The following is a 72,089-nucleotide window of genomic DNA, read 5'->3' on the forward strand; positions in this document are numbered from 1 at the left end:
CGATTGGCGGGCCCGCCCACGGCACCACCTTGGACAATTGGCCAGGCGCACCTGCTGACAATCAGCGCATCAGTGGAGAAGAGAAAGTGGGTCACAAGAGAACAAAAGGGCAGGACGACGCCAGCGTGCGGCGGCGGCACAAGTGGGCAATCGGCAGAGGCAGCAAATAGCGCGGGACATCGGGAACACGGAGAGCACCGGAGCTTGGAGCAGCCCCCGGACCGGACCAGAGCGCAGAGCAGCCCCCGGACCAGAACAGAGCGCAAGAGCAGCCCCCGGACCAGAGTGTGGCGCAGCCCCGGACCAGAACAGAGCGTAGAGCAGCCCCCGGACCAGAACAGAGCGCAGAGCAGCTCCCAGACCAGAGTGTGGCGCATCCCCGGACCAGAACAGAGCGCAGAGCAGCCCCCGGACCGGACCAGAGTGCGGCGCAGCCCCCGGACTGGAACAAAGTGCGACGTAGCCCCCGGACCAGAGTGTGGCGCAGCCCCGGACCAGAACAGAGCGCAGAGCAGCCCCCGGACCGGACCAGGGCGCGGAGCAGCCCCCGGACCAGAGTGCGGCGCAGCCCCCGGACCGGACCAGAGTGCGGCGCAGCCCCCGGACTGGAACAAAGTGCGACGTAGCCCCCGGACCAGAGTGTGGCGCAGCCCCGGACCAGAACAGAGCGCAGAGCAGCCCCCGGACCAGAGTGTGGCGCAGCCCCGGACCAGAACAGAGCGCAGAGCAGCCCCCGGACCAGAGTGTGGCGCAGCCCCGGACCGGACCAGAGCGCGGAGCAGCCCCCGGACGAGAGCGCGTAGCAGTCCCCGGACGAGAGCGCCATCTCGCTCATTAAATTGTCTGGTCGCAACGCATCGGTCTCGAAGGCGGCAAGGTGCTTATTACTTTGCAGTCCGGCTGACCTTCGGCTGCAGCCCCAAGCTGTTCGATTGTCTGTCCGGGCGCTCTGCTGGGTCCTCCTGAACAAACACCGGGTCCCCTTCTTAGTTCACCTCTTGGACGATTTCCTGATCGTCTCGTCCAGCTCTCCAGCAGATGGAGAAGACACAGGGTCCTTCCACCTCATTGGAATTCCTGAGCATTACCCTCGATTCCGTAAAGTTTCAGGCTTAGCTCCCAACCGAGAAGCTGGATCGCATTGCACTCCTGCTGTGTAATTTCCTCGTCGCCCTCTCGTGCTCCAAGCGGCAGCTTTTGGCTTTCATTTCTGGTCCTGGCCACGTCGTCTCCCTCACTCCACAGCACGGTTGCTCTCTCGAAGTCAGTCAGGGCGGAATTGCGGCATTCTGGCAGTTTCTTCTCAGCCGCTGGAATGGCCTTTCCCTCATTTACGGGGACATGATTTCCGACCCTGCCGATGTTTACTGACAATGCCCCTTCAGCCGGTTTTGGGGGTTTCTGCCAGGGCAGATGGTTCGCAGCTCCATGGCCTAGCGAGTTCCTCCAATTCATCCATGAGTCCGGGCAGTCTTCTTCCACTTTGTTCGAGATTTTCCCATGAGTGGACATCCAGATGCATCTTCATTCATTTGGATAATATCGCGGCAGTGGACATCATCAAAAAGGGCAGGAGCAATGCCCTCTCCATCATGCCTTTCTTGCATTGCTCAGTTTGGCACTCCATTTCTAACCAGTTCATCCTCAGGGCCAAGCACATTTCGGGTCACCATAATGGCATAGTTGACTCCCTCTCTCTCTTTGCATTTCAGACCTTCAGGACCTTGGCCCACAACGCAGAGCCTCTTCCGACTCCTGTGCCACGCTTCTCAGCTACGATTCTCGTCTTGTGAGACCTGCCTTGGCCGACCTCCTGAGGATCTCCCAAGCCGCCATCCTCGATAGTCTGGCGCCCCGGACTCAGTCAGCTTATCGGACCGCCTGGGGTAAATTCCGCTCCTTTCACGAGTACTACGGGTTGCCGTTAGATGTCCTAGATGTTCTCACTCTGACAAGTTTCGTCTCCTATGCTTTTTATCAATCACTCTCCATCAGCACGATGAAGGGGTACCTTAGTGGCATCCGTTTCTTTGCTGGACATCAAATATCTAAGACGGCAAGGTTATGATGGAGCCAGCACAATGAGTGGACATATATATATGGGGTCCAAAAAGGAATCCGTGACATTCAACCAAGGGCTTTCTATACCCATTGCAGAAGTCATGCTCTGAACCTTGTTGTCCATGGATGCTCAGATGTTCCCATTATTCGGAACATAATGGCAACAGTTGAGAAGATTGCACACAACAGATGAAATCCTTGGCTACATTCAGCCGTTAACTAAACAGCTGCAGTCTACATGTATTGACATCATAAAGTTGCTTTGTTCAAATTACAGATAGGTTGTGACAGATGTCCACGCTGGTTCCACGCAGATCCATAGATTGTAGCACTCAGATTTGACATTTGAACCATGCCATAGTTCGTTTGAGGAAAGGTCTGGATGCCCCGATAGGCATCCAGATAGGCTCACACTTGTAAAAACAAACTGAGCCATGTCTGATTAGAGAAGCACATGAGTTGTTTGTTTACATGTCAGCGCAACAACAGCAGCATGAAATAATGCATAATGCCCTGTTGTAAAATCTGTTTACTCCACTTTTTGTTTTTTCTTTTTGTTATTGCAGTTTAATAAAAAAAGTATTGCATTGTAAGTTTGTTCCAAGTTGCAAAAAATACATACATACAGAGTTCTGTCTTTTGTGTCTTGTGGTTTTCCAGAGTTTCCCTTATCACTAAGGACAGAGGATTAGTTATGAGCTAAACCTTTCAGGGGATTATTGTAATCCCTTCCCAATGTAACAATCATGTAATGTGGGTAATAATAACCCATTGAGAAATGAGTGAAACCTTTCAAAGGATTCTTTAAAACCTTCCCCATATGTAAGAAAAAGGACCGTTTGTTACATGTTCCAACCCCCATGAGCTGCCACCTTAACGTGGTGGGGTTGTTTGAGTACCCGAATGACCCGAGGAGCTATGTTGTCTGGGGCTTTATGCCCCTGGTAGGGTCTCCCATGGCAAACAGGTCTGAGGTGACGGGTCAGACGAAGAGCAGCTCACAAGACTCCTATGGACAATGAAAGAACAAGGACCGTGGCGCTGCCCGGCATGGCGCAGCCGGGGCCCCACCCTGGAGCCAGGCCTGGGGTTGGGGCTCGAACTCGAGCGCCTGGTGGCCGGGCCTTTGCCCACGGGGCCCGGCCGGGTACAGCCCGAAGAGACGGCGTGGGCCCGCCCTCCTGTGGACTCACCACCCGCAGAGGGATCCGTAGGGGCCGGGTGCAGAGAGGACTGGGTGGCAGTCAGAGGCAGGTGCCTCGACGACCTGGTCCGCATGCACAGCTTCTGGCGTTCGGGACATGGAACGTCACCTCGCTGGGGGGGAAGGAGCCTGAGCTTGTGCGGGAGGTTGAGAGATACCGGCTAGATATAGTCGGGCTCACCTCCACGCACAGCTTGGGTTCCGGATCCCAACTCCTGGAGAGAGGCTGGACTCTCCATTTTTCTGGAGTTGCCCGCGGGGAGAGGCGGCGGGCTGGGGTGGGTTTGCTTATATCCCCCCAGCTCAGCCGTCACGTGTTGGAGTTCACCCCGGTGGACGAGAGGGTCGCGTCCCTACGCCTTCGGGTCGGGGACAGGTCTCTCACCGTTGTTTCGGCCTACGGGCCCAACATCGGTGCAGAGTACCCGGCCTTCTTGGAGTCCCTGGGAGGGGTACTTGATGGTGCTCCGACTGGGGACTCCATTGTTCTACTGGGGGACTTCAACGCCCACGTGGGTAACGACAGTGAGACCTGGGAGGGAGTGATTGGGAGGAACGGCCTCCCCGATCTGAACCCGAGTGGTGTTCTGTTATTGGACTTCTGTGCTAGTCACGGTTTGTCCATAACGAACACCATGTTCGAGCACAAGGGTGTCCATAAGTGCACGTGGCACCAGGACACCCTAGGCAGGAGGTCGATGATCGACTTTGTAGTTGTGTCATCTGACCTCCGGCCGCGTGTCTCGGACACTCGGGTAAAGAGAGGGGCTGAGCTGTCAACTGATCACCACCTGGTGGTGAGCTGGATCCGCTGGCAGGGGAGGAAGCCGGTCAGACCTGGCAGGCCCAAGCGTGTTGTGAGGGTCTGCTGGGAACGTCTGGCGGATCCCTCTGTCAGTGGGGTCTTCAACTCCCACCTCCGGAAGAGCTTCACCCAGATTCCGAGGGAGGTTGGAGACATGGAGTCCGAGTGGACCATGTTCTCCTCCTCCATTGTCGATGCGGCTGCTCGTAGTTGTGGCCGTAAGGTCTCTGGTGCCTGTCGCGGCGGCAATCCCCGAACCCGGTGGTGGCGCCTGGAAGTAAGGGATGCCGTCAAGCTGAAGAAGGAGTCCTACCTGGCCTTGTTGGCTTGTGGGACTCCTGAGGCAGCTGAGAGGTACCGGCAGGCCAAGCGTGCTGCGGCTCGGGCGGTCGCAGAGGCAAAAACTCGGGTCTGGGAGGAGTTCGGAGAAGCCATGGAGGAAGACTATCGGTCGGCCTCGAAGAGATTCTGGCAAACCATCCGGCGCCTCAGGAGGGGGAAGCAGTGCTTCACCAACACTGTGTACAGTGCGGGTGGGGGGCTGCTGACCTCGACTGGGGATGTCGTCGGACGGTGGAAGGAGTACTTCGAGGACCTCCTCAATCCCGTCGTCACGTCTTCCAATGAGGAAGCAGAGGCTGGGGACTCGGAGTGGGCTCGCCCATCACCGGGGCTGAAGTCACCGAGGTGGTGAGAAAGCTCCTCGGTGGCAAGGCTCCGGGGGTGGATGAGATTCGCCCTGAGTACCTTAAGTCTCTGGATGTTGTAGGACTGTCTTGGCTGACACGTCTCTGCAACATCGCGTGGCGGTCGGGGACAGTGCCTCTGGATTGGCAGACCGGGGTGGTGGTCCCTCTCTTTAAGAAGGGGGATCGGAGGGTGTGTTCCAATCACAGAGGAATCACCCTCCTTAGCCTCCCCGGTAAGGTCTACTCCAGGGTGCTGGAGAGGAGGATCCGGCCGATAGTTGAACCTCGGATCCAGGAGGAACAATGCGGTTTTCGTCCTGGTCGTGGCACACTGGACCAGCTCTATACCCTCCGTCGGGTGCTTGAGGGTTCATGGGAGTTCGCCCAACCAGTCCACATGTGTTTTGTGGACCTGGAGAAAGCGTTCGACCGTGTCCCTCGTGGTGCCCTGTGGGGGGTGCTCCGGGAGTATGGGGTCCGGGGCCCTCTGCTAAGGGCTGTCCGTTCCCTGTATGACCGCAGCAGGAGCTTGGTTCGCATTGCCGGCAGTAAGTCAGACCTGTTCCCGGTGCGTGTTGGTCTCCGCCAGGGCTGCCCTTTGTCACCGGTTCTGTTCATTACTTTTATGGACAGAATTTCTAGGCGCAGCCAGGGGCCGGAGGGTGTCCGGTTTGGGAGCCTCAGAGTCTCATCTCTGCTGTTTGCGGATGATGTTGTTCTGATGGCTTCAACAAACCGGGACCTCCAGCACGCTCTGGGACGGTTTGCAGCCGAGTGTGTAGCGGCCGGGATGAGGATCAGCACCTCCAAATCTGAGGCCATGGTTCTCCACCGGAAAAAGGTGGCTTCCCCTCTTCAGGTCGGTGGGGAGTCCTTACCTCAAGTGGAGGAGTTCAAGTATCTCTGTGTCTTGTTCACGAGTGAGGGACGGATGGAGCGTGAGATCGACATACAGATCGGTGCAGCGTCAGCAGTGATGCGGTCGCTGTATCGGTCTGTCGTGGTGAAGAGGGAGCTGAGTCGGAGGGCAAAGCTCTCGATTTACCGATCGATCTACGTTCCCACCCTCACCTATGGTCATGAGATTTGGGTAATGACCGAAAGGACAAGATCGCGAATACAAGCGGCCGAAATGAGTTTCCTTCGCAGGGTGGCTGGGCGCACCCTCCGAGATCGGGTGAGGAGCTCAGTTACCCGGGAGGAGCTCGGAGTAGAGTCGCTGCTCCTTCACGTCGAAAGGAGCCAGCTGAGGTGGCTAGGGCATCTGTTCCGGATGCCTCCTGGTCGCCTCCCGCGGGAGGTGTTCCAGGCATGTCCTAGTGGGAAGAGGCCTCGTGGAAGGCCCAGGACACGGTGGTGGGACTATGTCTCCGAGCTGGCCTGGTGTCGCCTCGGGGTCCCCCCAGAACAGCTGGAGGAGGTGTGTGTGGATCGGGAAGTTTGGGCGTCTCTGCTGAGACTGCTGCCCCCGCGACCCGGCCCCGGATAAAGCGGAAGAAAATGGATGGATGGATGGATGTTACATGTTCAAAATGACCAAATAGGCATATTGGTAGTGTATTTATTCATAAATTGTACAGTGAAATTGGGTCAAATTAGGCACATAGTGAGTGGGAGAGGTGAGTAATAATAACCCATTGAGAAATGAGTGAAACCTTTCAAAAGATTCTTTAATACCATCCAAAATGTCGGAAAGATTCCATTTTAGAGGAGAAAATACATTGTTGACTGTCCCTACTTCTCCGTACATTGGTCTTGCATATTAGCAGTGGTCTACGCTTAAGAGCATGTACATTATGTTGTTGACGGTCCCTATTACTGCATTGGCCTAGTGCAGTCGTGGAAATAATCTATGCTTAAAAGGACGTAGCCTGACCATTGGCCTACCGTGTTAGCGGCAATAATCGCCCACTACAAAACAACATTACGGCTGGCTTGACTGGCATTTTGCGGATGACGGCTCACTTGACCGCAGTGCTGCTCATTGGCCCCCCCTGCATGCCCCCCCTCCGTGCGTGCGCACGCGGCCCTGTCGTGGGACATCGTGAGCGCGCCATTCAGACTGTACTTTTAGCGATCACTGCGAAATACGACACGTTCTCTTGTTATTAATGAAAAGCCTTCATTGGGCTTAATACCAGCGGAGTGTGAGCGCCAGGCGTGAGTGAAGGAAAAAGGAGGAGTTAAGAGGAGTTTGAGCTGCTGCATAAGTTGTCACCTAGATAGTGATCAAATCGTAACAATGACGAGGCTACCACGTTTATTTAGGGAATATTTTGTCAAACAAAGACTAAAAGCTGGCAGTGGATATAGCAGGCTGCAGATGCAGGAGCCTCATGTTAACAGTCTGTAAACCTGCGTCTTAAAGGTAAGACTGGAAATATTATTATATGAGCACAGTGGATGGTGTAACAAGTTCAGTTTTTACTGTATGATACAGGGCACTTCAGTAACATGCTGAGGCTAATACTGCAGACATGTTTGTGACAGAGTACAGCTGTGAACTCATTTATACTGATGCTACTTTTACAAAACTGAACTAAGAAATGTGGTGGTGTGGGAGGAACAGTTGAATGAATGACACAGGGTTTGCCTTTGGCCACAGCTTTAGACAGTGACCTCTTCGCTTCGGAGGCGGCCGTAAGACTGCAGCAGTTCAACCAGGCTACATACTGGGGAGGGTTGGACCAGGAGCTTTAGTGTCACGTTTTTGCGTCACGTCCGGCCGTCCCTTGCAGTTCATGTAGAGCGCCCCTCCATCCGGCGTCCCCATGCGTCACGAGTGACATCAGGCCTTCTCCGTCTTCAGAGCCTCCTCTCCTCCCCCGTCGCTCGCCCAGCCCAGTTATGTCTGCCTCGGTCCCTCTCCCTCAGTGGGCTGACAAGAAGGGCCAAACCCATATGCAATCATTTCCACGGGGCGGAGCGCCAGATGTCCAAGTGCAGGTTTCGTTCTGCGGGGTGGCCACGCCCAGGCAGCTTGTCCCCATAACCCCACCCCCTCGTGACTAGGCTCCGTATCCACCCCGATAATCATTCTCGCCCTCTCCAACCATCCGGACCCCCTTTTTGTCCAGTTTTTCGTCACCGGCTTCTCAGAAGGATTTCGTCCCGGGTTCGTCGCGTCCCCTTCTGCATCTTTTGCTTGTGATAACCTTCAATCTGCGCTCCAGGACCCCCTCGCCGTGGATTCCCTGATCACCAAGGAGGTAAAGGACGGTTTCATGATCGGCCCTTTCGCTCGCCCACCTTTCCCCTCTTACAGGGTCAACCCAATAGGGGTGGCAACACGAAAATACACTGGCAAGAAGAGACTCATTGTGGATCATTCGGCCCCCCCCCCATAGCAGCAGGGTACCTAGTATCAATAGCCTGATCCCCACTGAGGACTTGTCCCTGAAGTACGCTTCCGTCAATCACGCCATCTTGCCCATAAAATTGTCTGGTCACAACGCATCGTTCTCGAAGGCGGACATCACTAGCGCTTTTAAAGTGTTGCCTATTCACCCCAATTATTGGCGTTTTTTCGGCATCTGCTGGCGAGGTGCTTATTACTTTGTAGTCCGGCTGACTTTTGGCTGCAGCCGAGGCGCTCTGCTGGAGGCAATCCTGGCTCAGCTTGAGAAGTGAGGCCTGGACGTCAAACATCTAAGAGGACAAGGTTGTGATGGAGCCAGCACAATGAGTGAACATATAAATGGGGTCCAAAAAGGAATCCGTGACATTCAACCAAGGGCTTTCTATACCCATTGCAGAAGCCATGCTCTGAACCTTGTTGTCCATGGATGCTCAGATGTTCCCATTGTTCGGAACACAATGGCAACAGTTGAGAAGATTGCTCACAACGGATGAAATCCTTGGCTACATTCAGCCGTTAACTAAACAGCTGCAGTCTCCATGTATTGACCTTGTCACTGCATACAGACACACAGGCCATTCAGACTCTCAGGAATGAGGAAAGCTTCAAGGAAATGTACCAAAAAGCAACAGAATTGGCCAGGATGATTGACGTAGTTCCGACCAAAAATGAGTAAATAACAGACATAAACATTGAGAAAATCAAGCGGAGGACCATTACAGAATCAACCTTTTTTTTTGTCATTGATTTTTCCTTTTTCCAATGCACAAAAACTCTGAAAATCAGAAGAAAAAAAAAAAAAAATGAAAAACAAAAACAGTTGTAGATAACTAGGTTTATCCAACCAATCCTGCAGTGTGTTGTTCTTCTGTATCTGATTTAGGCTAAACACTGAACCCACACTACTCCTAATCTGCAAGTAATTCCAGAAATCCCCTTTGTCTGTCAAATTAAATGCTTCTTTTAACATATTGAATGACATAAAGAGCATAAGTCGCTTGTATGGTTGACAGAGGAGAGAACGTCAGCCACCATCACTCTCATGTAGCCGTAGTCCTTCCCAACAGCCACTGGTCTCACTCTGAAGGTCAGGTGAACTTTACTCCATGCTATTTTGTACTTGGGTTCACCAACACTCTCCCCACCCTGGTACACAGCCTGTTCAAGAACATACAAAAGTTTGTGCCACACTGTGCTTGCTAACATTTATGTCTAAAGAGAAGACAGTATAGTATGGATTTAGCAGAGAAATTACAATAATGATGATAATTGTATTTTTTTACTGACAAAATCAAGCTTCATTTCACTTCACTGGTGACTTCACATCATTTTTTGTGCTGCTTTTCACCTCATCATCCGAATGGGGGTGATTCGGATGGGTCATACATTCTGCCATCAGGACTTGCTACAAGATGTCTAGGGTGAATGCTAAATCCAACAGGCAACACGTTGACCCTCATCACCTCTTATGTCGTTATAAAGTGGCTTGATCTTCCCCCCATATTCAGTGGTGCCTCTCTTTGCTTCATTTGCACGGTCATCTTCTTCACTGTTGAGATGAAGAGCACGTGAAATGGCAAGGAATCGAGAGACCAGAAATATTATTTTTTGTAAATGGAAAATTGTGTAATGGTCCCCTCTTCCTTCCCTACTGATATGAAGAGTTTTATACGGTTACCCTGCGAGGGAGCGTGCAGGGGGAGAGGACTTTGTGTGGTCTGGGCTGTGATTGACATTTTGTCAGCAGCAGTGACAGCGGGAAAGATGGAGCGTGACAGTGAAGTGAGTTCCTTTGCTACCAGGCGGTCTTTTGAGGTGGAGGATTCCTCTCCACCTCCTTCACCAGAGGAAGAAGAGGAAAGTTCCATATCCGCCCCCCCAGGCCAAGTTTTTTACACTTGTTTTATTTTACAGTGGAAAGGCTAGTGTTCCCTCAGTTGAGCTTGACTGAAGATAGTCAATAAGTTCTTCTCTCAGCTATCAGATAACAGATAGCAAACATCTCCAAGAAGAGAAAATGAACAGATTCATATAGGGAAGGATGTGAGGTTCAGTGCGCTGCAATGTACAGTAGTCAGAGTCTAACCTCATGTTTTGCAGGAACAGAATTTAAGGACACAAGTAAGTAGGTTGAAGAATAAAAAAATAAAACAATGGTTTATACTTGAAGTAAAAAAGTTCTTTCCAATTTGCTTTGACCATGTGTTTAATTACAGAAAAGCAAAAGTCTGTTTGGTTACACACATTGCATGAACAAAACCAAGCATGTGTCAGATGAACGAGGTGATGCAAGGCAGCTGGGGTGGGCCCAGTGGGAACAGCCTCAAAGTGCACCACCGCTCCTTCGTCTGTTTACAGGGTAAATGCTCAGGACAACACTGGACCATACTGGACTATTGGGGCCCACACACACACACAACAGATCCACAGCTGCTGTCAGCATGTGCTTGACTCGCTCCTCCGGAACCGAAGCAATACTGCTTATCTAGAACACCACTCCCAGTGGGACCAAAGGAAGCGCAAGGGCTGAGGAAGATCTGGGTTTTTTATAGTAAAGTCAAGAGCCCCCAGTGGACGGGCAGAGAACTACTCCACTGAAAAGCCCTCAAACAGAGATTAATAACTTATCACATATGCATCCCCACTGCATTGTCCGTTCTGAAAGGGTGTTTAGTATTGTCAGAAAGCTGTTACGGAGAGTAGAATGTCATTAGACAACAACTGTCTTAAAGCAGTACTAAGTAACTCTTCCCCCTAGAGGCCATAAGCGCAACTGCAGGTGTAGTAGCAAGTTACGATTTTTTAACTTATTAATGGTCTTGGATCTCTCTTACGTCTTGGAGAGTAAATACTACGCTGACAGGAAAGGTAAAGGGAGAGAGGGTTACTGTGCATCCAATTATACAATAGAAATATTTTTTTTTCACTCAAACTTGGCTGTAAATACTGTTTAAAGTGACGTTAGCCCGCAGTTAGCTTTGCCCGTTAGCATGTTAGCTTCTTCTTCGTGATTACATTAGTGTGTATTGCTTTCTCCGGACCGGTGGCAGTCAAGTTGCAAACATGGTTTTCTGGCCAGAGACACCAGGGGGAGATGAAAGACCCTCCAATCATCCCATAAACACTTGTATCACCCCCACAGGGACTACGAAGAGGATTTATTAAGGTAAATAAGTTACTTAGTACTGCTTTAAAAACACTCTGGCCCTGCCCACAAATACACTCAAAAATGTTTTGAAGAATGCAAAGTCCATCTATAATAAGTCATTAGTGAATGCTAGAAAGCCACTTGAGTGAAGATGTAAAATTAAACTAAAGTCTGTAATAAAAATGAAATGTAAATGTTTACTTAAAACAAGCATGTGAAACATATTGTAAATATGTCATGTGGTGTTTTCAGTCAGGCTGCAGGAATGTTCACAGCATGTCAGTGTCAACACAGGTAAGCCACATTCAAATTAGACGAGTTTTTTTTCTTGTTGCATTCCTGTCCTGAAACATTGCACCAATAGCTTGGTTGGGGTGGGAGGATGCTCTGAGCGGGAGAATTTCCCTTATTTTCAGATCCAAAAGTTGACGATGCCAAACGTATGACGACTCAACAACATGATATACTTCATACGTCTTGTTTGAATCAAAAGTGATCCCAATCCCCAAGAAGGCACACGTCAAGGATCCTAGGGACTACAGACCGGACTTTTCCTCTGCTTTTAACACTGTACAAATGGACACACTGCTGCACTGCCTCACCAACCTTGAGGTTCACCTCACATTGATTTTATGGATTAGACAGTTTTTATTGAACAGACCGCAACATGTGTTTTTTAATGGTTTTAAATCAAGCACACTAGTTTTAAAAACAGGACTTCCGCAGGGCTGTGTCCAGTCTCCCATCCTGTTCTCCATCTACACCAACGGCATCAGCTGTAGCAGGAGTGGGATGACACTGCTGAAGTACGCGGATGACATGGCCCTGGTCGCGCATGTGGTAGATTCTGAAGCTCTGTCCCAGTATCAGCAGGAGGTGAGCACCTTAGTCCAGGTGTTCGCTGAAAGCTCACTGGAGCTGAACATCTCAAAAACTAAAGAGCTGTGCTGTGGGCCCAAAGGAAAGCTTCCACCTGCCCTCAACCAACCACTCTGCGTACAAGGTCAGCCGGTGGATCAGGTGCAGTCCTTCAAATACCTGGGAACTGAAATAGATGTTGGCCTGTCCTTTAAACACCACACAGATTCTGTGTTCAAAAAAGCACAGCAGCGCCTCCATCTGCTCAGAAAACTCAGGTCATTTTATGTAAAAAAAGACATTCTAACACTGGTCTATAAATCACTCATAGAATCCATAATGACCTTCAGCATCACATCATGGTTCAACTTTCTGACAGTTAAATCCAAATCCAAACTCTCCCGCATCATCACTCAGGCCTCAAAAATCACCGGTACAGCTCAAACCCCTCTGCCTGAACTTTACAGTCGCTCAGTGCTGAGGAAGGCCCCCCAGATGACTGAAGACCCCTCCCATCCACTCTACAGCTCCTTCACGTTACTTCCATCAGGCAGGCGTTTTAAAGTCCCACTGGTCCACAAAGACGTCTATAAAAAGTCATTTGTTCCAAAGGCAATCTCCACTTTGAATGATCACAAATCATAGTCCTGCTGTTCATTATTGTTATGTTGATTTTAAATGTGCCTGTGTTTTTATGGAAGTGTGTGTGCATGTTTTGAGCCTGTCAAAGACGAATTTCTGTCGCCTTTGGGGACAGACAATAAAGTTCTTCTTATCTTATCTTATCTTGTTTACGTCTTCATACGATGTAAACAAAGCAGCGTATGACAAAACAAGTTTAGCAAACGTTCAGCAGCTGAAAACTGAATGTTTGTGTGAACACTCAAGTAGAAGTAAAAAGTACTGTATCATAAAACTGCTCGAGGAAGTACAATTTCTTCAGAAGTTACGGTGCGTTCACACCAAACGTGCGGCCAGAGCGTCGGTGTGACAAGCGTCTGACTTCAGGTGTCCTCACGCGTCTAACTACGGGCTTTAGGCGCGTTTTTGACGCCTGACAAGCGTCTGTACGCAGCTTAACTCAAGTACATGAACTTGAGTAAATGTAACTGAGAACGACCCGCCTCAAATATCAAACATTCACCAAATTCTGTCCTTTAGTTCAGACAGCTGCTAAGCATCTGTTCTTCCACAGTGGACTTTATGTAAATGATCCATGTGGCTTAAGTTTTGTTCTGATAAAAAGTAAACAAAAGTTTGAAATGTTGCCGTAAGTTCATAGATTTTCCTTTCCTACACTAGCTTAGTGTCCACATTTGATATTCTGAGATTATGAGTTATTACAAAGAAATGTCCAGTACAGTCCCTATAACCCAGGGGTGTCAAACATACGGCCTGATCCGGCCCGCGAGATGATTTAATCCGGCCCCTGCCCTGTAGAGCATAAATTCCAGAGTATGTAAAAAAAAAGTAAGTCTCTAGCCCATTTCTGTGCGGAGTTATGAATTTTTAAAGAATAACCAGAATGCTCATTCTAGCCTCTAGGGGGCATGAAATAAAAAAAAAAGGATAGAGTTCCACACGTGTCCAGCAGAGGGCACTGACATAATAAGAGCTCAGGATATGAACAACACATTATAAAGCCATGTGGTAAATGGACAGTCTGCGCCAGGGCGGCTGTGGCTTCAGTAACAGTTTACCACCACCAAGTGAATGAAAAATTACTACTGCACTTTCAGGAACTTGGGACACAGGCTTGTAAAGTGCAATACAAGTGTAAGCCGTTGTCATTAATGAAGCTACAGTCAAGTTGGGGCTTTGATCAAATCACAGCTTATTATTATTCATTTATTGGAAACATTTTCTCTATTATATGTGGCCCGCGACCCGCCGTGGGAGCTGAATTTCGGCCCGCGACCCAAAATGAGTTTGACACCCCTGCTATAACCCGTCACTCAGCTGTAGACCCGCAAGTAGACCACATGACACACATCGCCCTGTTTGGATGCGCGCACGCACAGCAATCAGACCTCGTTCACTCGCGTTGCTGTGACACCAGGTCGTCCTCGGACAGCAGTACAGCAATGCACTGCAGCCCATATGGACCCGTGGCCAACGCCCGCGGCCGGTGGGACCGTCACGTGGGGGCCTTCTGCGGAATTCTGGGAAATAAACATGGCGGCGCCCTTATGGAGTTTGAGCCCCACCGTTTTTTATTATAGATACATTCAGGACAGAGCTCATATTTCCATGGAATGAAACATGAGACATCACGCAGAAAACGTCCCATCATTTCACACTGGTGCAGAGATCAAAGAGTTCAGAAACCTTCGGGAGGCAATAGTGACTTGTGGGATCGTTCTTAGCTCCTGGGCTGATGTAACCTGGCAAAAGCCAGATTGATATTGTGTAGAGTTCTCCACAATATCAATCTGGGACTTCTGCAGGAGAATTCTTTCGGGGAAAGGAGGGGCAGGCAGCAGAATACTTCAAGCTGATTGGGCGAAGTGACGCTGTGTGCCCGCCTACCACGATTCGACTAAAGCCAATCAGACAAATGAATATGTCGTCATCGGCGTGCGCCCTAAGAAACCACAACAAGTTGCGCTGGACTAAACTAGTTTTATTTGGATTATGACTGCCTTGTCATCATGTCGTTGAATGACTTTTGCCGTTTTTGTAACTCGAATTTGCGGATTAAAGGAAACCTCGCCAACACCACGCTCATTTTTGAGAGCCGATCGTCTGACAAGTGCGTGTTCAACAGGTTAGCGGACCTTGGGTGCGACTTATCTAGAGATGATGAATCTAAATCATCGCGGATGTGTAGATCGTGTCTTCGCCTGCTACAGCGAATGGAGGGGGATTTTGACACCTTGAAAAAATGGCAAGAGACGGGACTGCCAGAAGACGCGTCCTCACTTAAACGCCAGAGAGATTTTACACCATCTAAAACTCCAACAAGGTCAACAAAAAAACTGCGTCCAAAACCAACAACACCGACAACTCAGGCCGAAGTGAAGAAATACCCGCGACCATCCGCTGATATGCCACAACGACAGAGTACGGTAGAAGTAAGTACAAAACAGAACTATATTTTTCTTCAGTAATTGTCTAACAATGCATCTTGTAAGTTTACTTGCATTTTACGTTTGTGCATGGGTTGGGGAGGGGGTTTAGTCTGAATTGGCCTTCTTAAATATGATATAATAAGATGTCTGTCCAGTCTCTGACCAAATTATTGTCAAACATTTTACACGTGTTATACAAAACTGTGTGGATAATGTTTTCTGATTATGGTATTACTATTGACATGGCAGTAGTTTCGACATTTTGGGTGAAAGGGTCAATGGGAGGAGTTGTATTGAAACAGCATGATATAGAGACAAACAGTGTGTAGTTGTAAACGTGAATAATGTTGACTTCTAACTAATATTCTAACACATTTTTATCTCTCCCATTTTACAGGTTGTCATTCGCTACCCATCTAAAAGAGAGGACAGGGTAAAGTGTCCCACAGATGTTGCTGGAATAATTGAAAACATGGCAAAAGGAAAACTGAGAATGGCTGCCAATATTCTGGTTAGACACCATGAACTGTTTTCAGAAGTAAAACACCACATTATTCGTATTGTAGAAGACGAGGCGAAATTGCTTTGTAACCCATATAAGGGTTTTGTGTTGTGGAAGTCATCAGCAGATGACTTAAAAGCATTTTCCTTTGAAAATATTTCGGCAGATCTACAGAAGATGTCACCATTTCTTTTTACCCTATTTAACACAATAACAAACCAGTCCCAACTTTCGACCTGTGTAGCTGCTGCTGTTGCATTAAGGGGAAGAGAACGACGCCTATCAGCTTTTGCTTATTATATAAATAATGTTTTACTGTATGGTGGTGCAAAAAAAGCAGTTTTCAAAAGATTGTCAAAGCTAGGAATCACAACAACACACTCAAATGCTGTAGGCAAACAGAAAGAGATTGCCAAAACCTGTGGTGAAGGCCTGCATCTCCTTAAAGTTGCAAATGAAAGTCATTTGAACTCTGCAGAGGACAATGGAGTTGGTGCCACCTCAACATGTGACAGTGATTCAGAGACAGTGATTGAAAGGATAAACAACAGTGCTCAGGCTCTCTCACTTTCAGGTGAGAATATAGCCAAAATTGTTCATTAACAGTGTAAAATTTAGTTTTTCATTTGCTATTTGTTTTTTCAAACAGACAACCAGGGTTCGTCAGGTGACACAACAGTGACACAAGACACATCTGATACCACCACAAGGGCCACTGAACAGCAGCAGACTGATCAGAGACTGGATGAGAGTTTTGACTTGTCATTTTTCTCCATAACAGAAGAAGATATGGCAGATCTGGGCGTCTCATCATTGCAAACTACTTCTAACACACAATCATCTCCACCACCTACATACTCCATAATAATTGACAATCTGGACTTCTTCGTTCGCACCCATCACCAGTCACTTACAAGAGCAAACACATCACTCCACTGGATTCACCATGTGGCTGTTGAGGACAGAGTCCCCATCTACCAGCTCAGCAGGGACAAGCCAGTCCCGTCAGTCATGGAGTATGATATTGGGAAATCACTTCCAGGTCCAGACATACAAGCACACATGAGACTTGACTTCATCATTCTTGGCAGCCGGATTTTCACCCAGTATCTCAATGCATTCAAGACATTTTCATCCGCTGTGATAAAACATATCCCTCACCATTATTCAGCGGAAATGTCAGAGGCCTCTGTTCATGCAAGTCTTGACAAAAATACACTTTATTTTAAAAACACATTACAAAAACATCTAACATTAATATGTTTTGTCTTCCTTTAGTACCCTCTTGGACTGTTGTTCAAAGATGAAAACAAGACCGGTGACTTGACGGACGTTTTACGTTACTTGCAGAAGGAGTAAGTGTGATCTATTCATTCTTTTTGGTGTGATACACAAAACCATTGCCTTGTATTTTGGTGGGTTGTTTTAAAGGTATGTTCCAAAAGGCCCTAAAGGACTGTCAAGTGTTTTGGTTGGTGGTGATAGGCTAACTGAAGCAAACAGCCGGAACATCCAGTGGACCTTTGGTCAAGGAGACACAACTGAAGACAATCTAGAGGGACTAGTTTTCAAGTTTGAAGATTGGCACGCAATAAGAAACCTGTTTGAAGTTAGAATCAATATTGTGGGACACAATAGTATATTTCTCTGTAATATTCAGTACATGTTTCATTTTTATTTTTTCTGTATCAGATTTATCATCAAATATTTTTCAAAGAGGAAGCTGCAAAAGATCGTGGGACACTGGCATCAAACATGAATAAGTTGAGGTAAAAAAAAAACGAGGTTAAGGCCTTGTTGATGAATGATAACGTTTTAATTGTGTTTTATTGAACATTATTGTTGACTTTTATTACTGTTTTTTAGAGAAAAAAGTGAAGTCCAGGCAACATGAATTCTGACTTGGAACTTCATCATCACAGCATGCTTTATGGTGTAAAGTGTGGCTCTGCCCTTATGAATTTCACTCAAGTACTGCATGAAAAGTACTTATCACGATATGTCTATTAGCATGAATATGACATATCCATTACACAATATATGCAGCAGAAATATATTAACTACATTTTGTGTTTTCACTAAATGCAGATGTAGCAATGCCAAACAAGGTCCACATGCAGCATTCAATTCTTATAAGGACTTTGTTAAAAAAGACACCACTGCTCTGTTCTTGGCTGCTGCGCTGGAACATTTTGGACTGAAAGATGTTGACGGTATGAATAATGATTGAATGAATTGATTTGAGTTATGTTATAGGTCCAGTTATGATTATTTATCATTGCATTAAAACCAGAGGCAGGTGGCAGTCTACATTTGCTTAAGTGCAGTATGCGTTGGAGTGCATGCTCATTTTGTCTTGGCACAAAATGACCCAAACCTGCTTTTGAGCTATATTAAACTGAAGTATCCATAAGCCTACTCTTAGTTGGAGTGAAACAAAATAGCTAATCTTTACACTGAGTAAATTTTGGTGTGAAAAAAGATTCACGTGACATGAAATGATAGTAGTTTTGTTTTGAATGCATCTTATTTTTCAGAATATAATTTCTTTTATGTCTTTTTATTTATTTTAAAATGCCAAAATTTTATATTTTGTTTCAATTAAATTTGTCTCTACTAAAACATACATGTTGCATATGCATGCATGTTTGTAAACTCAGGTAGCATAGTTTGTGGTCTGCTAGAGTACAATTGTTACTTAGTAGTAATGCTACTCTTATTTGAATAAATATTTAGTGTACTCTGTACCTCTGATCAATGCTTTTCATATATTTCAACAGACTTCCCAGAGGACTTCATACCGGACAATGTCCTAAATGGCACTTTGGAGATAAAACGAAGCTGGCTACATGATTCAGTCGCACAAGTTGTGGACAGATTTGTCAAGTTTGAGGACATTAAGGACGTTGCAGCTGGTGTGACAGAAGCTTCGAGAAATCACCCCCTGAAGGGGACTGAGTTCCCCTGCCGTCAGCCAGGTTGTCAAAACATTTACAAGTACCCAAAAGCCAGGCAGAACCATGAGAGCACTGTGCATGGTCTTGATTCCACACCCGTGACGGCTTCAGATAGAACCAGGACCCTGTTGATGGACCATGTAAAACAACACACAGAAGCAAGGCTCAGTTTTGGGTTGTTCCTTACAGACATGCAAGATGCAGTGAGGGAAGGTGATGGCGAGAGGATCCTGCGATTATACACAATTGCCCTGTTATTCTATAAAGCTTATGGACATCATCAATATGCCTACAGCACATTTCTACTAACAGTGCAGGTTAATGCCACGCTTTCACCCTCTCTTGCACATAGTGTTACATGGAACCGATTTTGGAACGGGAAGGGTGGCAAGGGTAAAAACATTTCCCTGGACTTGCACCTTGAGCACCTGAATAACTTCCTAAAATCCTTCCTAAAGCGCAGTGGGCCAAACATGACAGAGCAAGCCGCAGACAGGGTCAGCAAGTCACTACATGTCCTTAAGGAAATGATGGACACCACAGACAGAGAACTTGAAGTCTCAAAAAGCAGTGGGGTCCACCATGCGAGTAACTTGACAGAGGACATTGTATGTTTAGTGGATATTTTTAAAGAGGCAAGGGTATTTCAAGCAATCACTGGTAGAGAGTACAATGCATTCCCTAAATTCAACAGGGACCTATTTTATAAGTTGAAACATAGTGAGCTGTGGGGATGGATGAGGACCAAGCTACTAGAATGGAGGAGTACTCCCATTTAGTGGACTGTGACACTACCCCTTTTTTTTGCATGTACCTGTCATTTGAGATTTAACTTTTTGTATATATATATATTTTTAATAGTTCTATTCTTGATAACTCAATAATAAATAAAAGCAATTCATTTCAACTTTTGTCTTTATTAACATGTTTTTTTTTTGCTTTACAAAAAGTGTATACACTATTACATCACGTTAATTAGTGGTACCATGTATCCGAGTCTTGGCTGCTATGTGGCGTTGCGATATCAAAGTCGTCCTCCACATCATCATCTTCAAAATAACCAACAAAATAAATATCTAAATCAGGCAAAACCTCATGTGATGTTGTATACTCATAGACGATGTCTCCGAAGACCTCACCAACTATAAGTAGTATTTCTTTGGCATGCTCTAATCTAAATACTGGAAGATTCTTAACTATGTAGTTGAGATCAAAAATGTGTGCACAATGCTCCACTACAGCTTCAATAAGTTCTGTGCTAAAACCTGTACACACAGACTTGCTTGTGAAAACTTGATTTGTTTGACAGTCTAATGATGACATGTACTCCTCTAAACAGTCCTGAACCAACTGTCTTTCTGTTGGGTTCACCTGTCTGCACCTTAATGACTGGGTAAGAACATGTTTAGATGGTTCATATAATGGTATGGGTTCAGTACAACTGTCACCTACACATGCACATTGTGAATGGCAAAATGTGCAGCACAAATGACCAGGCACAACACTAGTTGTAGTCTGTTCAAAATGGGAGTAGAGAGCTTTTCGAAAGCAACCCTTTAAGCCATTTGCAATCACCTCTTTAACAGTAACGTCATCCCTAGTGGCCTGTTTGATGATATACAAAATGGCATGTGACTGCAACCCATGCCTACCAGCTCTGCCAACCTGCTGAACAATATCTTCAACATCATTTGGTGATCCATACATAACAACATGAGACACATTTGGAAAATTTAAGCCCATACCCAATGCTGTTGTGGCAACTACTACCCTGCAGTGTCCCTCTCCATTGAGAGATTTTAGCAGCCTGTCCTTGTGATGTTGCAATGTCTTGCTGTGGAAAACTCCAATGAGAAGATTTTTACACTGATGGTCATCGTCAACCCATGCTCCTTCACCAAGTTCTGCTTTTAGGTAGCAAAACACTCTCCCTATCGTTTTTAGTGACTTGCAATAGATAATGATTGGAGACATTGATTGTTTTTTTTCTTGAATCGTTGTCACAATCCAGTCCATACAGCTGAGGTTGTAAGATGGAACCTGACACAGTCCAAGTCTGATGTTCTTCCTGTTGGGGCTCACGGTCACTAAGGTAGCAGCTTCCATGTGCAGGAGCTTGGTTACGCGGTCTCGGTGCTTGGTCTCAGCAGATGCAGTCAGCGCCAAGACTGGTGTTCCTGAAAGGAATGAGCAAATATGTAAGCCATACATTCACACTCATTGTCTTCTTATGATTACCTAATGGTATTGATCTGTAAATTCACATTAAAAAAAGCGAGTAGCAGATTCTTTTTGTCAAATTTGTGCAAATTTGTTAAACACAAAGTACAAAGTAGTACAATGGGCATTGTCAAATGAATACAATAACTATAATCCATTAAAACATTTCTATTCTTTTATGAGCATATGCCATATAATTGCTATAAACTTATCTGACAGTGTATGCTGGATCAAGCTCCATATCAATCGAATCAGTTTCATTTTCTTTCTCCTGTAGAAAAGTAATAACGTACCTTCACGAACAATAGATCGTAGTTCTCCAAGCCTGGAAAAACTCTCTCTGAAGGCTGGCTTTCCTGTCGCACCTTCCCCCCTAATAAACATAAATTATACGTGAGAAGGAGAAGAACGATAAAGAATATTCTTCTAGTTGTTTTGCAACGTTGTACATATATTTCATTATTACTTACCATTTGTATGTGGCGTGTACTTCATCCACGACGATCCCAACCAAGTTTTCTTGATAAACTCTGGATGCAAGCATGTTCCTCCATTTCGTGTTTAGTAACCAAGATTCTGGGCTACCGAAAACAAGCTGGCATTTACCATTTAAAACATCGCCTTCATCATCACCAAGCTTTGCAGCAGTAATGCCCAGATGTTTAGCTTCTTTAACTTGGTCGTCCATTAGAGCCACCAACGGAGACACGACAATCACAATAGGATTTTGCAGCCTTTCAAGTTTTTTCACGACGAGCGGAGCAAGTTGGTATATTAGACTCTTGCCGAAACCCGTAGGTAAAAAGGCACAAACATCTTTGCCGTCCAGAAATGCACAAAGCGCCTCTCGCTGTTCATCTTTCAAAAAAGAAATAGGAGATTCTGCTAAAACTGACTTGATAGCCTCAGCTACGCGTCCGTCCTCCTGCGTAGCCATGTTTGTTTTGCCTCGGCTCGGCACTTCTTGCTTTCGTCACACCCGGATATCCCGCCCTAAACCCCCAGACTGGCCCGTGATTGGGTTGAACACCTAGATGTTCTACTCGAAAAGTGTAGGCGGGAGCGGGGCAAGATGTATTCTCGAGTGTTTGTGAACTCACAAATACCGCGAGAATTCAGCTTGCAGGCAAGGTTAGGGCTGATGAGGAACATCCCGAAGTTCCTCTGCTAAAGGAGGTATTAAAGGAATTATACAGAACTTTGGATGCTCCTTGTCACGGCTGACGATGATGCACCTCCGGGTCAACGATAAGGAGAAGGACTTATTTACACTTTTAGATGCAGCCAAACCAATCTGGCAGTGAGTGCTGGTAAACCGGTGTCTGAGTCCAGAGCTGGATTGTAAATGGAGTTCAGCTTTGCCTGCTCAGCCAAAAGCCAAGACTGGAAAACAAACCAGTCATGTCACGACGGTCTTTAAAGGAATAGGCCACCGTTTTTCCATACTGAGATATGTTCTTACCTTAGCTTTGACGAGTTCTTTAGGACCTGTCTGATCTTCCCCCGTGCCTTCAGTCACGTAAACACAGCGCAGACGGCGTTAGCATTTAGCCTCTCCCTCTCTCCACTATAGCTCCAAAACAGAGGAGAGAGGGAGAGGCTAAATGCTAATGCATTTATGAACCCGTGCTTTACGCTCAGATCTTTCCGTACGCAAAAGCAGCTGATGGTAAATGCCACGGAGAAATCCCAGCGTCATTTGAATGAAACGCCCAAAAATATTCATAATCAGGAGGCCTCACCCACTGGTTTTACGGCACGCACGAAACACAGCAAAAAGGGAACATTTCTCCAACCAGGAAATGATTAAGAATTGTTTTTAACACAACAAATATGACATTTTGCGCATGAGAAAAATTTAAGAATCTATTAGAAACCCACAATAACCTTATAGCCAATCCAAGATCACGTTCACTGAAAAGAAATGTTAATAATAAAAAACTTTATTAAATACGCTGTAGGCCTAAGTAACATAAAAAAGGGTATAAAATTAAACCACAAAAAAAAAAGTGTAGTAAAAAGAAGAAAGCGTGGATGTAACGCTGCAGTCCGAGCAGACTCTGGACCATGAACTGAACCAGCGAAAAGCAGCGTCAGCTCCGCGGACTCAGCGCTGGAGCCGGGGCAGAACTGCACGTCTTTTGGCCTGAGCAGAGCTTTTCTCCGGAGGGAACAGGTGCGCGGAGAGCTGACAGCCAACCGGAACCTAACGAACCTGTCCGGACCGAAGACAGGCCGACGACGGGACGAGCTTCGATCATCCTCCTGAGGAGAGGAGAGCGCGTGGTCAGCAGACCCTGCGCGCGCCACTCCCGGACCTTACGAACCTGTCCGGACCGAAGAAAGCTGTGGAGCTGTCGAAGGATTTATTTGACACCCGGGTTGCTCGTGCCACGGAATACAGTCCACAGACTTGACGCTCAAAGCAACCAGAACACGGAGCAGGGCCTCGCGGAGACCCATGTGAGTCCCGGTGTCCCGACGGCAGCAGCATGTGAGGCGGGGCAGACATCCACACAAAGTTTGCGCAGCAGCAGCAGCAGCAGCAGCCGTCTTTTTTGTTAAAAAATAAAATATCCCCGCAGTCCAGGTTCTAGTGTCTCTGGTCCGGGCTGAGCCTGAGCTCGTCCCGTGACGTGGAGGAGCAGGTCGATGCAGCGCAACACTGAATCAAGACACACATGTATCAATCTGAGCGCACGGTGCGCTCAGATTGATACATGCCAAAACAGGCGGTAATTTTTCGTACACCCCACATACGCTCTGATTTCACCGTACGCAAGTTTGATAAATGAGGGCCAATATGAGGTGCACAGAACCTCCAGCTGCACCACTCCAGCAACAAACAGCTGCCACACGCTTCACTCTTGCAGGGTTGCCAAGATGGTGATGGCAATTCCTCCTGTTTGATGACCTTTGAGAGCTCTTCTTGTTTGTAGCTGGATGGCCACTGGCATGTATCATTGGTGACCCAAAGAGCTGGGACCACCTCTACCTCTTCTGGATCAACAAACTCCACCATGTCAAACATGACCTACTGAAAAAAGAGAACATAAAACGTATTATATTTTCACTGGAAAAACAAAGACATGTAGACATGATAAAAATACACACCTTGAAAAGATTTTGGAAAGGGAGGCACGCTGCTCAACTTAAACATGTAATCTACACAATACACACAAAATTACTATTTTTAGATTTAACCTGAAACATTGAACACATTAAACACACACAATGGTTTAAAAGTTGTTAGGATGGATCTACATGAGGGAGTGGAATAACAACAAAACCACCTCCAAAGGCAAGTGGACACACTTCCTTATTGGAGATTCAGCATTTAACAAAACCAACTCAGGCAACAGATCCAATACAAAAAAATACCCAGATCTCTTAAGTCATGAGGATAATCAAAAAACTTATCCAACTTCTTATATTGTATTTTTTTTTTTTTTTAGATGAGTGTTTCTGGTGTGCAGGATGTGACGGACACAGTTTGGCGCATCACAATGATGTTGCCAAACAAATGAATTGGAGAGGACTAAATGGAAAGGTCGGCCTTTCCAAAATGGTCCTCAGGGACGTCATAACAGGTGGGGGTTAACAGTCAGCTGTTCGAGCTGTAGGGGTGTTCACAATGACACAATCACATTGTGACAGAAAGTATAAATTATTAATTTCATTCCTTTCACATCACTCGAACTGTCTGGGTCCAAATAAGTACTTGAGCTAAATTTGTGCTTTTAATAATTGTGTGACGGGAGGCTACACTAAAATCATATTCACTTCTGTTCATTTTCAGCACAAAAAAAAGAATCTCTAAATAACTTCCAAAAACCTTACTCACACAGCATTTGGGTGATATTTTAAATAAATTGCACTTTTTAGAATGAAAACACACACATATTTAGGATATTAGGATCTGAACTTTTTATTTTAGTGACTGTCCTGGGATAAAGGCTTGATTTTCATTGATAAGTGATATTGAGGCCATGATTAGACTGTTGTGACAGTGAGGGGCCATTCACTGTGATAATCAATGACATGGTGATTTTATGACACTCATAACCTTTCATGCCAGTGAACAGAGCAGGCTGAATGGTTTTAAATCATACAGTGCCTCGGGAAAGTACTGGCATCTTAAAATGAACCAAACTTTTTTCCTAAAACTAACTCTAAAAACCTGAAACTGGTGCTTGTTTAAAGTAACTAGAAAAGTTTTATTTGCCTTAAACTGTCACAATTATGACTCCTTATGTGTCAAAATGTACAACCTGCTCTCCAGTGTTCTTCTACCTCCCCCCCTTTGTGTTTGTATGTCTCCACCTGCATGGGCGTGGCAGCTCCTGGGTGCAGGATGGCACAGCTGGCTTCTATCTGCCAAATTAGAAGAACTACAAGAAGCTGGGGTTTCCTGCAACACACTGCCAGTTTGTTTGTTGACTTCACTCGGGCCTAGTCCACACGTAGCAGGGCATTTATAAATCCGCCTCCGCCTAGAAAAAAAACTGAGTCCACACAGCCTCGTTTTTAAAAAAAAAGGCATCCACATCCACCGCGTATATGTGTTTTTTCATCATAAATTGTTCAAAGCGCTCCACAAGTTTCTGCACAGCACACACATTATTTTTTTCAAATCGAGTTCTCCTGCAGAGGCGCGTCCCGGTGTTACGCCACAAACTGCATGACTGCCGAGAAATGCACCCGCGCTGTTATGTGTTCGAGGAACATGTCGGACGTGGGACGGTTATTTGGCGTAAAATAACTGCCTAAAGCGCTCCTTCACCTGCGCTTTGACAGGAAGCAGAACTTGAGCTTTGGAGGCGTCAGATGCTGTTTCTGATGTAAACACAGGCCATGCGCAGCACGCTGGCAGTGACGTGGTCCAATACTCCGGTTATTATGTCCACACTCAAACGCGTAACCAGAGAATTCCCAAATCTTAACTTTGGCCGGAGTTTTTAGAAACCTTTCTTTTTTATAGACAGAAAACTGTGGATGATAGGCCAGATCGTAGGAAAATATCCTCGGTTTGTGAGATACCCTGCTACGTGTAGACGGGGCCTCAGTCAGTATCGACCTGTTTTCAATTTGTAATAATCAGGGAGAATGTCTGTGATGTTAATCCTGTGCGAATGCGCCGTGTCAGTGATTTGCGAAGTAAAAATTCCCCCTCAAATGACCTACTATATTTTACTGAACTCCGAGGTCCTGTGATAAAATAATCCAATGCGAATAGGCCTGTCTGTGATTTGGACAGAAACGGGGAGGATCCGACACATGATTAGGCTTTTTTTTGTTTCCTGTGCGCATTTTTATTTACTTTTGATGAAGAATGGAGGCGGCCTTAGAGAGTTTAAACCAGTGGTTTGGTTAGGCATAATTCAGCGTCGTAAAAAAATGCCGCACTGAGCTGTTTTTATCTTCAAGTCTCATTACATTAGTTTTGGTTGAGATTTAGTTATTTCAATTAGGAATAACCAGAGATTGCAGAATAAATTGAGCTAAACTAAGTGTGGTAGTACGCAACTTCCGCTGGCAAACCAGTCACCGCTAGATCCCATGCTATATTAGGGGCGCCCCTCACCTTCAGCCCTCCCTTCCTTTACCTCCCCTTTTTCATAATATGGTGGTCATAATCTTGGTCGCTTCGAAGTTCACCAAGAGAGAGAGGAGGTCCTGGTAAATTGAGGTCCTACTGGGAGAACACCATCTATGTTATAAAAGAGAGAATTGCAGAGGGCCCCGTTTACAAAGTGACACCTGAAAATGGAAATAACAAAGTAAGAACACTTCATCGCAACCTCCTCCTTTTAGTCAATGAGTTGCCAATAGACTTACCTCCAAAAGTCTCACCTGTGAAAAACAGACAGAAAAAAAGACCAGAGACTCAGTGACACAAAGTGCAACTCATCAGACTCAAGAGGATGAACCAGCACAGTACTGGTTGAGGATTCCCCAGCGTGTCACAAGAGCTCGACCTAGTGGGTATCGGAGAGACTACACAACAGTGCAAGCAGAGCCCACTATCCCCGCTCCTGTAAGAGACACAAGGCAACATGCAACCAAAGAGCAAAACGGGACAAATCAAGAAAATAGGCTCCTTATTGACACTGATCAACCAGAGCCATACGTGGAACAGCATGAGGATGAGGACGGTACACCTGAGATACCTGCACCAGCAGAGGATGCACAGGGTGAGATCGACCAGGAGGACGACACGGCACCAGCCCAGCAACACCAACCTGCACGAGCCAGTGAGGGAGAAGAGGATGAGTCACAGGTCCGGAGGTCCGCCCGTGCCCGGAAGCCACCGCAGATGTTCACCTATGACTCCCTGGACCATGTCAAACATGACCTACTGAAAAAAGAGAACATAAAACGTATTATATTTTCACTGGAAAAACAAAGACATGTAGACATGATAAAAATACACACCTTGAAAAGATTTTGGAAAGGGAGGCACGCTGCTCAACTTAAACATGTAATCTACACAATACACACAAAATTACTATTTTTAGATTTAACCTGAAACATTGAACACATTAAACACACACAATGGTTTAAAAGTTGTTAGGATGGATCTACATGAGGGAGTGGAATAACAACAAAACCACCTCCAAAGGCAAGTGGACACACTTCCTTATTGGAGATTCAGCATTTAACAAAACCAACTCAGGCAACAGATCCAATACAAAAAAATACCCAGATCTCTTAAGTCATGAGGATAATCAAAAAACTTATCCAACTTCTTATATTGTATTTTTTTTTTTTTTTAGATGAGTGTTTCTGGTGTGCAGGATGTGACGGACACAGTTTGGCGCATCACAATGATGTTGCCAAACAAATGAATTGGAGAGGACTAAATGGAAAGGTCGGCCTTTCCAAAATGGTCCTCAGGGACGTCATAACAGGTGGGGGTTAACAGTCAGCTGTTCGAGCTGTAGGGGTGTTCACAATGACACAATCACATTGTGACAGAAAGTATAAATTATTAATTTCATTCCTTTCACATCACTCGAACTGTCTGGGTCCAAATAAGTACTTGAGCTAAATTTGTGCTTTTAATAATTGTGTGACGGGAGGCTACACTAAAATCATATTCACTTCTGTTCATTTTCAGCACAAACCAGAGCCATACGTGGAACAGCATGAGGATGAGGACGGTACACCTGAGATACCTGCACCAGCAGAGGATGCACAGGGTGAGATCGACCAGGAGGACGACACGGCACCAGCCCAGCAACACCAACCTGCACGAGCCAGTGAGGGAGAAGAGGATGAGTCACAGGTCCGGAGGTCCGCCCGTGCCCGGAAGCCACCGCAGATGTTCACCTATGACTCCCTGGGCCAGCCTTCGTTGCAGTCCTACCAGCCACCACTAGCTGTCGGCGCGGTCGAAGCCTTCCTGCCCCCAGCTGTGCCAGTCTGGGGAATGGACTCCAACATGATGGTATATCGTGCACCATACACACTCATGCCTCAGCACTATGCATATGCAGTATACCCGTTTACTGCTCCTGTTCATCACATAGCGTTACCAGCTTACTAGATGATAAAGACTTTGTTGCTTTATGCAAAAGAGACACTACGAAGGTTATTGGTTCATAACGGTAAGAGTAAAGTAATATTTGTAAATGTGCGGAGCCATTTTCTGTCGTCAGGGAGCGTGTGACGCACACAAAATGTGCAGTCACATTTTTTTGTTGTTTTATAATCAGAGTATTTTTAGTTTGTAGAACTTCAGTTAACAAGGGACTTTATAATTTAATGTATTAATGTCTTTCTTTGATTCTGAGGTTAATGCAATATTGGGGTGCGCCACAAGGGGGCAATGTAGTGAGGAAGCGGCGGAACCACCAGGCGGGGTCCTTCTTGTAAACACGTTTGCGGCCTTCCCTCATACATGAAGCGAGGCTGCATCGAACAAAGCTCACTGCCTCTTGTCTCATCATTTCTTCCATTTATTCAGGTAATAATGTATAAAGCACATACAATATCACATACAACAAGATTGTTTACTATTGTGGTTGTTTATAGCCATTTTTAAGTAGTTTGGTAAAGCTAGATTACGTTAGTATGCTGTTTGGAATCGCGCTCGTGGTAGTAAGGCTGCCATGAGGTTATGTAATGGCGGCGCCCCACCGTAACTTGAACTTTCAGTAACAAGAACATAAGCTCCGAGACATTATTGAAAAGTGTAATTAATGTTTAAATGCTAGACTGGCTTCTTTTATGAAAATAGGAATGGTTATCTGTTTTGATATATATTTTTGGTTCGGTAATTTTGTAAAGAAAATGAACATTGATTAGCAGACCAAGCGATTGTACTTATAAACATTATTTTAGTTGTACTCAAGTAACGAAATACACTTGTTTTAAAAAAAAAAAAAGATATAAGTGAAAGCACTATTTTCTGGTGAAAATTGCTAAGGTTAAAAGTAACATAGTGATAAACCAAATAAGAGAGTAAACAAGGTACTTGTACTGTATAAAGGTTACACGTGATTATTGGAAAAAAAGGTGAAACATGATTAGACAAAGTAAAAGTATACATGATTTTTGGTAAATACAGAAATGTAATGTATTTGAATATAATTTCTGTAATTAAATATACACTGCTCATAAAAACTTGGGGCCCACTCTAAAAACACAATGTAACTCCAAGTCAGTCAAATTTCTGGGATATCAGACTGTCCAGTTAGGAAGCCACGCTTATTGTGAATCAATTTCACTTGGTGTTGTGGAAATTAAACAGACACAGGTGGAAATGAGAGGCAATTAGCAAGATCACTCCAAAAGAGGAATGGTCTTGCAGGTGTGACCACAGACCATTTCCCTGTCTTCATCCTTTGTAGCGTATTTTTGGAACACTTTTGCATTTGTCCAGTGTTCTCACCACTAGAGGAGCATCTACAACCCACAGAAGCTGCTCAGGGAGTGATGCTCATCCAGAATGGCACGTCCATTCGTGCTGTGGCAAGAAGGTTTGCTGTGTCTCGCAGCGCAGTGTCCAGAGCATGGAGGAGATACCAGGAGACAGGCCAGTACACCAGGAGACCTGGGGGGGGGCGACCGAGGTCAACAACCCAGCAGCAGGACCGCTATCTGCTCATTTGTGCACGGAGAAACAGGAGAAGCACTGCCCGAGCCCTACAAAATGACCTCCAGAGAGCCACAAATGTGCATGTTGGTCCTCAAACGGTCAGAAACCGACTCCATGAGGGGAGTATGGGGGTATGAGGGGGGTATGAGGGCGGTATGAGGGGGGTATGAGGGCCCGACGTCCACAAGTTGGGCCGGTGCTTACTGCCCAACACCGTGCAGCCCGATTGGCATTTGCCCGAGAACACAGCGATTGGCAGATTGGCCAATGGTGCCCTGTGCTCTTCACGGATGAGAGCAGGTTCACCCTGAGCACATGTGACAGACGTGACAGAGTCTGGAGACGCCCTGGAGAACGTTCTGCTCCTGCAACATCATCCAGCATGACCGGTTTGGTGGTGGGTCAGTGATGGTCTGGGGAGGCATTTCATTGGAGGGCCGCACAGCCCTCCATGTGCGAGCCAGAGGTTCCCTGACTGGCATTGGGGACCGGGATGAGATCCTCAGACCTATTGTAAGACCATATGCTGGTGCTGTGGGCCCTGGGTTCCTTCTGATGCATGATAATGCCAGGCCACATGTGGCACGAGTGTGTCAGCAGGTCCTGCATGATGAAGGTATTGATGTTCTGGACTGGCCTGCCCGTTCCCCAGACTTAAATCCAATAGAGCACATCTGGGACATCATGTCTCGGTCCATCCATCAACGCCACGTCGCACCACAGACTGTCCAGGAGCTGACTGAGGCTCTAATCCAGGTCTGGGAGGAGATCCCTCAGGAGGACATCCGTGGTCTCATCAGGAGCATGCCCAGGCGTTGTAGGGAGTGCATTCAGGCACGTGGAGGCCACACACACGACTGAGGATGATACAGACTCGTTTGGAGGAATTTCTACAGAATTTGGATCAACCAGTGACCTGATTTGTCACTTTGATTTTGACTATAATTTTGCATCCAGACCTCCAGGGGCTGAGAATTTGATTTCCATTTATCATTCTTATGTTATTTTGTTCTCAACACATTGCCCTACACTATGAATAAAGATTTTCATCCGAAAAATCGAATTGATTGACATCTAGGATGTGTTTTTTGAGTGTGCCCTAAGTTTTTGTGAGCAGTGTACATGAAGCGAGGCTGCATCGAACAAAGCGCACTGCCTCTTGTCTCATAATTTCTTCCATTTATTCAGATGGTTCTTCTGGTGCGGGTCTGCCCCCTAGACCGGACCCGTAACATATGGTTAAAGTAAGCGCCCACCCAGTGCACAAGTTAAAGCTACGTACGAACTGAACGAGGGCTCCCAAACCTGAGTGCGCTCCCCGCTGGTCTCACGAACTATTCCTCCACAAACAAGGTAACAAGGCAATCGCCGTCTGTGTGGCCCTAATACGCAACGGCTGCTGTAATACTCGGTTCCTATCCTGGTCTCCAAGTTGTGGAGCTTGGCCCTGAGCGCCACATTGTGCAATAGGATTATTACATTTTGTTTTAGTTTATTCATTGTTTGAGTGAATGCGGTTGTGTCTGTTAACAAATGATTTTAAAGTAGAGTTATAAATTGAACAAAAATGCTTTTCCTATAAAACTAAAATAAATCCTATTTTATATAATTTTTGCTTTGTCTGTCCATTTTCATGCTCCCCTCGAACCTGTGACCTTGTAAACAAATAATTGTGGTTCCTTGGGCCCAGAATCCAAGGTGGCGTTGTTGGTAATAATTTAAAGTAGCTACATTTTGATTTAAGTTAAGCCTCGGCTGCGACATAAGCAAAATTTCAGAACGCAATCATAAAACAGCAATTTTGCAACTCGTGCGTAAAAGTCTCATAGGACGAGTTACTCAGAGCCTCCTCTGCTCGTCAATATAAAGCCTCAGATTTCAATATTGGAAATAATAGAGCTTATTATTTGCACTTCCTCATTTTCAACTCATGTTGGCGCTTCAGAGAGAGCCAGGCTGCGCTCAGTTTGTGTCACTCCAACATTTACAACCAACTACGGTTAAACACCTTTTACGGAGAATTGTCCGTGGTAAGAGACTAAAGCTTCTCAAATTCATTCAGGTGAAAGTTAATTTTACAAATGAACTCAGAAAGGAGCGCTTTGACGTCATGTCCTGGAGATGTCAATTTCAACCAGAATCTCAGGCTTCGGTTTTCCCGTGCGAATGCGCCACATCAAAAGCAGACGTCGGGGGGTGACTCTCAGTCCGTCTGCTTTTGGGTCCTATTTTTCAGTCGTGACACTAAGCAGAAATGTCCTGTTTTCGTAGGTCGCTCACAGGTATGTTTTCCACAGCAACAATGCAGGACAGGTGTACCATCAAACTGCAGCACCGGAGAGGTCAGAGGCGTCTCCAGGTACGGGGTCCTCGTGTGGCTGGAGTAAAGCACGTTATAAATAAATATCTCACATTTAGGAGAGTAGATCCCCGTAATAGACACCCCACATCTACAGTACAGGACAGAAGTTGCAGTTTACTAATCGCAAAGATGTTGTGTAGCACCACAAGCGACCCTGAGCTGGAATCTTTTAGTTTGTGTGTTTTTCATGATCAGCAGAATTTTTTGTTGTTTAAATGTGTCCAATATTGCTCCAACACTTCATAAGCCAGGCAGTAAAAAGATCGAAGCAAACAGATGAACAATGCACACAAAACTTAGAGTCGAGAGCTTTGTGTGCATTGTTACACAAATGCACATACAAATAAAAGGATAAACCTATCACAGAGAGCTACAATGGTTTAAAAGCACTAAGACAGGAGGGTGCTGTCAGGTGTGGGTCCTCATGTGTAGAGGGTCACGGGACCATCCTGGGGCACGTTTGCCCCGGGCAGCCCTGCCGTGCCTGTGCGGGTGGCCGTCGTCCCGCCCTTGACACCCGTGTTGTTTCTGGTCCTCCATCCTGCCCTCCTGCATGGCACCGACGCTGCCCGTCCACAGTCAATGTGCAGGTGCTTCCAATCAGCATGGGGCTCCCAGGGCAACGAGTAAGAGGTGAAATACTATAAAAACATGTAGAATAAAACACTAAAATCATAAAACAGTCAACTTGTGACAGAGTGGAAGGCTTTAGCTTAACACATGTGTCAGAGGAGGCCCCTGTAGAGTAGTCCTTTTGGGTGATGGGCGCCTACTGCTCCTGTGGTGGAGCTATTTTGTAGTGCTGTGATTTTGTGTATGCAAAAGGGAGGTTCACAGCTGGGCCATTTGTTGTGGGAGTAGAGTGATATCTATACGCGGGTACTGGTGACTGAGCGCGCTCTCCTCGCCCCACAGCCCCGCAGTTTACTTCGCACATGTGCAAAGCACATACCGCTTTTGGAGTCATACTCGTGGGGACGTCATGCTTCGCGTACTGGCCCGTGGGGAACCACACTTCCCACCTACAGCACCGCCATCTCGCACTGCGCCTGAAGCGCACCCCAGACCCATAGCTGCACCAAACATAGGGCTCAAGTTATACTATGGGAATTTGCTTTCACCTGCTCACGAGAGCCTTAGGCTGCACCACCTCCACACCAGGCAGACACGGAAGAACAAGAGGTCAGAGGCCGTACGCAGGTAGACTGTGCCCTTTTATACAGCGCCCCCAGCTGACGGGCGGAGTAATGCCGCAGATGGCTCCTACTATTACAAACTCTTGCCCATGACATCCACACTTTTCTGTGTAATATCTTTGGAATTGTTTATCACCATCCGGTCCCAATGGTACAGACAATGGCTGTTTCTCAATTGCGAGGATCCGTCCTCCGTTTGGCCACTTCGTTGACGTCCTCGGTGGCGGCTCCTCCAAAACGGAGCGGAGTGTCCTCTCACCGCCGCCTTTGAGCTCAAATGGAACGGCCTCCGGAGCGAGCGGCGGCGTCAGGTCACGTGCCAAATCATATAATCAAATGTCAATCTATGCTTATTTAAAGAACTGTTTTATGAATAACAGAGGCCAGGAAACTGTTTATGTGGAACAAAACTTTTTAAAAGTGAGTTCAAACTAATAAAGTTTTGCGAGAAAAGAAAAAAAAAAACTGTGCTGCAGTGCATCATGGGTAATTTCAGCTCTCCGAGGCAGCGGAGGATATACAGCTGTATCCTTCGTAAATGAGCCAAACGGAGGAGTGGAGCTGCGAGGGGGCGAGTGGTCCAGGTGAAATGGAACCACTTGGCGGCGCGTGATGAATGACGTCCGAAGTGGTCGAGACGCCGAGGATCCTGGACATTGGGAAACAGCCAGTGTGCATGTTGCAGAGGACCCCACCATGACCTCTGCCTCTGGTTCTGCAACAAAGACAAGGGAAAACACAGGGTTCTAAATACACAAGGAACAGGGAACAGGCTGTGACATGACGAGTGGTAGTGGTATGTTGAATTACATTGCCAGACAACGCCATCCAGTAAAACTGGAAAAAATGTGCTTTAAGGCACACAGGTTCGACCCATAAGGACAGAGGCAGCATGTTCCTTTAACAGTTTACTTTATTTCTATGTTGTACTTTTTTTATCTTTCTGTTCGTATCATACTTTTTGTTTACGCTAGACATTTCACCATTTGCTACATTCAGGTGAACAGTTTGTACACTTTAAGTCTCTGTTGGTTCACAGTATTTTCATTTGGGTCACACTAGCTTTTCAGTACAAAGTTTCTAGTACAAACAAAACAAAACAAGACAAGAAACAAGACGAAGCAAGATGAGCAAAACAAGACAGCAGCAGATGGGTCCACCTAAACGTAAATAAAAAGGTTAGCTACGGAGCAGTCTTAACAGTCTGTTCGAGTTTTGTTAGACGCACAGTGATGTTTTCACCCAGATCTTGCAGTCGCCTCTCAATGGCATCCATCACACTGTCCAAGTCTGCAGCTAGTTTTTGGGAACACTCCCCGTAGAATCCAGCCTTGTTGTTTTCTCTTCCACTCATCGAGGCCATTGTGCAGGGTGCTTTGGAGCAGGGTCATGTTTTTTTTATTTCACAAAACTCCTCAAACATGTGGACCTCATCCACAGGACTCCACCTCACACGCTCCTCTTGAGTGCTCTCCATGTGTTGTATTATAGAAACTTGAGGTTGATTTAAAGATAGTGATGGAGGATCATTTCCACACTCTTCCCTTATGCGCATGCATTCATTCTTTTACAGTGGTTGTGGTTGATTCCTGTGTTAATGTAAATGCACACGTGTGAGTGATGAGTGTGCAGGTGTGTTAGAGTGGTGGGAATTAGCAGCAATGCACGTCAGCAGTTCATGTGAACTGCAGGAGGAGTTCACACACACACACACACGCGAAGAATGTATCGATCATCTGGATTTGGAACAACATAACTACCTCTACTACACAGAGACATATGAAATACCCCCCTCTGATCTTTGCTGGGGCGGCTGTGGGCAAAGAGGAACTTTGATTCATATGCTATGGCAAAGTACTCTTCACAGTTCACAGTAAACTTCACAGTTCACAGGACACAAAGACCAGACAGGAACACATCAACTCGTCTAAGCTCAGGCAAGAACAAATCTCAGTGTGGAAAAACTGTGGCTCTTCCTTTAAGCATATTTGGCTGGATTAGTAAAGTCAAAGATAAAAGTTTCAGTTCGTGGGGCCCAGGTGTGAGCGACTCCACCGCAGCTGTTTCCATAAACAGTTGAGCTTGTTGAGCTAGCTAGCTTCAGGTTAAACAGGTCATGGTCAAGGTCAAGGTTTATTTATATAGCACATTTAAAAACAGAGTACTGCCCCAAAGTGCTTTCCATATTCAGTGCAAAAATACAGACACACAAAAAACATATTGCTTCAACAATGTACAAAAAAACAAAAAAACAGCGTAAAAGTTTCCAGGAGCTGCATATCAGTTTTTACTTCCCTGAAAAATGCTGGGTTAGTCCTATTGTGTGATTCTGTGCTGATGTTGTTTCGTTGAGCCTGATGGAGATCCTAACACTCTGGCTCACTCTGCGCCTTCAGACAGTGTAAGACCGGCTAAAAAAACCCAGAAAATAGTCCCGGTAGTCTGGCATATTTAGTGAGTTTAGTAAATAAAAAAAACATTTGTTATAAATGTTACGACTGTGGTATAAGAACACCACTCCGCTGTGGTGCCCAAATTATGTCAGTTAATTTGCTCATCAAAAATGAGCAAATTCCAACAATGAAGACTGTGAGGCCATTACGATGTTACTCATGTGTCTGAACTTCGTCTGGGTGTGATTTCAGGGTTCCTCATTTATTCGTACTCTGCCCCTACTGGCTTGAATTAAGACAACCTAATGTGTTTGTTTCCTACAGGAAATGAGAATCCCATTGTACATCTTTTTTGTCCCTTCTCATAATCTCAATATTTGATTTGGATGTTCTTCCTTGTGCTAAATGAGATCATTTACAAAACAATATATTGATGGCCACCACCATTGTTATTATTCCTAAGAATGCTGTAAAAGGGGATAGTTATAGTTGCATCTTAAAATGGCAATATGCTATAACCTGTGTTATGTGCAAGTCTGACCCGTTTACCTGCAGTATCTGATTCTACACATTAATGATCACCATACAGCCATTATAATAAGATTGTGTAGAGCCTGCAGCTTACAAGAAGAAGGACTGGCGCATTGTTGTGACCAAATGTTTTATTGTTGTGCATTTTTTATGTCTTCCAGTAGTTTTATTATTCATTCATTTTGAATGAATAATGTTGGTTTATTTCATCGTGCGGCCGGTGCTAGGCGGCATGGTAGCGCAGCGATTAGTGCTCTCGCTTCACAGCTAGAAGGTCCGGGTTCGATTCCCACCTTTCCCACCTTTCTGTGTGGAGTTTGCATGTTCTCCCCGTGTCTGCATAGGTTTCCTCCGGGTACTCCGGTTTCCCCTACCACTAAAAACATGCACAATAGGCCAGGGTGAGTGATATGAGTGAGTGAATGTATGGTGGTGGTCAGAGGGTCCGTTGGCGCGAAAGCGCTTCTGACAGTCTCCCTCAGGGGAAACTGAAGCTACAAACGTAGCTTTACACCACCGAGTATGGAGTGAAGTACAATTACAAAACAATGTACAATTGTCTCATGTAAAGCGCTTTGTGACCATGTCTGTGAAAGGCGCTATATAAATAAAGATCTTCTTCTTCTTCTTCTAGCTGGTGTGACGACATGGCTCTGGTTTGATGCCACACATGAGGCAATGAGGAGTGGCGGGACAATCGAGGGCCGGGACACAATTGCCTCATGCATGGCATCAAACCAAGGCCATGTCTCAGCTGTGCCCTCATCCGGTGCTGTCCCCGTTGGTGGTTTTATCAGCTCCTAAAAATGACATCATTAATATTTTGGCACAGTGACAGCCATGTGACACCTTTTATTCCACTGAAGTGCAACACCCTTCCTGAAAGGTGACGTTATCTGTGTAAGAATGTATTCCATTCACCATCAATGAAATGTCTCACCCAGGTGAGAAATGAGCAAGCACGGTTTACTAAAATGTGACCCTGTGTTCACATGTGAGCTACCTTGTATTTGGATTTTAAGTTATCCCACTTTTTCGACGCTTGAGGGCCAGTAATTTGGCCCTCAAGGCCGATCTCCTGGACAACCTGCCTTCTGGTAAGAAAAGGCTGTAATTAGTCAGTGTACATTCATTCTTTACGTGAACGGAGGTTGAGAGTGATGTCACTCTGCTTAATGATATTTGACATGATGATAATGTACTTACTGCCGTGCAGCCGCCACCTTGTGTCGCCTGCCTGTGAACAGGTGCGCCAGCCTGGTGCGAGCCATGATCAGGCTGCTCGTCTCTTCAACGGTGACTGAAAGAACAAAATGACCACGGTTTGAGGCGACTCGCTGTTGTACTGTTGTACAATTGCTCATTGTTCTTCTTACAAACAGGGTTGCTGTTTTAGGCTGATGATGGCCAAATTAGAGGTGAGATTAGATGGGAGTTAATTTGTATTAGTATGGAGGACATCTCTCGTTTAAGCAGATTTTAGGTAGACTTAGTGTCAAGTGTCAGGAACAATGTGCCCCTGAGCACGTGTTGTTCCATTTGGCGATGTGTAACTCCCATAAGTATGGGAAATACGAGTAGAACACAACTGTTGTTGGATGCGTGTGATGACATACCATAATTGGCTGTCTCAGATATTGCTTTCTTTGAATTGTCCCTCAATTTGATATACCTACTTATGTTAACATTTGATCCGTCCATGCATTTGAGAGTTCGATTTCTATAACGATGTGAATGGAAATGGTGCATAACTTCTATGGTTTTCTTTCTAAATGTAGCTGTTGCACTATCACACAATGACTGGGATAATATTTACGTGCACAACATGCGCACATATGACCAAAAGTCTAATGGTGCAAACGGATTGGTAACATGTGCTCAAACTTCAGACGGGCTGTTTTACTCACGTGCGCTTCTTCTCGGCCATTGTCGTTATTTTTCGTAGGGTGGGCTGGGCAAGCAGTATTTATAGCGTCATGTGGCGCAAGGGATTGTGGGATGGCACATAGCTCCTAATCACCGGTTAGCTAGCACCAGAAGTCCCTATGCTAAAGTGGCTATGATAGTTAGCATCGAGGCTCCTTTTCCTAACTTCTTCCTAACTGACAGACCAATTTGGAAGTTATGGCGGACGCTGACGCACATCCGGTTTGGCGTAAGAGCTCTTACCAATCTGCTCGTTTCGGACGCAGCCCCAGTGTTCAATGAACTGGTAGATCACGGGACTGAAGCCTCGGTCTATGGAAATAATGAATCAGTGGGTTTATACCAGCCTAAAACGTTTCTCTTATAACTCCAAACGTGTGCACATATTACATTTCGAGGTAGGCACCGGAAAAAAAACTTTATTAATTGTAATGCATTCAAATCAGCAGCAGGTGGCAGTGAAATGGGGATTTTTCCAGCAGCCCTAAAACCTGCGATCACCCCTGTGTCACCCCTATATATAAGTCTGGTGACAAACATGAAATTAACAACTATCGTCCAATAAGCATCCTTCCAGCTGCATGAAAAGTGCTCGAACTGTCCTGGAAACTGTCAGGGCACATGTGGATCAGGGAAGGGTGGAGGGAGCAGTCTTCCAAAATGATTTCATGCACAAACTATAGTGCATTTATACGCCTGACCAAACAGTGGTTATAATCAAAGCAAACCTGTACGCACCGAATGACTGAGATATGAACACTGTAAACTGTGATCCTGAAGTAGAAAGTGCTTTTATGATGTGAGCTTCTATGTATTATTCTGTATATATTTTATGAACTTTTGTAACTATAGCATCAATCTGTCCAGGGACTGTGGGTGGAAATGAGCATTTCTGCTGCAACCTGGCACATGACATCTCTAATATCTTGTGGAGAAGTGGAGAGGCTTGATAGAAACCGTAAACTACCCCTCCTGATGTTGAGATACCAAGGCAAAGACAGACAATGTTAACTTTAGCAGACTTTGGAAGACTGGTCTATTCCACAGTCTTTGCTGATGCTAATGAATGAAAATATCTGTTGTTTATTTGCCGATGTTCCAGTTCTCGGCGTGATCATGTGACGACATTGACATTTTGTGTGGGCTCAGCACATGGCTCGGCACGATCGTAGCTGTGCGCCATCATGGCCAATTGTCTGTTGTGGACCTGCCTGTCCCCCTGAAGTTTCAAACAGGAACATGTCATGATGATAGCTGCACTGACTTGAGATAAAAGGTAATAAAGGTCTTACCATATCAGTGCTGTGGCGTCTTTTACACTACACGCAAAGAATAATAATTCAAAGAAAAATCACTCTCCCAACCAGTCTCGAACTCACTTCACTTGGTCGTAAAAACTGTAGTTCAAGACAACTGTGCAAACCCCTACACTACAACACCACACCTAATATGATCTTAATGCTTGTATTTGTCAGATATTCTGCGCTCATTACAGTAAGCCATTGTTAATATTTTTGTATCTTTATTTACAGCAGCTACTCGTAGGACTGCAGATGAAGACCGGCCTTCAAGTTCAGCAGCCACTGAATCAAGTCCAGTTGATCCAGCACTATGGCAGTCCAAGCTTGTGTGTGTGCTTGCAAATGGAGAAAAGGTAAAACACACATGGCTAGTTTACTCAAAGCAAAATGATGCTGTGAACTGTTTTTAAATCTCACAAGACAAGCCACGACCACATACAAAACCTCATGACATGGAAAGATTTGGAAGTAAGAATTAATACAGGAAAAACAATTGCTTCCAACAGAGCATTCCGGTTTTATCAGAGAAAAACAAATGGAAAGAGGTGCTTGCTTGTTTCATTGCCATTATACAGTCACTAGCAGAAAGAACCCTAGGATTGAGTCGCTCTGTAGATGAAGTCAATAACCCAATCAATGGAAACTTATTGAAAGAAGTTGAGCAACTTGTTAAGTTCGACGCAGTTCTCAAGGTATACAACCTCTTTCCTGCTGCCACCCAAAGATGGGCCATTCTTAAAGAGCACGCCAAAAACACTCTTAAATCATTAAATCAAGGTGGGAAACTAGACGGAACAGCATCAAACCGCTGTATAACAACACTGACAAAGTGCAGATTGTTTTGTAATGAGTCAGAGTCAGAACTGAAACCCAGTCTCTCGCTGAAGAATCAGGCTATTACAGATTCCAGATTTGAACTGTGGGGTTGTGTGACCTTTTAACTATCATTAACAACACCAGGAAGACGTAACCATGCAGCGTAGTGTTGCTGTGAACCTCATTAAAAAACAAAACCTGCTCTATCAGACTGCAGAGACCGGCTGTGCTGAATGAACCATGAATGTTGAGGCAGTCTCAAAACAGAAGCGGCTGAGGAACACCAAGAGGCACTTCAATCACGAAGCCCCAGATGACGCAGTGACAGATGTTGTTGATTTCACCATCCCGTCCATTGAAGACGGCTTTTTTGTGACAGCTCCGTTTGTAATGAACCCCTTGGCAGATATGCACAGTGGCAGATAGAGAGCTGGATGCATTTCAAGCAATTCTTCAAAATCTCCACAGGAAACTCAGTTGAGATATAGGGCTGTCCTTGTTGTTGTGGCCGTACCCGCCAGTAACTGGACTGCCACGAGGTCCTAACATGGTCCTAACACATACAAAAGGTCCGAACAAGTCCGAACCGAGGTCCGAACGAGGTCCGAACACAATCCTAACGAGATCAAAGGGTTTCGAACGAGGTCCGAACGAAGTCCTAACCAACAGTATGTCACGTGACGTTTCGTGACGTACGGAGGGGGGCCGGCGTAGAAAGTTTGGAGTGGCGGCCATATTTCTTTCCACCGCACTAACAATTGGTAAAAACGTAAGTATTGAAACTTGATTAGTACACATAAAGGTAATACCATATATAAGCCGAATGTTAAACCGTGTGACGACACAATAAATGATTTAACTCTCCGCCCTGTCAGCGTAATATTCCACTTGTATTTCAACTTTCGTGATACGTAGCCGCTTTTCAAACCTAGCTTCTGACAGTACGTACTACCACTGTGTGGCTATGGATATTGGTGATATTACTGAATCAGAAGACCAAGTATTATTGTTGTTGTTATTATTATTATTTTATTTGTTTATTTGCCGTATATACTCTGACGATTTCTCGGGAAAAGCCTTAAGATGTGAAATAATAGTGCCAAGTTTCATTGCTCATCAGAGGAATAGTAATTTCTCCTGTATCTGTGTTTTCTTCAAGTCCTTAATGGAGCCTGGTGATCAAATCAAATTTATTTATATAGCACATTTAAAACAACTGTTGTTGAGCAAAGTGCTTCACAAAAAGGTCTACAGTACAAAAAGAAAAAATATAACAATACACAATACACAGCAGCACTAACAGCTCAGATTTTGGCCATGATATGTGCTAGACAGTGTTAAAAGCTGTGTCATGTGTTTGAGCTTCAGTTGATCTGCCAGTGCCCCCAGTATCAATATATATATATATATATTTATATATATATATATATACACACACACACACAGGCATCTACAGAATGCCCACATAGCTACTTACTATGGTCTATTCACCCCACTAGATACACAATGGGCACATGGCTAATTTAACCTTTTTTATATTTAATGTTTGCAGATGACAAAGACAGGAAAGCCGGACAGCTACTGGAGGGACATCTGTGTGAAGTACGCCCAGGGCCAGTACCGTTTTTCAACGGGCAAAAGGCCAGGGGCCAAGAAATGGAAGAATGCCATTGAGAAAATAGATGCGTGCCCCCTGCAGAGCCATACAAAAGATTTGTTTGGCAGAAGCCTTCAATGCACCTGTGGGTTCCACAAGGTAGGTGAAATGATTTACTAAATGGTTGTTCATTTGCTCTGGTGGTGATTTTGCAGTACTCCCCCCTAGCCAGCAGATCTGTCATCAGGCGCTGGGTCCAGTGAGGCAGGCGCTGGGTCCAGTGAGGCAGGCGCTGGGTCCAGTGAGGCAGGCGGAGTTGAGATGGAGGCAGGGCGAGTCCGAGTCAGCACGGAGTTAGGGGGAGGCGGCATGGAGGCCGCTAGAGGACACACTGAGACAAGGAGAGAAGACACAGAGGCAGGGGGAGTCCGAGACCACACAGAGAGACTGAGAGGAGTCACAGAGGCACCTGGAGTCGAAGACAACACAGAGGCAGGGAGAAGAGACACTGAGGCAGGGAGAAGAGACACTGAGGCAGGGAGAAAAGACACTGAGGCAGGGAGAAGAGCCACTGAGGCAGGAAGAAGAGACACTGAGGCAGGAGCATCAGCGGCAGTGCAGGGAGTGCAGTGCTACAAGTGCAACCAGCTTGTGGAGGGAGAACATTTTTCAGAGCACCTGCTTGACCACCATACAGAGGAGAAATGTGACACCTGTGGGGCCACAGTACAGGGTGCTGTTGGTCTTCTGAACCACATCCAACAGGTTCACTATGCAGCATTCATTATGCCATCACCGCAAAAGGCAACAGTACTGCCACCAAAGCCAACGCCATCTCTGCTTCCTCCTTCAGGTAGTTCTGCCACGCCACACACTGCAACTCCTCTTAAACCAATTTCCATCAATTGGAAAGGTTTTCTTCCTGAGCAGTTTCGGAGAGCAATCCAGGAAGCAGATCAGGTGTGGATTGCCAAGTGCCTATATGGGCCTACAGGCCAGCTAAAACAAAAAATCCATGCCTGCTGGTATCACCCCCCACTGGAGCCCAAACCATCTCCTCCTGAGCCTGGATGGTACTACCGGCGAAGGCTGTTCATCTGGGCACCGATGAGGATGTGGGGAATTCCTTTAAAATGCCCACAGTGTTCCAGAAAAATGAACAGCTCCGGCATCTACAGGAAGGTCAGGGAGGTGATTGACGTGGATTGTCGCTACTACCTAGTGGGAGGGGACTATCCACGTTGCAGCACGTGTTCTGTGCCGATCTGCCCATGGAGCCTGGACATACTCTCCCAGCTGGATGTTTCACACAGGAGCATGTTTCCCGCTGTCCTCACAACACACCTGGCTCTGGATAGGAAATGCATGACTTTCCTGAAGCCGAGGACCAGTGGTAACAGCTCCTCCTACTTCCAGTCGGCAATAGAGGAAGCGCACAGCGAGGAGTGGGCACGTCAGACCATCCGCTACCTCTCGGACTGTGAGCGCCATAAGAAGATGGCTACCTTTGTCCCCTCTGCAGCTACCTATCTTCCTCCACCACCCTTCAAGCCCCTTCCACTGGCTCAGTGGTTTGAGACAGTCCACTCCAACGACATCCTCAGCCACCTTGATGAAATGAAGGGAGTCATCACTTCTACTTTTGGTAGAATTCTTAAGATGGATTCGACAAAGAAGGTTAGGGTTTCAATAGTAAAAAAAACTTGTAAAATTTAACATGTATAATTACAACAAATGTATTTTGTTTACAGATCACCAAGAAGCTGGCTGGTGGAATAGGGGGTAGTGCTGCATGGATGACCAACATCGGCAACGAGTTTGGCCAGGTTCTGAACTCTGTTCTGACGACGGGTGAAGGTGCAGGGCTCGAAGAGTTGTGCCAAGGCATCGTTACCCGTTATAAGAATGCAGGCCAAGTTGAACCTGAGGTCATCTATGTTGACCGGGACTGCTGCAACCAGTCAGGTGGGTGAAAATTGCTTCTTTATTAAATATATGTCTCTCTCTCTCTCTCTCTCTCTCTCTCTCTCTCTCTCTCTCTCTCTCTCTCTCTCTCTCTCTCTCTCTCTCTCTCTCTCTCTCTCCCTTATTCACTCATTCACACACGCATGCACGCGCACACACACACACACACACACACACACACACACACACACACACACACACACACACACACATACTGTTAGAATAATTTGTATTAAATGTGTTTTTGTATGTAATTAACAATGCTTGTTTTTCACAGGTGTGTCTTCAGTGACCAAGCTCTTCCACCCATGGAGGTCCGCAGTGCGCTTGGACAGTTTCCATTTTATGAGGCGCTTCAACTGTGGCCTCACTACAGAACACCACCCTCTATATGGCACCTTTTGTGCCAAGCTGTCTTCCTGTATTTTTGAATGGGACCAGGAGGATGTGCAACACCTGAAGGAGGCCAAGAGAGAGGAGTGGAAGAGCAGCCACAGTGGACTTGCTCCCACTGAGGAACAGCTTATGGCCACCATCAGCCCAGGGGAACTGAAGAGACACTGCAGGAGGAGGACGCGTGGAGTGGAGGAGATACGGCGTATGATTTCAGGGCTGCTGGAATCGGTGTGGGAGCTCACAGACACCACAGGGCTGCGTCTGGTGAGCCATGACAGCATGCGCCATGTCTGGGAGGTGCAGCAGAAGCATCTACAGTGCCTCCAGGACCCTCCAGGTGTTAAACTGTACACTAAGGTGGGGACACTCCAAAAGGGCGGCAAAGAGCTGGACATCCTTCGGTGTGGTAGGGGGTCCTCCTCCCTGGAGAGTTTTCACCGACACCAGTGCGCATTCATTCCAGGTACGTTTGCATTGAGACATACTGTATTTTAGGTTTTTTTAATGCTCTTTTCTGTTATGACAGACAATGTGCTGTAATTATTAAAAACAACACAATTACTTACCACAGTTAGGTATTCATATGTATTCACTTTACAGTAATGGTTGACTGAATATTTTGTTTCTTAGGGTGGCGGTGCAATGCATCCCATATGCAGATGTACATGCTGGAGGGGCTATCAAGGTGGAACATGGGTCGGGCCAAGGAGGCAGTAGCTGTGGAGGGGGCCTCAACCCTTAGAAGCTTTGATGTTCGCTTGATGTCCCACCTTAACAGCTTGAGCCAGCGTGTCCATGGTTGTGCTCTTGTGGCAGAATTCACCCCACCTGGAAAACCTACTGGTAAGAGAGATCTCAGAGCAACACTGGTAGAGTATTACATCCCCTCTTGCACTTTTACTTGAGCATCCCCCAAACGCACCCGCCCCCCTCTTAGGTGCTAAGATTGTGCTTTACATGTAGGAGATAAATGGATGGATGTGTTTATACATGTCCTTTCGTCATTTTGTGTTTATACTGGTTACAGATGAGCGCATAGCAGTGGAATATTTATTGGGCCAGACCAACAGAGGGGACCTGCTTCTTCCATCCCCTGCCCCTGAAATCCCCTCACAGGTGCTAGAGGAGGAGGAGGAGGAGGAGGAGGCAGATGCCACCATACACCTGTCTGAGCTGGTGGCTAGTGAACCTAGTGGCCAGTTGTTGGAGGGTGACACTGAACCCACAGAAGTCGTCACAGAGGTCAATAACACTTACTGTAGGATTAGCATATTCAAAAACACAATACTAACCTGAAATAAATGTGGTTACATTTTAATAAGATAAATAAATCGTAAAATCAGCATTGCTCACATAATTAGAAACGAGTGAACATCAATTTGCTTGTTTTTTCTTTTTTTCACTCATCACTTTTCAGACCAGCCAATGTGACTCCAGAGGTGTTGTGGGATGGGAAGGTGTTGATTCCCTGGCTGCCTATCTACTTGGCTTGAACCGCACAATCACCGCTTTGTCAGCCAAGGAGGAAGCAGACATAGTCCACCTGTACACAGCTCTCCATGACATGGACAAGGCACCTTCAAGGTACAAAATAATGATTATTATGTACACCATAATTATACATACATTCCATGGAAGGAATGAAGCATATGGAAGTCTCTTTCACTGTTTAGGTACAGCCAGAAGGCTAGAAAGAAGGCACAAGTGTCAGCAGGACCTTGGAGAGCTCCCAGGAAGCCGAGCGGCTCTGCACCTGGACAGCAGGCGGCAGAAAGGTGCTTGACCACAATTTGCAATTTGCACCTGTCATCTTGGTTTAATACAAATCATTGAGTAAGCGACAGCGCATGTCACTGTGAAAAGTGTTAAGTTAAATTATTTTATCACAATCCCTGTTGACATCGTCACTTGGTTCTTCATGGCTTTACATCCTTGTTCATCTTTTTCTCCCACAGACTATACATGACTCACGGCCAAGCAGCCCAGGACCCTGAAGTAAACAGAGTCAGTGAGTGTGTTTGCCTCAGACTTGCCAAAGAGTTTGAGCAAGCACGCAACAGGCCAAAGGACACAAAGGGGAAAACCATGCCCATCCCTCAGTCCATTGTCAGCGTCTACAGCCACATCAGACAGCTGCTGGAGGACAGCAGGGTTGTCCTGGACCAGACAAACTTGGTTCTGGTGCCAGTAAACAACACCACTGTCTCTTCATGGTATGTGTTATTTCATTTACCTTTCCCATACAGTCAAGACAGTATATGAAGATTTAACTTTTAACAAGAAAAATCTCCACCTGCATGCTTGTAAGAAAATGGGTAATAACCTTAAGGAGGATAGGATCACATGTATAAAATTGTCTTGCAGGCTGCTTAGGAGGGATAAGAGGAAGGACAGGGACATGCTACTGCAAGGCACTGCTCTTCCCAAACAGCTGCACCAGGCCAAGGAGCCTCTCCCTTCAGTAAACACACTTCCGGCTGCCCCTGTTCAACATGCACAGGAAGTGATGACATTTGAAGAGCCTGAAAACCATGAGGGGGAAGCTTTCCCCCGCCAGCGCACTCTGGCAGCAAACAAGCAACCTGTGGTTTATCCGCAATTTCCACCTGCCCTTATCCCTCATCAATTTTGGCCAGCTCCTCCACTCCAGCAAGCTCCTCACTTGCAGCACCCTCCTCCATTTTTTCAGGCTCCTCCATTGCAGCACCCTCCTCCATTTGCCCATGCTCCTCACTTGCAGCACCCTACTCCATTTGCCCATGCTCCTCACTTGCAGCACCCTCCTCCATTTGTCCAGGCTCCTTACTTGCAGCACCCTCCTCCATTTGTCCAGGCTCCTTACTTGCAGCACCCTCCTCCATTTGTCCAGGCTCCTTACTTGCAGCACCCTCCTCCATTTGTCCAGGCTCCTCCATTGCAGCAACCTCCTCCAGCATGCCTTCCATCACAGCCAAGGCAGCGTGCCTGGAGGCAGAATAAAGCTGCCAAGGAGGATGAGGAGCTGATGTCAAGGGGGGAGCCACCAAAGAAAAGGTTGTCGAAAGAACAGTATCACTACTCTTGCAAACAGTGTGGTCAGGACAAAAATAAAAGGACTGGCCACACCCAATTGAAGGGGCGGTGGTACTGCCCAGCCTCAGGACTGACCCTGGATGACTGGAGGAAGAGTTTGCCATAGCTGTCGCTTGTCCCCCTCGCTGTTGTTGGTCTGTCTGTCTCTCTGTCGTTGGTCTGTCTGTCTCTCTGTCGTTGGTCTGTCTGTCTCTCTGTTGTTGGTCTGTCTGTCTCTCTGTTGTTTGTCTGTCTGTCTCTCTGTTGTTGGTCTGTCTGTCTCTCTGTCGTTGGTCTGTCTGTCTCTGTTGTTGGTCTGTCTGTCTCTCTGTTGTTTGTCTGTCTGTCTCTCTGTTGTTGGTCTGTCTGTCTCTCTGTTGTTTGTCTGTCTGTCTCTCTGTTGTTGGTCTGTCTGTCTCTCTGTCGTTGGTCTGTCTGTCTCTCTGTCGTTGGTCTGTCTGTCTCTCGTTTGTTGTAAACGTCGTTGTTATTTTTTACACTACTTAATGATATGTAAATAGTTATTTAATCAGTATTGTTGTTGTTATTGTACAGTTTTACAAGTGTTATTAATTGTGAAATAGTTATTTAATAATTTATTTTTATTTACTCTCCTCATTCTGTCTCTCTGTCGTTGGTCTGTCTGTCTCTCGTTTGTTGTAAACGTCGTTGTTATTTTTTACACTACTTAATGATATGTAAATAGTTATTTAATCAGTATTGTTGTTGTTATTGTACAGTTTTACAAGTGTTATTAATTGTGAAATAGTTATTTAATAATTTATTTTTATTTACTCTCCTCATTCTGTCTCTCTGTCGTTGGTCTGTCTGTCTCTCGTTCGTTGTAAACGTCGTTGTTATTTTTTACACTACTTAATGATATGTAAATAGTTATTTAATCAGTATTGTTGTTGTTATTGTACAGTTTTACAAGTGTTATTAATTGTGAAATAGTTATTTAATAATTTATTTTTATTTACTCTCCTCATTCTGTCTCTCTGGTTTCTAGTTTTAATTTGTTTTCTTACTTGTTTTCTACTAATGTTACAATAAAGTTGGAATTTTTTTTAAACCAATAATAGCCTCCACATTTTTATTTAATTTCCTGTTTAAAAAGCAGGACAGTGAGCGTAATACATTGAAAAACTAAAGCCAGAATTAATTGCAGAATCACTTTACATTTATTCTCAAAACCCAACACTCTTTGCTCAATTTGGAATTTGTTTTATTCACTTTTATATAGTGTACATTTTCCTCCTTCTTTCCTTCTCTTCTTTTTCTCTCTTCCCCCCCTCCTTCCTCTCTTTTTTTTCTTCCCCCCCCCAGGCAGTCCCTTTTGCCCCATTTTTGGCCGTACCCGCCAGTAACTGGACTGCCACGAGGTCCTAACATGGTCCTAACACATACAAAAGGTCCGAACAAGTCCGAACCGAGGTCCGAACGAGGTCCGAACACAATCCTAACGAGATCAAAGGGTTTCGAACGAGGTCCGAACGAAGTCCTAACCAACAGTATGTCACGTGACGTTTCGTGACGTACGGAGGGGGGCCGGCGTAGAAAGTTTGGAGTGGCGGCCATATTTCTTTCCACCGCACTAACAATTGGTAAAAACGTAAGTATTGAAACTTGATTAGTACACATAAAGGTAATACCATATATAAGCCGAATGTTAAACCGTGTGACGACACAATAAATGATTTAACTCTCCGCCCTGTCAGCGTAATATTCCACTTGTATTTCAACTTTCGTGATACGTAGCCGCTTTTCAAACCTAGCTTCTGACAGTACGTACTACCACTGTGTGGCTATGGATATTGGTGATATTACTGAATCAGAAGACCAAGTATTATTGTTGTTGTTATTATTATTATTTTATTTGTTTATTTGCCGTATATACTCTGACGATTTCTCGGGAAAAGCCTTAAGATGTGAAATAATAGTGCCAAGTTTCATTGCTCATCAGAGGAATAGTAATTTCTCCTGTATCTGTGTTTTCTTCAAGTCCTTAATGGAGCCTGGTGATCAAATCAAATTTATTTATATAGCACATTTAAAACAACTGTTGTTGAGCAAAGTGCTTCACAAAAAGGTCTACAGTACAAAAAGAAAAAATATAACAATACACAATACACAGCAGCACTAACAGCTCAGATTTTGGCCATGATATGTGCTAGACAGTGTTAAAAGCTGTGTCATGTGTTTGAGCTTCAGTTGATCTGCCAGTGCCCCCAGTATCAATATATATATATATATATTTATATATATATATATATACACACACACACACAGGCATCTACAGAATGCCCACATAGCTACTTACTATGGTCTATTCACCCCACTAGATACACAATGGGCACATGGCTAATTTAACCTTTTTTATATTTAATGTTTGCAGATGACAAAGACAGGAAAGCCGGACAGCTACTGGAGGGACATCTGTGTGAAGTACGCCCAGGGCCAGTACCGTTTTTCAACGGGCAAAAGGCCAGGGGCCAAGAAATGGAAGAATGCCATTGAGAAAATAGATGCGTGCCCCCTGCAGAGCCATACAAAAGATTTGTTTGGCAGAAGCCTTCAATGCACCTGTGGGTTCCACAAGGTAGGTGAAATGATTTACTAAATGGTTGTTCATTTGCTCTGGTGGTGATTTTGCAGTACTCCCCCCTAGCCAGCAGATCTGTCATCAGGCGCTGGGTCCAGTGAGGCAGGCGCTGGGTCCAGTGAGGCAGGCGCTGGGTCCAGTGAGGCAGGCGGAGTTGAGATGGAGGCAGGGCGAGTCCGAGTCAGCACGGAGTTAGGGGGAGGCGGCATGGAGGCCGCTAGAGGACACACTGAGACAAGGAGAGAAGACACAGAGGCAGGGGGAGTCCGAGACCACACAGAGAGACTGAGAGGAGTCACAGAGGCACCTGGAGTCGAAGACAACACAGAGGCAGGGAGAAGAGACACTGAGGCAGGGAGAAGAGACACTGAGGCAGGGAGAAAAGACACTGAGGCAGGGAGAAGAGCCACTGAGGCAGGAAGAAGAGACACTGAGGCAGGAGCATCAGCGGCAGTGCAGGGAGTGCAGTGCTACAAGTGCAACCAGCTTGTGGAGGGAGAACATTTTTCAGAGCACCTGCTTGACCACCATACAGAGGAGAAATGTGACACCTGTGGGGCCACAGTACAGGGTGCTGTTGGTCTTCTGAACCACATCCAACAGGTTCACTATGCAGCATTCATTATGCCATCACCGCAAAAGGCAACAGTACTGCCACCAAAGCCAACGCCATCTCTGCTTCCTCCTTCAGGTAGTTCTGCCACGCCACACACTGCAACTCCTCTTAAACCAATTTCCATCAATTGGAAAGGTTTTCTTCCTGAGCAGTTTCGGAGAGCAATCCAGGAAGCAGATCAGGTGTGGATTGCCAAGTGCCTATATGGGCCTACAGGCCAGCTAAAACAAAAAATCCATGCCTGCTGGTATCACCCCCCACTGGAGCCCAAACCATCTCCTCCTGAGCCTGGATGGTACTACCGGCGAAGGCTGTTCATCTGGGCACCGATGAGGATGTGGGGAATTCCTTTAAAATGCCCACAGTGTTCCAGAAAAATGAACAGCTCCGGCATCTACAGGAAGGTCAGGGAGGTGATTGACGTGGATTGTCGCTACTACCTAGTGGGAGGGGACTATCCACGTTGCAGCACGTGTTCTGTGCCGATCTGCCCATGGAGCCTGGACATACTCTCCCAGCTGGATGTTTCACACAGGAGCATGTTTCCCGCTGTCCTCACAACACACCTGGCTCTGGATAGGAAATGCATGACTTTCCTGAAGCCGAGGACCAGTGGTAACAGCTCCTCCTACTTCCAGTCGGCAATAGAGGAAGCGCACAGCGAGGAGTGGGCACGTCAGACCATCCGCTACCTCTCGGACTGTGAGCGCCATAAGAAGATGGCTACCTTTGTCCCCTCTGCAGCTACCTATCTTCCTCCACCACCCTTCAAGCCCCTTCCACTGGCTCAGTGGTTTGAGACAGTCCACTCCAACGACATCCTCAGCCACCTTGATGAAATGAAGGGAGTCATCACTTCTACTTTTGGTAGAATTCTTAAGATGGATTCGACAAAGAAGGTTAGGGTTTCAATAGTAAAAAAAACTTGTAAAATTTAACATGTATAATTACAACAAATGTATTTTGTTTACAGATCACCAAGAAGCTGGCTGGTGGAATAGGGGGTAGTGCTGCATGGATGACCAACATCGGCAACGAGTTTGGCCAGGTTCTGAACTCTGTTCTGACGACGGGTGAAGGTGCAGGGCTCGAAGAGTTGTGCCAAGGCATCGTTACCCGTTATAAGAATGCAGGCCAAGTTGAACCTGAGGTCATCTATGTTGACCGGGACTGCTGCAACCAGTCAGGTGGGTGAAAATTGCTTCTTTATTAAATATATGTCTCTCTCTCTCTCTCTCTCTCTCTCTCTCTCTCTCTCTCTCTCTCTCTCTCTCTCTCTCTCTCTCTCTCTCTCTCTCTCCCTTATTCACTCATTCACACACGCATGCACGCGCACACACACACACACACACACACACACACACACACACACACACACACACACACACACACATACTGTTAGAATAATTTGTATTAAATGTGTTTTTGTATGTAATTAACAATGCTTGTTTTTCACAGGTGTGTCTTCAGTGACCAAGCTCTTCCACCCATGGAGGTCCGCAGTGCGCTTGGACAGTTTCCATTTTATGAGGCGCTTCAACTGTGGCCTCACTACAGAACACCACCCTCTATATGGCACCTTTTGTGCCAAGCTGTCTTCCTGTATTTTTGAATGGGACCAGGAGGATGTGCAACACCTGAAGGAGGCCAAGAGAGAGGAGTGGAAGAGCAGCCACAGTGGACTTGCTCCCACTGAGGAACAGCTTATGGCCACCATCAGCCCAGGGGAACTGAAGAGACACTGCAGGAGGAGGACGCGTGGAGTGGAGGAGATACGGCGTATGATTTCAGGGCTGCTGGAATCGGTGTGGGAGCTCACAGACACCACAGGGCTGCGTCTGGTGAGCCATGACAGCATGCGCCATGTCTGGGAGGTGCAGCAGAAGCATCTACAGTGCCTCCAGGACCCTCCAGGTGTTAAACTGTACACTAAGGTGGGGACACTCCAAAAGGGCGGCAAAGAGCTGGACATCCTTCGGTGTGGTAGGGGGTCCTCCTCCCTGGAGAGTTTTCACCGACACCAGTGCGCATTCATTCCAGGTACGTTTGCATTGAGACATACTGTATTTTAGGTTTTTTTAATGCTCTTTTCTGTTATGACAGACAATGTGCTGTAATTATTAAAAACAACACAATTACTTACCACAGTTAGGTATTCATATGTATTCACTTTACAGTAATGGTTGACTGAATATTTTGTTTCTTAGGGTGGCGGTGCAATGCATCCCATATGCAGATGTACATGCTGGAGGGGCTATCAAGGTGGAACATGGGTCGGGCCAAGGAGGCAGTAGCTGTGGAGGGGGCCTCAACCCTTAGAAGCTTTGATGTTCGCTTGATGTCCCACCTTAACAGCTTGAGCCAGCGTGTCCATGGTTGTGCTCTTGTGGCAGAATTCACCCCACCTGGAAAACCTACTGGTAAGAGAGATCTCAGAGCAACACTGGTAGAGTATTACATCCCCTCTTGCACTTTTACTTGAGCATCCCCCAAACGCACCCGCCCCCCTCTTAGGTGCTAAGATTGTGCTTTACATGTAGGAGATAAATGGATGGATGTGTTTATACATGTCCTTTCGTCATTTTGTGTTTATACTGGTTACAGATGAGCGCATAGCAGTGGAATATTTATTGGGCCAGACCAACAGAGGGGACCTGCTTCTTCCATCCCCTGCCCCTGAAATCCCCTCACAGGTGCTAGAGGAGGAGGAGGAGGAGGAGGAGGCAGATGCCACCATACACCTGTCTGAGCTGGTGGCTAGTGAACCTAGTGGCCAGTTGTTGGAGGGTGACACTGAACCCACAGAAGTCGTCACAGAGGTCAATAACACTTACTGTAGGATTAGCATATTCAAAAACACAATACTAACCTGAAATAAATGTGGTTACATTTTAATAAGATAAATAAATCGTAAAATCAGCATTGCTCACATAATTAGAAACGAGTGAACATCAATTTGCTTGTTTTTTCTTTTTTTCACTCATCACTTTTCAGACCAGCCAATGTGACTCCAGAGGTGTTGTGGGATGGGAAGGTGTTGATTCCCTGGCTGCCTATCTACTTGGCTTGAACCGCACAATCACCGCTTTGTCAGCCAAGGAGGAAGCAGACATAGTCCACCTGTACACAGCTCTCCATGACATGGACAAGGCACCTTCAAGGTACAAAATAATGATTATTATGTACACCATAATTATACATACATTCCATGGAAGGAATGAAGCATATGGAAGTCTCTTTCACTGTTTAGGTACAGCCAGAAGGCTAGAAAGAAGGCACAAGTGTCAGCAGGACCTTGGAGAGCTCCCAGGAAGCCGAGCGGCTCTGCACCTGGACAGCAGGCGGCAGAAAGGTGCTTGACCACAATTTGCAATTTGCACCTGTCATCTTGGTTTAATACAAATCATTGAGTAAGCGACAGCGCATGTCACTGTGAAAAGTGTTAAGTTAAATTATTTTATCACAATCCCTGTTGACATCGTCACTTGGTTCTTCATGGCTTTACATCCTTGTTCATCTTTTTCTCCCACAGACTATACATGACTCACGGCCAAGCAGCCCAGGACCCTGAAGTAAACAGAGTCAGTGAGTGTGTTTGCCTCAGACTTGCCAAAGAGTTTGAGCAAGCACGCAACAGGCCAAAGGACACAAAGGGGAAAACCATGCCCATCCCTCAGTCCATTGTCAGCGTCTACAGCCACATCAGACAGCTGCTGGAGGACAGCAGGGTTGTCCTGGACCAGACAAACTTGGTTCTGGTGCCAGTAAACAACACCACTGTCTCTTCATGGTATGTGTTATTTCATTTACCTTTCCCATACAGTCAAGACAGTATATGAAGATTTAACTTTTAACAAGAAAAATCTCCACCTGCATGCTTGTAAGAAAATGGGTAATAACCTTAAGGAGGATAGGATCACATGTATAAAATTGTCTTGCAGGCTGCTTAGGAGGGATAAGAGGAAGGACAGGGACATGCTACTGCAAGGCACTGCTCTTCCCAAACAGCTGCACCAGGCCAAGGAGCCTCTCCCTTCAGTAAACACACTTCCGGCTGCCCCTGTTCAACATGCACAGGAAGTGATGACATTTGAAGAGCCTGAAAACCATGAGGGGGAAGCTTTCCCCCGCCAGCGCACTCTGGCAGCAAACAAGCAACCTGTGGTTTATCCGCAATTTCCACCTGCCCTTATCCCTCATCAATTTTGGCCAGCTCCTCCACTCCAGCAAGCTCCTCACTTGCAGCACCCTCCTCCATTTTTTCAGGCTCCTCCATTGCAGCACCCTCCTCCATTTGCCCATGCTCCTCACTTGCAGCACCCTACTCCATTTGCCCATGCTCCTCACTTGCAGCACCCTCCTCCATTTGTCCAGGCTCCTTACTTGCAGCACCCTCCTCCATTTGTCCAGGCTCCTTACTTGCAGCACCCTCCTCCATTTGTCCAGGCTCCTCCATTGCAGCAACCTCCTCCAGCATGCCTTCCATCACAGCCAAGGCAGCGTGCCTGGAGGCAGAATAAAGCTGCCAAGGAGGATGAGGAGCTGATGTCAAGGGGGGAGCCACCAAAGAAAAGGTTGTCGAAAGAACAGTATCACTACTCTTGCAAACAGTGTGGTCAGGACAAAAATAAAAGGACTGGCCACACCCAATTGAAGGGGCGGTGGTACTGCCCAGCCTCAGGACTGACCCTGGATGACTGGAGGAAGAGTTTGCCATAGCTGTCGCTTGTCCCCCTCGCTGTTGTTGGTCTGTCTGTCTCTCTGTCGTTGGTCTGTCTGTCTCTCTGTCGTTGGTCTGTCTGTCTCTCTGTTGTTGGTCTGTCTGTCTCTCTGTTGTTTGTCTGTCTGTCTCTCTGTTGTTGGTCTGTCTGTCTCTCTGTCGTTGGTCTGTCTGTCTCTGTTGTTGGTCTGTCTGTCTCTCTGTTGTTTGTCTGTCTGTCTCTCTGTTGTTGGTCTGTCTGTCTCTCTGTTGTTTGTCTGTCTGTCTCTCTGTTGTTGGTCTGTCTGTCTCTCTGTCGTTGGTCTGTCTGTCTCTCTGTCGTTGGTCTGTCTGTCTCTCGTTTGTTGTAAACGTCGTTGTTATTTTTTACACTACTTAATGATATGTAAATAGTTATTTAATCAGTATTGTTGTTGTTATTGTACAGTTTTACAAGTGTTATTAATTGTGAAATAGTTATTTAATAATTTATTTTTATTTACTCTCCTCATTCTGTCTCTCTGTCGTTGGTCTGTCTGTCTCTCGTTTGTTGTAAACGTCGTTGTTATTTTTTACACTACTTAATGATATGTAAATAGTTATTTAATCAGTATTGTTGTTGTTATTGTACAGTTTTACAAGTGTTATTAATTGTGAAATAGTTATTTAATAATTTATTTTTATTTACTCTCCTCATTCTGTCTCTCTGTCGTTGGTCTGTCTGTCTCTCGTTCGTTGTAAACGTCGTTGTTATTTTTTACACTACTTAATGATATGTAAATAGTTATTTAATCAGTATTGTTGTTGTTATTGTACAGTTTTACAAGTGTTATTAATTGTGAAATAGTTATTTAATAATTTATTTTTATTTACTCTCCTCATTCTGTCTCTCTGGTTTCTAGTTTTAATTTGTTTTCTTACTTGTTTTCTACTAATGTTACAATAAAGTTGGAATTTTTTTTAAACCAATAATAGCCTCCACATTTTTATTTAATTTCCTGTTTAAAAAGCAGGACAGTGAGCGTAATACATTGAAAAACTAAAGCCAGAATTAATTGCAGAATCACTTTACATTTATTCTCAAAACCCAACACTCTTTGCTCAATTTGGAATTTGTTTTATTCACTTTTATATAGTGTACATTTTCCTCCTTCTTTCCTTCTCTTCTTTTTCTCTCTTCCCCCCCTCCTTCCTCTCTTTTTTTTCTTCCCCCCCCCAGGCAGTCCCTTTTGCCCCATTTTTGGCCGTACCCGCCAGTAACTGGACTGCCACGAGGTCCTAACATGGTCCTAACACATACAAAAGGTCCGAACAAGTCCGAACCGAGGTCCGAACGAGGTCCGAACACAATCCTAACGAGATCAAAGGGTTTCGAACGAGGTCCGAACGAAGTCCTAACCAACAGTATGTCACGTGACGTTTCGTGACGTACGGAGGGGGGCCGGCGTAGAAAGTTTGGAGTGGCGGCCATATTTCTTTCCACCGCACTAACAATTGGTAAAAACGTAAGTATTGAAACTTGATTAGTACACATAAAGGTAATACCATATATAAGCCGAATGTTAAACCGTGTGACGACACAATAAATGATTTAACTCTCCGCCCTGTCAGCGTAATATTCCACTTGTATTTCAACTTTCGTGATACGTAGCCGCTTTTCAAACCTAGCTTCTGACAGTACGTACTACCACTGTGTGGCTATGGATATTGGTGATATTACTGAATCAGAAGACCAAGTATTATTGTTGTTGTTATTATTATTATTTTATTTGTTTATTTGCCGTATATACTCTGACGATTTCTCGGGAAAAGCCTTAAGATGTGAAATAATAGTGCCAAGTTTCATTGCTCATCAGAGGAATAGTAATTTCTCCTGTATCTGTGTTTTCTTCAAGTCCTTAATGGAGCCTGGTGATCAAATCAAATTTATTTATATAGCACATTTAAAACAACTGTTGTTGAGCAAAGTGCTTCACAAAAAGGTCTACAGTACAAAAAGAAAAAATATAACAATACACAATACACAGCAGCACTAACAGCTCAGATTTTGGCCATGATATGTGCTAGACAGTGTTAAAAGCTGTGTCATGTGTTTGAGCTTCAGTTGATCTGCCAGTGCCCCCAGTATCAATATATATATATATATATTTATATATATATATATATATACACACACACACACAGGCATCTACAGAATGCCCACATAGCTACTTACTATGGTCTATTCACCCCACTAGATACACAATGGGCACATGGCTAATTTAACCTTTTTTATATTTAATGTTTGCAGATGACAAAGACAGGAAAGCCGGACAGCTACTGGAGGGACATCTGTGTGAAGTACGCCCAGGGCCAGTACCGTTTTTCAACGGGCAAAAGGCCAGGGGCCAAGAAATGGAAGAATGCCATTGAGAAAATAGATGCGTGCCCCCTGCAGAGCCATACAAAAGATTTGTTTGGCAGAAGCCTTCAATGCACCTGTGGGTTCCACAAGGTAGGTGAAATGATTTACTAAATGGTTGTTCATTTGCTCTGGTGGTGATTTTGCAGTACTCCCCCCTAGCCAGCAGATCTGTCATCAGGCGCTGGGTCCAGTGAGGCAGGCGCTGGGTCCAGTGAGGCAGGCGCTGGGTCCAGTGAGGCAGGCGGAGTTGAGATGGAGGCAGGGCGAGTCCGAGTCAGCACGGAGTTAGGGGGAGGCGGCATGGAGGCCGCTAGAGGACACACTGAGACAAGGAGAGAAGACACAGAGGCAGGGGGAGTCCGAGACCACACAGAGAGACTGAGAGGAGTCACAGAGGCACCTGGAGTCGAAGACAACACAGAGGCAGGGAGAAGAGACACTGAGGCAGGGAGAAGAGACACTGAGGCAGGGAGAAAAGACACTGAGGCAGGGAGAAGAGCCACTGAGGCAGGAAGAAGAGACACTGAGGCAGGAGCATCAGCGGCAGTGCAGGGAGTGCAGTGCTACAAGTGCAACCAGCTTGTGGAGGGAGAACATTTTTCAGAGCACCTGCTTGACCACCATACAGAGGAGAAATGTGACACCTGTGGGGCCACAGTACAGGGTGCTGTTGGTCTTCTGAACCACATCCAACAGGTTCACTATGCAGCATTCATTATGCCATCACCGCAAAAGGCAACAGTACTGCCACCAAAGCCAACGCCATCTCTGCTTCCTCCTTCAGGTAGTTCTGCCACGCCACACACTGCAACTCCTCTTAAACCAATTTCCATCAATTGGAAAGGTTTTCTTCCTGAGCAGTTTCGGAGAGCAATCCAGGAAGCAGATCAGGTGTGGATTGCCAAGTGCCTATATGGGCCTACAGGCCAGCTAAAACAAAAAATCCATGCCTGCTGGTATCACCCCCCACTGGAGCCCAAACCATCTCCTCCTGAGCCTGGATGGTACTACCGGCGAAGGCTGTTCATCTGGGCACCGATGAGGATGTGGGGAATTCCTTTAAAATGCCCACAGTGTTCCAGAAAAATGAACAGCTCCGGCATCTACAGGAAGGTCAGGGAGGTGATTGACGTGGATTGTCGCTACTACCTAGTGGGAGGGGACTATCCACGTTGCAGCACGTGTTCTGTGCCGATCTGCCCATGGAGCCTGGACATACTCTCCCAGCTGGATGTTTCACACAGGAGCATGTTTCCCGCTGTCCTCACAACACACCTGGCTCTGGATAGGAAATGCATGACTTTCCTGAAGCCGAGGACCAGTGGTAACAGCTCCTCCTACTTCCAGTCGGCAATAGAGGAAGCGCACAGCGAGGAGTGGGCACGTCAGACCATCCGCTACCTCTCGGACTGTGAGCGCCATAAGAAGATGGCTACCTTTGTCCCCTCTGCAGCTACCTATCTTCCTCCACCACCCTTCAAGCCCCTTCCACTGGCTCAGTGGTTTGAGACAGTCCACTCCAACGACATCCTCAGCCACCTTGATGAAATGAAGGGAGTCATCACTTCTACTTTTGGTAGAATTCTTAAGATGGATTCGACAAAGAAGGTTAGGGTTTCAATAGTAAAAAAAACTTGTAAAATTTAACATGTATAATTACAACAAATGTATTTTGTTTACAGATCACCAAGAAGCTGGCTGGTGGAATAGGGGGTAGTGCTGCATGGATGACCAACATCGGCAACGAGTTTGGCCAGGTTCTGAACTCTGTTCTGACGACGGGTGAAGGTGCAGGGCTCGAAGAGTTGTGCCAAGGCATCGTTACCCGTTATAAGAATGCAGGCCAAGTTGAACCTGAGGTCATCTATGTTGACCGGGACTGCTGCAACCAGTCAGGTGGGTGAAAATTGCTTCTTTATTAAATATATGTCTCTCTCTCTCTCTCTCTCTCTCTCTCTCTCTCTCTCTCTCTCTCTCTCTCTCTCTCTCTCTCTCTCTCTCTCTCTCTCCCTTATTCACTCATTCACACACGCATGCACGCGCACACACACACACACACACACACACACACACACACACACACACACACACACACACACACACATACTGTTAGAATAATTTGTATTAAATGTGTTTTTGTATGTAATTAACAATGCTTGTTTTTCACAGGTGTGTCTTCAGTGACCAAGCTCTTCCACCCATGGAGGTCCGCAGTGCGCTTGGACAGTTTCCATTTTATGAGGCGCTTCAACTGTGGCCTCACTACAGAACACCACCCTCTATATGGCACCTTTTGTGCCAAGCTGTCTTCCTGTATTTTTGAATGGGACCAGGAGGATGTGCAACACCTGAAGGAGGCCAAGAGAGAGGAGTGGAAGAGCAGCCACAGTGGACTTGCTCCCACTGAGGAACAGCTTATGGCCACCATCAGCCCAGGGGAACTGAAGAGACACTGCAGGAGGAGGACGCGTGGAGTGGAGGAGATACGGCGTATGATTTCAGGGCTGCTGGAATCGGTGTGGGAGCTCACAGACACCACAGGGCTGCGTCTGGTGAGCCATGACAGCATGCGCCATGTCTGGGAGGTGCAGCAGAAGCATCTACAGTGCCTCCAGGACCCTCCAGGTGTTAAACTGTACACTAAGGTGGGGACACTCCAAAAGGGCGGCAAAGAGCTGGACATCCTTCGGTGTGGTAGGGGGTCCTCCTCCCTGGAGAGTTTTCACCGACACCAGTGCGCATTCATTCCAGGTACGTTTGCATTGAGACATACTGTATTTTAGGTTTTTTTAATGCTCTTTTCTGTTATGACAGACAATGTGCTGTAATTATTAAAAACAACACAATTACTTACCACAGTTAGGTATTCATATGTATTCACTTTACAGTAATGGTTGACTGAATATTTTGTTTCTTAGGGTGGCGGTGCAATGCATCCCATATGCAGATGTACATGCTGGAGGGGCTATCAAGGTGGAACATGGGTCGGGCCAAGGAGGCAGTAGCTGTGGAGGGGGCCTCAACCCTTAGAAGCTTTGATGTTCGCTTGATGTCCCACCTTAACAGCTTGAGCCAGCGTGTCCATGGTTGTGCTCTTGTGGCAGAATTCACCCCACCTGGAAAACCTACTGGTAAGAGAGATCTCAGAGCAACACTGGTAGAGTATTACATCCCCTCTTGCACTTTTACTTGAGCATCCCCCAAACGCACCCGCCCCCCTCTTAGGTGCTAAGATTGTGCTTTACATGTAGGAGATAAATGGATGGATGTGTTTATACATGTCCTTTCGTCATTTTGTGTTTATACTGGTTACAGATGAGCGCATAGCAGTGGAATATTTATTGGGCCAGACCAACAGAGGGGACCTGCTTCTTCCATCCCCTGCCCCTGAAATCCCCTCACAGGTGCTAGAGGAGGAGGAGGAGGAGGAGGAGGCAGATGCCACCATACACCTGTCTGAGCTGGTGGCTAGTGAACCTAGTGGCCAGTTGTTGGAGGGTGACACTGAACCCACAGAAGTCGTCACAGAGGTCAATAACACTTACTGTAGGATTAGCATATTCAAAAACACAATACTAACCTGAAATAAATGTGGTTACATTTTAATAAGATAAATAAATCGTAAAATCAGCATTGCTCACATAATTAGAAACGAGTGAACATCAATTTGCTTGTTTTTTCTTTTTTTCACTCATCACTTTTCAGACCAGCCAATGTGACTCCAGAGGTGTTGTGGGATGGGAAGGTGTTGATTCCCTGGCTGCCTATCTACTTGGCTTGAACCGCACAATCACCGCTTTGTCAGCCAAGGAGGAAGCAGACATAGTCCACCTGTACACAGCTCTCCATGACATGGACAAGGCACCTTCAAGGTACAAAATAATGATTATTATGTACACCATAATTATACATACATTCCATGGAAGGAATGAAGCATATGGAAGTCTCTTTCACTGTTTAGGTACAGCCAGAAGGCTAGAAAGAAGGCACAAGTGTCAGCAGGACCTTGGAGAGCTCCCAGGAAGCCGAGCGGCTCTGCACCTGGACAGCAGGCGGCAGAAAGGTGCTTGACCACAATTTGCAATTTGCACCTGTCATCTTGGTTTAATACAAATCATTGAGTAAGCGACAGCGCATGTCACTGTGAAAAGTGTTAAGTTAAATTATTTTATCACAATCCCTGTTGACATCGTCACTTGGTTCTTCATGGCTTTACATCCTTGTTCATCTTTTTCTCCCACAGACTATACATGACTCACGGCCAAGCAGCCCAGGACCCTGAAGTAAACAGAGTCAGTGAGTGTGTTTGCCTCAGACTTGCCAAAGAGTTTGAGCAAGCACGCAACAGGCCAAAGGACACAAAGGGGAAAACCATGCCCATCCCTCAGTCCATTGTCAGCGTCTACAGCCACATCAGACAGCTGCTGGAGGACAGCAGGGTTGTCCTGGACCAGACAAACTTGGTTCTGGTGCCAGTAAACAACACCACTGTCTCTTCATGGTATGTGTTATTTCATTTACCTTTCCCATACAGTCAAGACAGTATATGAAGATTTAACTTTTAACAAGAAAAATCTCCACCTGCATGCTTGTAAGAAAATGGGTAATAACCTTAAGGAGGATAGGATCACATGTATAAAATTGTCTTGCAGGCTGCTTAGGAGGGATAAGAGGAAGGACAGGGACATGCTACTGCAAGGCACTGCTCTTCCCAAACAGCTGCACCAGGCCAAGGAGCCTCTCCCTTCAGTAAACACACTTCCGGCTGCCCCTGTTCAACATGCACAGGAAGTGATGACATTTGAAGAGCCTGAAAACCATGAGGGGGAAGCTTTCCCCCGCCAGCGCACTCTGGCAGCAAACAAGCAACCTGTGGTTTATCCGCAATTTCCACCTGCCCTTATCCCTCATCAATTTTGGCCAGCTCCTCCACTCCAGCAAGCTCCTCACTTGCAGCACCCTCCTCCATTTTTTCAGGCTCCTCCATTGCAGCACCCTCCTCCATTTGCCCATGCTCCTCACTTGCAGCACCCTACTCCATTTGCCCATGCTCCTCACTTGCAGCACCCTCCTCCATTTGTCCAGGCTCCTTACTTGCAGCACCCTCCTCCATTTGTCCAGGCTCCTTACTTGCAGCACCCTCCTCCATTTGTCCAGGCTCCTTACTTGCAGCACCCTCCTCCATTTGTCCAGGCTCCTCCATTGCAGCAACCTCCTCCAGCATGCCTTCCATCACAGCCAAGGCAGCGTGCCTGGAGGCAGAATAAAGCTGCCAAGGAGGATGAGGAGCTGATGTCAAGGGGGGAGCCACCAAAGAAAAGGTTGTCGAAAGAACAGTATCACTACTCTTGCAAACAGTGTGGTCAGGACAAAAATAAAAGGACTGGCCACACCCAATTGAAGGGGCGGTGGTACTGCCCAGCCTCAGGACTGACCCTGGATGACTGGAGGAAGAGTTTGCCATAGCTGTCGCTTGTCCCCCTCGCTGTTGTTGGTCTGTCTGTCTCTCTGTCGTTGGTCTGTCTGTCTCTCTGTCGTTGGTCTGTCTGTCTCTCTGTTGTTGGTCTGTCTGTCTCTCTGTTGTTTGTCTGTCTGTCTCTCTGTTGTTGGTCTGTCTGTCTCTCTGTCGTTGGTCTGTCTGTCTCTGTTGTTGGTCTGTCTGTCTCTCTGTTGTTTGTCTGTCTGTCTCTCTGTTGTTGGTCTGTCTGTCTCTCTGTTGTTTGTCTGTCTGTCTCTCTGTTGTTGGTCTGTCTGTCTCTCTGTCGTTGGTCTGTCTGTCTCTCTGTCGTTGGTCTGTCTGTCTCTCGTTTGTTGTAAACGTCGTTGTTATTTTTTACACTACTTAATGATATGTAAATAGTTATTTAATCAGTATTGTTGTTGTTATTGTACAGTTTTACAAGTGTTATTAATTGTGAAATAGTTATTTAATAATTTATTTTTATTTACTCTCCTCATTCTGTCTCTCTGTCGTTGGTCTGTCTGTCTCTCGTTTGTTGTAAACGTCGTTGTTATTTTTTACACTACTTAATGATATGTAAATAGTTATTTAATCAGTATTGTTGTTGTTATTGTACAGTTTTACAAGTGTTATTAATTGTGAAATAGTTATTTAATAATTTATTTTTATTTACTCTCCTCATTCTGTCTCTCTGTCGTTGGTCTGTCTGTCTCTCGTTCGTTGTAAACGTCGTTGTTATTTTTTACACTACTTAATGATATGTAAATAGTTATTTAATCAGTATTGTTGTTGTTATTGTACAGTTTTACAAGTGTTATTAATTGTGAAATAGTTATTTAATAATTTATTTTTATTTACTCTCCTCATTCTGTCTCTCTGGTTTCTAGTTTTAATTTGTTTTCTTACTTGTTTTCTACTAATGTTACAATAAAGTTGGAATTTTTTTTAAACCAATAATAGCCTCCACATTTTTATTTAATTTCCTGTTTAAAAAGCAGGACAGTGAGCGTAATACATTGAAAAACTAAAGCCAGAATTAATTGCAGAATCACTTTACATTTATTCTCAAAACCCAACACTCTTTGCTCAATTTGGAATTTGTTTTATTCACTTTTATATAGTGTACATTTTCCTCCTTCTTTCCTTCTCTTCTTTTTCTCTCTTCCCCCCCTCCTTCCTCTCTTTTTTTTCTTCCCCCCCCCAGGCAGTCCCTTTTGCCCCATTTTTGGCCGAGTGGTTAAGGCGATGGACTTGAAATCCATTGGGGTCTCCCCTCGCAGGTTCGAATCCTGCCAACAACGTCCTGAAAAGGTACCCGAGATGCTGTTTTGGCCACCAGTTGGAGATCATTGAGTAATATCTCAGAATCAAGGAAAAATGTTTTCAGTTCTGTTAGATGGGGATGTAGCTCAGTGGTAGAGCGCATGCTTTGCATGTATGAGGTCCTGGGTTCAATCCCCAGCATCTCCAGCTGTTACTATTATGAATTCATTTTATGTTAGTGTTTTATAGATTGCTTCTATTTGCTTTCTTGTATTTATGCAACTGTGAAGCACTTTGAATATGTATTGTGAATGCATGAATTGTGCTCTACAAATAAACTCGCCTTGCCCACAACAACTATATGCTCAAAGTTTCTTTAACACATTAACCTGCACAGAGACATCCTGGTGTCCGTCAGTCGGACCAGGTCCCATATAGGACCGTCTAGTATTATCATTCGAGAGCCCTCATAGTTCATTATTCCACTGCTTTCGGCTTGGCACTTGTAAATCATTTCATAAACTCTATTAAAATGCTCTGTGTGTTGGGGGTATAGTGATGAGCATTGCTGCCTTCCATCGCAGGTATGTTCTTTTGTTGGCACTTTCATTCTGTTCTTTGTGTCCCTTGTGAAGCCTAAAAATGAGCATCAATGTGGCTGAGGACATAAAGTGACCCTGAAACACACCACCTTCTGATCTGAGTAATGACCCTGACATTGGGTGATTCATGAACCATTGTTCGCTATATAGCTTTTTTTTTTAGCGTTTGTTTAAGCTTTTGACTGAAAAGCAGTGTGTTGTTTTTGCCTTTTAGCTGAACCTCTTTACTGTTGGTACTTACAACATGTTGGGGTGAACATTGGCAAATGCCATGTTTAAGAAAGAAGATCAGGGAGCGGGGTTTGGGTCCAACGTGTAGATGGATTAAAGACAGAGGATTAAGTAATGCTCCTAACATTTGTTCCGTATGAAGATAATGATCGTAATGGTCCGGTTTATTTTGTTTTCATTGTACATATCTCTCGTAATGTTAATATTTACTATAATATATTCTTGTTTGACGTTATGTGTTATTTGTCACATGGTGCAGTCTCAGTTTTCCGGATGAAAACACTTGTATTGCCTTTATCTGAATTCCGTAGGAAGTATTCGATAGCCTTAGTTTAAATGTTTTGCAAATGTATGTACAATTGACCAATTTCATATATGTAATATTAAATAACTCTCTGCTTTCCACAGGCCCTCCCAATCTTCCAGACCATCACTTTAATGCGTTTAAATGACGTGTGTAAGCTTTGCCCTGCATGTCATTCAAGAACGATATGTTGTTCACGATGCACCTCTTTATGATTCAAAAATACAAACAAATGATTTATTTCCAATATGCTCAATATACACGTTTTCAATATGACTTTTATGATGACACCTATTCACCATCTGCACACTTAGACCAAGAATCAATTCTCTCTTCATTGACACATGGCTCTTCCAGCCCATCCTCCGTGTGCACTGCTGTTTCTGCTGCAGAGGAGGTGGCTGATGGGCGGATCCAGCGGAGATCCAAGAGTGCAGTTTTCATCCATGGAGAGGGTTTGGGGAGAACAGAGAAGGAACTGAAGTGTTGTACTGTTGGCATGGAGGTCAGTTCCTGGACAGACAATGGCTTTACTGTGCAAACTTTCATGCTCTTCCTGCCATTTCCTCTGATGCTGTTTGTTCTCTTCACTCGCCTAGTCTAACTTTCCAAGAGATACAACCTTTTCTGCCACTTGTACAACAGATAATATGGTTTGTGTTGAACAGCTTTGGGGGACACATGTACAACAGTGCTTCTTTTCTTTCCCTTTTTTTTTTTCTTTTTTACAATAAAGATTTATAAATATTTCACAGTATGAAAACTCTTTTTGAATCGGGGTCGGGATTCCAAACTCTCCAACTCAGGTCCGTGTCTTCGAGACGCCTGAAGGAAATCACACTGTAACATGAGCGAGAAACATGCCACACTGATCATGTTGCCACACGTTGAGACGGGTGTTCAGAACAATCGCACTGTCCACACAGAGCTGCGATATGCCGATCCACGTGGGGGGGGAGGGGGGTTAGTCTCATCACAGTCACAGACACAGGGGAACAGACGAACAGGATACTCGGGTGCAGCGGACCCCCCCTCTCTCTTTCTGACTGGTGCACCGCTCTGTCCAGGAAGAGCCACAGAAAGCCTCCGCTCAGTTTGGCCTGTCTGTGCAGACATCCTGAAACACACAAAACACGCTCAGACGCAGACAGGAGACTAAAAATAAGGTCAGACTTATTTGTCACATGTGGGTCTGGTGTTTGTGAATGAATGTTTCTGAACGTGAGTGCAGTTAGCATGGATTGTTCATATGAAGTTATAGTCTTGACAACTTCAGTGTAAACACGTCCACAATGAAATAATAAGCGTGGTACTCTGTTAAAGTGGCTGGGTGTAGGCCTGGCAGGGGTCAAAGTTCAGGTCCGGCAGGTATGGCTCTTGGAGGTGAGGGTCCAGGGGTAGATTGTCCAGGGGCAGATCAGTGTAGCCATATGCCGGGTACGGGACGGCCACCTCTGAGACGCAGAAAACAACTGTTACATATTCTGAGAAAAGCAACAAATGCTCTACAGCTGAATTTATGCATCAGTTCAGTTCAGTTCAGTTCATTTTGATTATGCAGGTCTTACCTTCAGCAAGGTACGAGGGCTCCAGAGGAACCACAGTGTGGGCCTGGTCACACAACACAGAAAAGACAAGAAAATCATTGGTCCATGGTCCAATCAACCCACCTCTATGGTTCCATGGCCCAACAAACCCACCACTATGGTTCCATGGCCCAACAAACCCACCTCTATGGTTCCATGGCCCAACCAACCCACCTCTATGGGTCCATGGCCCAACAAACCCACCCCTATGGTTCCATGCCCCAACCAATCCACCCCTATGGTTCCATGGCCCAACCAACCCACCCCTATGGTTCCATGCCCCAACCAACCCACCACTATGGGTCCATGGCTCAACCCACCACCCCTATGGTTCCATGGCCCAACAAACCCACCCCTATGGTTCCATGCCCCAACCAATCCACCCCTATGGTTCCATGGCCCAACCAACCCACCCCTATGGTTCCATGCCCCAACCAACCCACCACTATGGGTCCATGGCTCAACCCACCACCCCTATGGTTCCATGGCCCAACAAACCCACCCCTATGGTTCCATGCCCCAACACACCCACCCCTATGGTTCCATGGCTCAACCCACCACCCCTATGGTTCCATGGCCCAACAAACCCACCTCTATGGTTCCATGCCTCAACAGACCCACCACTATGGTTCCATGACCCAACAAACCCACCACTATGGGTCCATGCCCCAACAAACCCAGCCCGTGTAAGCATGTCACCTCTATAATATGATGTCCTCAAGTGTTAACTCTTTGACTGCCACTGACAGAAATTTCATTCATAGTAATGCCAACCATAGCCTGGCACGGATGTTTCGATGTCCCCGTCTTACCATGTCCCAAGCCACGGGGTCGTGCTTGAAGAGAGAGTGGGTCAGCTCCACAGACACTCTCTTCCTGTAGTCAGAACTCTTGTCCTCGGAGATGCGGAACAGCACGGCGGCGGCGTAGGTGGCTGCCAACACACACAAGTATGGATTAGAGCGACCTCCTGAGCCACCGCTGGTGCCTTCGAGAGGGCGGTACCTATGCCTTCGTTGGGGGAGTGCAGCAGCTCCATGAGCGGTGCCGAGGCGCCCTCTGCGTCGATGAGTTCTGCCGACTGTTTGTCCAGAGCCAGCTCGCACAGCACGCCCGCCGATACCCGCTTCACATTCTCCACGTAGGAGTACAGCAGCTGCACACAAGTACATAACCCATAACCCCACCTGAAATAGGCCTTGTGTGTTTAAACAGTCTTCAGAGTACAAGAGTGAGAAGAAGCTTTTGAAGATCGAAATGAAACGACCTCAACTCGGTCAACCCGGTCCAGTCAACCATGTTTGATCATTTAAAGGACGACTAAGCCTACACCAACATGACTCTATTGTGTGTTTATTGGAGTTTACCAGCAGACAGTAAGTGAAACTATCTTGCTACAAAACGAAGATGGGACGCCCTTTTGTTTCTCCTGAATGAGCAAATGTAGGGAAGAGCTAAGGTGAAGAAGCTCCGATGGACAGTTTGAAGAACCTGGGTGAACCTGGGATCCCACACAAGAATGGCTAAAGTGAGAAGACTGAGGTTTTTTGGAGTGTGCAGGCATTTGATCAGGATGTTTTAGGACTCTGTGGTAGCCGCTGCTATCCTCTTCACCTGAGGTTCCCAACCTGGGGGGAAGGCCGGGGATTGCAGGATGGGTCTAGAGCAGATATGGCCAAAGGTCTTGATGTGAGGGCCACTTTGGATTTTGGAACTTTCCACAAGGGCCAGACCAATTGCAAATTTTGTTGTTTCAAACCATTACAATTCTCAGATAGACTGTAATCTCCTAAACACATTAAAGCAGAACTAAGTAACACTTGCCCCTAGAGGACATAAGCGCCATTGCAGGTGTCGGAGCGTTACGTTTTTTTACTCATTAATTGTCTGTCCCTTTGTCTTTTCTGTCAGCGTAGTACTTATTCTCACAGAGGGATATTGTACATTAATTGGCTGTAAATACTGTTTAAGTGGCACGAGCCCGCAGCTAGCTTTGCCTGTTAGCCTGTTAGCTTCTTCTTCGTGATTGCTTTAGTGTGTGTTGGTGCTCCGGGTCGGAGCAGGGAAAGCTGCAAGTGTAGTTTTCTGCCCAGAGACACCAGGGGGAGATGAAAGAACCCCCAATCATCCCATCAACACTTCTATTACCTCCAGAGGGATTTATTAAGTTAAGTTATACTTTATTATTAAGGTAAACAAGTTACATAGTTCTGCTTTAAAAGAGCAACAAAATAGCAGCAGTTCTGCATTATCTTTCTTTATTAGACAATGCATATTGGGCTTGGTCATGTTTTGAGGGTCGGATTGAAGGGCTAGATGAGCCACAGCTTTGTCTGGACAGAGGGTCAGGTCATACGTGATTTTATTTGAGTTAGCTAAATGGTTAAAAATCATCAAATATGATTGACAAAGAAGTACAGGTGCAGAAAAAAAATATTTCAGTGTATTTGTTTGAAATAAAAGCTTGATACATTTGTGGGGGGCACGGTATAGGACTGGGGGGGTCTCAGTCTGATATGAATGCTACAAAAGGGAAAATGCATCTGAAAGCAACTTCTGAAAGGTGTTTACAATACAACAGCTCGGCCTAGTGGTGAAACCATGAACTGCAGATAACTTCAGCTGCAGTTACATGTGCTCTGTTTGTGGAGCAAAGCACAGCGGAGTCAGGCTCATGGGAGTGTGAGTGTACCTGCACAAACAGAGGGATGGTCTGCATGCTGGCGATCTCTCCTCTGTTAATGGGGTCCCGAGCCAGTATGTGGAGCGCCCCCGTGCAGCCCTCCACTATTTCCTCCATACGCACACCGTCCTGGTGACAGTATTCAAACTTTAGCAGAAAATCACTCCAAAGACAAATGTGACTTTGTTCGACTTCACTATAATATACCAAATCCTAAAATAAAGCAAAACAAAGATCTTTTTAGTAAAACTCTAGATAGGACGTCGCCATAGTAACACATTGGAACAAATGGCAATTGTGGCGGCCATACTATGACTGGAAATACCGCTCAATTTTATCCATTGAAATACAAATGTAATGTCTTTTCTCCAAATACTGACTGAGCTTATGCCAACTCTAGCAAGAAAATAAACGTTAAGCATTTTTATTTGTAATTAAACAGTAACAGACTTTTTGTCATTCTAATTGGCTACATTTATAGATGTTCTTGTTGTAAACACGTATATTTACATTTGCTTTATACTGTCTAACTCTGTATTACAGGACTGTTTTAGGCGTTTTCGTCGATAACATTGATTAAAGTTGTTGTGCGGCAGCTGTGAGAGAGTGCTTGGAACTGTCCTGTTTGTACCTGGTAGGTCTGCTGAGCGGTGGAGTCGTTCCTCTGGATGTCCTGGTGGGCCTTCAGGAGCAGGTTGACCAGTCGGGGGATGGCTCCGGCCTCTCTGAGCGGGGCCTGGTTGGCCGGGCACAGAGCCAGGTTTCTGATGAGGCCCACGGTCGCCTCGGGTGAGAAACAGAAGCATGAGAATTATTGTGTGTTTTTACAGTGGTTTATACAGAACAAATCACAGAAGCAGTTTAGTTACGTATCTTCCAGGGTTATAGGCCCCATAGATGAACGTATGGTGATGCTGGTCAACCTGAGCAGTGGTATCTCAGCGTTATTACCTGGAGATCTACCGATACATGTCTATGAAGGGCTCATGGGGTTTGAACATTAAACATTTTTAAACATATAATGCATTATACGACCAAATAAAATGAGGTAAAGAACATTTTTATCGACTGTTGGACCTCGGTCACCAATAATGGGTCATGTTGCCCAAAATAATGTTAAGCACGGAGCCATTGGCTTATTTCCTGTTTGATAATTTTGTCTGCAATGCGCACACTAACCACCAGGGGATGCTGCAGCTCCACAGAACCCTGGATTGGCCTAGGACATTAGCATCCTTTAGCCATGCTACATTGTAGTCATTGGGTTAAAAAAAAGATATAAATGTAAGTAAACATGTAGGAGCCAGGAATTTATGAAGCAGTGAGCTAGCGCAGCAGCTAACATGTCCGTCAGCAACCGAAGCGGCTCCGGTTAGTACTGGCTGCTACAAAATAGCAGGGCGTACATGTTTCAAAACACTTAAGTCTTATTTTTGGCCTGTGACACACCAATGGAGATTTAATTGTACCCAGTTTTGAAAATACTATCGGCTCCATCGTCAATACACGGATTCAGATGACTTTTGTCCACTCTTACAGGCCCCGGGATGTTGGCAGTTTTGTTCTAATGTTATTCTGGAGGCCTGTGGACGATTGCTATAAACCAGGAATCCCACAGGAAATAACCACAGGGCTGAACCAGGCGAGTACGCAGGCCAGTTTACGTCCCCTCTCAGGTAGATCAGTTGCCCAGAGAAGCATTCTCTCAAAGAAATCCTTTGAAATCCCGGAATTGTGGGCTGTGGGTGGAGGTTATTGCATTGGAACCTCCCATGTTCAGTGTGTTGCCCCTGAACACACCGTGACGTCACCTGCACACCCACTACAGTCACCGGGAGCGCCTCACCTTGACCACGGGCCAGTAGTGCGGCTGGCTGAGCAGCTTGACCATGGTGGGGACGCCGTAGTGCAGTCGGACGGCGTTCTGGGCCAGCTCGGCGTCGGCGTGCCGGGAGGTCAGGTGACGCAGAGCGCACACCGCCGGCTCCGCCACGTCCTCCTTCTGCCCCGCCCGCAGCACCGCGTGGATGAGCGCCTCCACGCCTCCGAACTGAGCCACCAGGGTCTGGAGGACGCACAGAAACATCACATTAAAGGAGAGAATAAAAAAAAACATTCATCCAATATC

At 45.9% G+C, this 72,089-nt stretch overlaps 1 protein-coding gene and 1 long non-coding RNA gene across 2 annotated transcripts in view; one reads left to right on the plus strand and one right to left on the minus strand.

The window, feature by feature from the left end:
* The first annotated feature begins 15,605 nt into the window (after nucleotides 1-15,605).
* On the plus strand, nucleotides 15,606-16,443 carry LOC306969330. The gene is made up of 3 exons (XR_013793310.1): nucleotides 15,606-15,705; nucleotides 16,175-16,270; nucleotides 16,346-16,443. It is a non-coding gene; the product is annotated as an uncharacterized lncRNA (long non-coding RNA).
* A 49,448-nt stretch (nucleotides 16,444-65,891) lies between these two features.
* The window catches only part of LOC306969638 (junction plakoglobin-like), a 19,456-nt gene continuing 13,258 nt past the window's right edge, over nucleotides 65,892-72,089 (minus strand). Inside the window, exons 9-16 of the mRNA XM_079565324.1 lie at nucleotides 71,808-72,026; nucleotides 70,593-70,745; nucleotides 69,971-70,090; nucleotides 68,284-68,434; nucleotides 68,091-68,212; nucleotides 67,261-67,303; nucleotides 67,006-67,146; nucleotides 65,892-66,809 (exon numbers count right to left, since the gene is read on the minus strand). Coding sequence (XP_079421450.1) covers nucleotides 67,010-67,146; nucleotides 67,261-67,303; nucleotides 68,091-68,212; nucleotides 68,284-68,434; nucleotides 69,971-70,090; nucleotides 70,593-70,745; nucleotides 71,808-72,026 — 945 coding nt within the window. The 3' untranslated portion in view covers nucleotides 65,892-66,809; nucleotides 67,006-67,009. The remainder of the gene's footprint in view (nucleotides 66,810-67,005; nucleotides 67,147-67,260; nucleotides 67,304-68,090; nucleotides 68,213-68,283; nucleotides 68,435-69,970; nucleotides 70,091-70,592; nucleotides 70,746-71,807; nucleotides 72,027-72,089) is intronic.

The sequence above is a fragment of the Gobius niger genome, assembly GCF_951799975.1.
Source record: "Gobius niger genome assembly, chromosome: 10".
In the NCBI taxonomy this organism is placed as follows: domain Eukaryota; kingdom Metazoa; phylum Chordata; class Actinopteri; order Gobiiformes; family Gobiidae; genus Gobius; species Gobius niger.